The sequence below is a fragment of the Triticum urartu genome, chromosome 1A, assembly GCF_056163025.1.
Source record: "Triticum urartu cultivar PI428250 chromosome 1A, HENAU_Tu73, whole genome shotgun sequence".
Classification (NCBI taxonomy): domain Eukaryota; kingdom Viridiplantae; phylum Streptophyta; class Magnoliopsida; order Poales; family Poaceae; genus Triticum; species Triticum urartu.
In genome coordinates, this window is record NC_141873.1 from 256,546,040 (window position 1) to 256,618,128 (window position 72,089).

General features: G+C 49.2%; 1 protein-coding gene across 1 annotated transcript; it reads right to left on the reverse strand.

Annotated features, from left to right (window-relative positions):
• Window positions 1–12,086: 12,086 nt before the first annotated feature.
• Window positions 12,087–35,336, reverse strand: LOC147990758 (uncharacterized). The gene is made up of 4 exons (XM_087538379.1): window positions 34,953–35,336; window positions 25,271–25,713; window positions 12,381–12,609; window positions 12,087–12,128 (listed from the first exon to the last, which is right to left on the reverse strand). Exons 1-4 carry the CDS (start codon window positions 35,334–35,336, stop codon window positions 12,087–12,089), a joined length of 1,098 nt encoding a protein of 365 aa, XP_087394505.1.
• Window positions 35,337–72,089: the final 36,753 nt, after the last annotated feature.

A 72,089-nucleotide genomic window follows, 5' to 3' on the forward strand; every position in this document is an offset into this window, starting at 1 on the left:
CCCGATGCTTTGTTCCCCAATCATCAGCAACGTGGTGGTCACCAAGACCCTCATCGATGTCGGTGCAGGGCTCAACGTCCTGTCCGTGGAAACATTCAACAATCTCCAAGTGCCCTACAGCCAGCTTCAGCCAACCAAGCCTTTCTCCGGTGTCACTGACGGCTCCACGGTCCCGATTGGGCAGGTCCGCCTCCCTGTCACCTTCGGGGTACGCGACAACTACCGCACCGAGCTCATCGACTTCGACGTCGCTCACATTCACCTGCCATACAACGCCATCCTTGGGTACCCAGCGCTGGCCAAGTTCATGGCCGTAACTCACCACGGCTACAACGTCCTCAAGATGCCAGGAAGCGGCGGAGTCATCACGGTGCCATGTGAAGAGAAGGACGCGGTGTGTTCCCTGGAACGAGCCTTTCAGGCCGCGTCACTGGAAGACCCGGATCGTGGAAGCAGGAGGCCTCCCAAGACCGCCCCTCAGAAGAAGAAGACATCGTCCGGCCCAACCACTCAGGAGGCAGGCCCCTCTGGGCCCGCACCTGCCCAGGGGGAACCTCCTTCCATCGCATAGGAAAGCGCGCCCGGCGCCCTCCTCAGGCAGTGCTCGGGGGCTCTCCCCTGGAGGGCCACCGACCTAGCCAGGGTCACGAGGGAGGCGCTTGGGAACCACATGGAGGCGTGTTTCGAAGCACGTTTCCCTCAAGAAGGAGCAAGGCAAGGAAATCCAGACCCTCAGGAGTTCGTCAGCAAGGCCATTTAGGAGCTGCAGGAGTCAAGAGTCATGAAAGGCGGCCGCCGCCTACCCGCAGTGGCTCCCCATGCAGGCGAGGATGGTGGGCTGCGCGTCTGCATCGACATACCAAGGCTCAACCGAGTAGCCTCTCTGGAGCGCCTTTGGCCCTCGCGAGTGGGGCGCTGCGGAGGCCCACCCCACAGCAACGTTCGCATGCCTTACGGCTTGACGAACGCGGCTGACACGTACCAGCGCCTCATGAGGGGCGTCATGGAGGCACGAGAGGCAGGGCGTTCCGCAGCCCTGGCAGGGATGGAGATGGCCCGTGAGTTGCCGCCAGCGCCTACGGAGCCCCCCGAGGCCCCTGGGCCTGGGGGCTCATGAGGATCGGCTCCCGCAGCCCACCGAGCCTGCTACACCAATGCTCCTTCGTCCTCAACATCATCAGGTGACATCTTTCGAGTTTTATTTCCAGCTGGGAGCGCCCCCCCAGGGCTGCATTATTCCCAGGCCGCGTGGGTCCGTCCCTGCAGCGTGTATCCCTTTTTATTCCATGTTGTTAGCTTACCTTGTTGGGGGCGCCCCTCGGGCTGCATGATCCCCAAGCCGCTCAGGCCTGACCTAGTGATGTCCGCATTTCCAGCATCTATTTGAACGAATCCACTCCTTCGCGGCTAATGTGTTTTACCCAGTTGCCCGCTCAGCTGACGCCAACTAACGGAGCTTCTCCAAACGGCACAACGCTTGCGCATGGGTCCATCCCTGCAACGCCAACAAACCTGAATGGCTGAGCTCTGGCCGCGGCAGCCCCGCATAGCGTCACCTCGTCAAGCCTTCAGTGCCTCACTACCCCTCGGAAGCAACCAACGGCTGACTGTCAATTGTCATGGCAATCCTTGTTTTTCTATGATGGACCTGCAGGACCTCCTGAAGGTGCTGCGTCAGGCGAGGCCCTTGCGGTGTCACCTGCGCTCTCTCCAGTGCGAACTGCTTGCATGTTAAAGGGGGGCGCCTGAGCATCACGACTCAGGGCTCCTACTGGCTCTCCAGCCCTCACCCTCTGGCCTTGACCACGGCATCACGACCTGGCATACCAGCGACGGCTGAGACTCGCTCGAGGGCCAGGACCTGAGGACGTAGAGCAGAAAGGGGAGCAAAGGTGAGAGGGGAGAGACACGCGAGGACCTCGCCGAGAAACCTCGCGCCTGCCGATGCACGGACCCGGCAACACACTAGAGAGCGGCCCCTGATCCTCGAGATAAGTCATCACCCGGAAGCACAAGCTGCCGCGGCACCATCCCCGCACCTAATGCTACCCCGTGTTAGCGACGCCGCTCTCCATTCTCACCAAACAACGGCTGCTTGGGCGCCAAGGGGGACCTCCTGAGCATCGCGACTCAGGGGCTCTTACCGGACTCCGAGTCGCTCACCTCCTGGCCTTGACCACGACATCGCGACCTGGCATACCAGCGACGGATGAAGCCGCCTTGGGACTGGGACCCATCGGCGCAGAGCACCAAGCCCTCGTGAGGTTCGAAAGGGAGGACTGAGCTAAGACGGAATGAGCAACTCGCGCAATTCTACGACAAGGGTTATATTGACAAAACAGGATCACAGGCACCTTACAAGCCCCCACGGGACGCGTTTTCAATTCCTCGCAGGGAACAGATCCTAAAGGGACACAAACTACGCGCGACCCTGCAAAAGACGCCATCATCAACAGTGGGCCGTCAAGCACCGACGCCAACCCCATCCAGATCAGAGACGGCGGCGGCCTGATGAGCCCGCCCTGCTCCAGGAGTGGCGCCGGCTCGGGGGCTCGTAGCTGTCATCGCTCGTCTCCGGAGTCGCGAAGAGCTCGCCGGAGTCACTGGAGCCTCCGACGCCTCCACCGCCTGAGGAGCCGCCAAGGGAGCGGTTGGCGGTCCCAGTCCTCGTCGCGGCAGGGTTCGGGCCACCTTCCCCGGGGCAGCACTCCAGCCGGCGCCTGCTCGCATCGAAGACCTTGAAGAGCATCACCGAAGCACCGTCGTAATCCAAGTGGACCACGAAGACGCCCCTTACCCTGCAAACCCGGGCGATCTCTCTCCAGCCCCGAGTCATGAAGACCTCACCCGGGGCAATGACCGCGACCTCTGCCTCGGTCGCGAGGGTGCTGCAGCCGGCGTGCTGCAGCCAGAGCTCCAGGGGCTCCCCCTACGGGATGATGGAGGCGAAGAAGGGAGGAAGGCGGATCCAAGACTGAAGAGGAATGGCGACGTGGAGCATGAACTCTTGGGAGGAGCCCTCGGTGTGGACCCCAGGGGGGACGACCCACACCTTTGTGACCCGTCGGCGCTGACGGCGGCGCCGCCCATGGCGGTCAGCATCAGCTCCTTCGGGGCCCTCGACGTGGGCGTACAATGGCAGCGGGAACCCTTGTGGCACCCGCTCGCACCAAGGCCTCGACACCACCTGAAGGGCCCCTTCGTCCGGGCCACGGGGGATGAGCCGTTTCTTCAGCGGGAGTGGGTCTGGCTCCTCTCGGGGAGCTTTTCCCTTCTCTGCCATCGAGAACCGACGGATCGGAGCCATCGCAGCAAGACAGAGCAAGGATCGGGAAGAAGGAGAAGCAAGGAGGGATGGACTGGCAGGGCGCGCGTTGTCCCGTACTTATGACCGGCGAAGGCCAACCGCTGACCTCCATGATTACAGGTAATCATGACCCACTTTGCATGCAGGGGCTTGTCCAATCCGTGCAGTTGCCGAGGCGCCATGGGGAAGTGGAGGCGCCCACATCCAATCAACCGCCATGCGGCGCCCAAGGCCGCAGGCTGTTAGGGCCCGCGGCGCTTCACTCTTGCCCTTCCGCCTCCGTGCACGGCCATGTCCGGGCGCGCCTTGGGCCCGGGGGCTACTGTCGGCTTTCTAGGAACAGGGGTCCCCAGACTTGCCTGCCTCCGGCTTGTGGCGTGGCTCAAAGGGGGACTCAGCGCGGCCCATCTTCACCAACACAAACCCAAGACCCTCGCGAGGGGCCAAGCCTCGCGGGGCGGACGACGCGGAGCTTCCTCAGGCGCGGCCTTGTCAGGCTGGCTCACAAGGAGGCGGAGAGATCAAGGCGGGGTACCTCATGAGGTGCCCGTGACGCAAGCCATGACGACCGAGGGCGCCAGGCGGGTGCCAGCCCGTGCAGCGTCCTCCCTTCCTCTTTGGTGCAAAGGGGGCAAGCGCAGCCGCGGAGTACCGAGGCATCAGGCAAAGGTTGCCATTTCGGTGCAACGAGACCAACACCAGGAGGACTACGAGACGGAGGTCACCGTGGAGCCCAAGACGGCGTCATCACCAGAGCTTTGCGCAGGCGAAGACTACTTTTGTCAGGATAGTTGGTACTAGCTGTCCCCCTTCAAATTAGCCCTCCATTGTTGGCTCCCTTCCCGCTCGATATTTGGGAAGAGGACCAGGGCCTCTATAAATAGGACCAGCCACCCACAGGGCACGGAGAGACGAGACGAGGAAAGGGGCAGAGAGAGAGAGAGAGAGAAGATCAGAAAGAGAGAGAGAGAGAAAGGTGACTGAGCTCCTCCCAGCAGTTCATCACCCCATCCAAGAACAGACCCTCGCGAGGCTGTTCTTCCTTGTATTGTTCATCATCATCAGCCCAAGAGGCAATCCACCACACCACACACTGGAGTAGGGTATTACACCACAACGGTGGCCCGAACCAGTATAAACCCTGTGTCTCTTGTGTTGTTCTTTTCATAGTTCAGATCCTAGCAAGGCGGGGGGGTGCAGGTAGGTAGGAGGCGAAATCTCCGCGCGCACCCCAGTGTTCGAACCTCAAGGGTCTGCCGGAACCCGAAATCCGACACCGACCCCGGACATCCGACCACCCCAGAAATCCGGCCACTAGCCCGGACATCGGGCTCCTGGAGCGCAATTCGCACGCGGTTCTGGACATCAGGTCCCGGATATCCGGCCCCGACCCCGGATGTCCGACCCCTGGGATTTCAGCCTTCCCCGTTTCACCGTTTTGTGCATCACTAATTCATCCGGAGTCCGTTTTTTATGTTCTTTAGCTTGTTGAAAAGCTATTGACATCCCCCATCCCACAAAAATACTACCATTCCCATTTGACTCCATCAAATTTTTGGAACTTTGGCATCTTTGCCTAGGGCTTCCACCATAACTTCCGCATAACCACCACCGACTTCCACAACCTAACCAATTTTGTTCCCCATCGCATTAGTAGTTGCTTGAGGAGTGATTTGAGTCTCCTAAGGTGTCTAGGCTACTTAGGGACGGTTGCTTCTTCATCAACCACCACCACAACTACCGCATAGGCTTGACCACCATACACTTCCACCACCCCAACTTAACCCAATTTTGTTTGTGTTGTGAGTCGTGTCTCCTAAGGTGTTTCGGCTACTTAGGGACCGTGCTTCCAACTCTAACACCGTGTATAGTACACCACCTTACCCTCCATTTCTGCATTGTGTACTCCACATCCCATCATTGCGTTTCCACAACCACCATCGCATCCCGCTACCACCATTTGACATTTGACACTTGAGATTTTGAGTTCGCGGTTTTTGCGTTTCCTAAGGTGTTTCGGCTACTTAGGGATGAGTCTCCATCATCTTGGTATCTCCATCAAGATCACCGCCACTCATCATCACCACGGACGGTAACCTCCATATCATCTCGGTATCGTGGTATCCCTCCATTCTATATTCCGTTGCCATTGCATTGATAACCCCTAGCCCATTTTGCGTTACTTGCCTATCGAGACTAGCCATTTGAGTATTGCCGGCAACATTACTTGTGCACATTAGTGATCTACACCATACATTGCATACATACCATATCATATCGGTATCATATCATCCCTTGTGCCTCAAGTTTGTTCCCGCATATACACAATAGCTATCTTGGTTTGTGCATTTCGCAAAGTGGCTATTCAAAAAAAAAAGAATAAAGCTTTTAAGCAAAAGAGAAAGAGCAAAGAAGCTTGTAAGCAAGTGCCATAACATCATACCCCATCGCATAAGATTGTCATATCCGATCATCTTGGATCATACCACCGGAACATCATATACATAGCATACTTGGGATAGAAGTCGTTGCATTTTTGTCTCCTATAGGTTGTGCACAAGTGTCGTATCCGCCTATTGAGCAATCGTGCTAGCGTCTCTCTAGAGTTGTGCAACAAGAGCATTTTCCGTGGATTCCACATTTTGAGCTCATTCCTTGGTTGCACGACCCCATTTATCTATGCGTGTGTGTGTTTTCGTGTGCCACATATTGCTATTGGTCTACTTGTTTCACTTGCGAATTTGTGAATCTTTTTCAACATTATTGACTCTTGCTAACATTTCACATCAAATTTTTGTGTCACTATCCTCACCGAGCTCCACCATAAGCCTTATTTGTGTAGGTGTGAGAAACCGACAAGAATTGGTACCAATTGTGCTATTTCCTTGTCCACATTGGAGTGATCATTGATCCACTTTCAACTTCGGTCAAGGTACATTTGGTATTCGTTCTTCTCTTTCTACCACTCACATTTTTCTCTTGGAGTGATGGATAGGCAAGGCATTTCATCTCCGGTCTTCCACAACAACGACGGCGTGAACAACTACATCACCAAAGCGTCAATCTTCGATTTCCAACGACAAATGAAAGGCGCACAATCAGGATTGTGAGAGCACATCAAGAACCTCTCCATCGACATTCGCCACTCCGAAGCGAGGAAAAGGGACTACATCAACAACAAGCTTTCCGCACAAAAGAAGGAGCAAGATGCAAGGATGGAGGAGATTCAGACCTTGTTGATCAACCGTTCTTCCCCTTCATCATCCTCAAGGCGGCTACATTCGAATCACAAGTCTTTGGAGCACAAAAATGATGCAAGCGCAAGTCATCCACGTCCACATCTCCATGGCGACCACCATCACGTTAGTGATCCACCTCGTCATGAAGGGCAAGTCACCTTCAAGCAACATGTGCACGATGACGACGAATGACATCTACTACGAGCTCAAGTGCGACAACGCCAACATCATCATGACGATGCTCACCAAGCGCAAATGCACAAGTCCCAACAAGCCCTACTTCACGCCAAGTCCAAACTTCATGAGCACAAGAGAAGACCGCGAGACGAGCACCACCAAGATGGCGCTACGGCTACTACCACCACCACTTTGGCATCTTCGCCAAGTGCTATCAAGGCATCTTCGCCTTTGGACGTACAGCATTTTTGCCTACTTCCCGTGAGTTCGCCTACATCGACATCATCAAGTACAAGGTGACCACCTACGAGCGAGGGCGACACTTCCATCTTCGAAACCCCTCAAGGAAAATGGCCGAGCATGGGAAATTCCCTTCGGTCATAGGGACGAGCTACGAGGTGCCACATCATATTGGCCTCCTACAACAAGACGGCGTTAAGAAGGTCGAGAAAGGGCCATCCCCTTCGACCACGGCGACGAGCATGAACCTCTTAAACAACATGAAGACGGCGCCCATATTGGACTCATACTCCGAGTCAAGCTACGAGACCGCACATAAGACTTTATCTTTGGTCTTAGAGGAGAGTGATGATGTGCCATCTTCGGCCTTCATCCACGGCTACGACCACGACATGATTGAGCATGGAGACATTTGCACCTACATCTCTCTGACACCCACATATGAAGAGATGCCCCAATTCCCATGTGAGGAGAGCCACCACCACATGAGCGACATGAGTGACTCCACCATATGTGACATTGAGTGCATTTCCTATGAGAGGATGAGTGTGACCACCACTAGCCCCACACTTGAGAGCATGCCACACATCCTATGTGAGGTTGAGCGCCATTTGAGTGACTCCACCAACCATATGAGTGAGAGCATCCAAGAGGGAGTGAGTGAGCCACAACACTTAGTGAGTGAGGTAGTTGAGACGGCATGTGAGGCCACTTTGATTTCTAACGACCTAACCTCTACTCCGAGTGAGTTTTCTTCTTTGGTTCTAGGTCTCCTACATGACGACACGCCTATCCTCGATGAGTCCATACTTCCAATGGAGACATCGATGGCCATGGTGGAAGAAGATGCACCCCCACATGGTTCCATCAAGATGAAGATGACCAAGACTTGGTCTTCGACACCTCACCTACAACACATGAGCGATGCTCCAAAGGTAAAATAGGTGATGGTGCTTCTCTTGTCCCACTAGTGAACTATTTTATGAATGATTGCTTGCATGATGTTGACACACCTATACCCATGCTTCATGCTAGTGCGACTTCTTCATGTCATGACTTACCTATTTATGATTAATATGATGACGAGCATGTCAAGTTGCCTAGTTGTAATGCTATGCTCCATAGGATATCATGTGAAAATTCTTTTGGTCACATCATGTTTGACAATCCATTAAGCTTTTCATATGCTATGAGTGAGATATCCCATATTGCATCAGTTCAATCTCAACATAGTGACTATGCATGCCCCATTACCATAAATCCCATTTGCACTTATGGCATAGATGACGAGATGATGGTCATTGGCTTTTGTTTCTCTTGTGATGATATTGCTATGCTTCCTTTACATGATTTGCGCAATTCATCTACTATGCCATGCCATGATCACATTGTTCCAAATATGCATTGTTTGGGATGTTGTCAATCTTCTCCGTGTGATGTTTCCATTAATGCTGAGGAGACCCCCATAGTTTCCTCATACATATTAGGAGATTTTGATGCATTCCATACATTGCATGATTCTCATAATTGCTTGCACCATATGCATTCCATGAACTACATATTTCTTGTGATGCATTACACAATTTGAGTCTCCATTATGCTATACATAACAACAGACCTATCATGATGGACGACATGTTTCTATATCACGCATCTCATTTGTTTGAGCATTGGATATTTTGTGCTAACCAACACAAGCACGTGCGCATCACGATGGATGATGTGTACATCTACCACGCACACACAATTTTTCCTTTGTCTTTGTTTTGTGTAGGTAATCATGCACAACCGTCAACCTCTCAATCCCAAGAGTTGACGAAACGAGATCTTGAGAGCAAAGATGACTTGGGATCCCGTGAACTATCCTTACCATCATTACTTTCGTGCAACGACTACGTGCATCTCTCTCACTTGGCTCTCACACGGCTATGGGCTATATACCGCTCTCTTGCTCATTTTACCGTGTTCACTTTGCATGTTATGCTTTCTTATATGCCTTTGCCATGCAATTGTGACCCTTGCTTGCATCTACCCATGATTCACAATTATGCTACTCCTATGTGTATTTGCATGCTTGGTGGAGATCATTGTTACTATTGTCATGTTTATCATGTGCCTCATGCTATTGATGCTATTTTGCTCATATCTTGCTTTCATGCTTGTGCTTTGTCATGTGAATTATTCATGTCCACCATTTGCACACATGACATGTTTGACATGATTCCCTCTAGTATGTTGCATCTTCGCACTACTAGCTCACACTACTTGATTGCTATGATTGCTTGCTTTGTTGCGTCACCCATGTTCCTTTCTTACTCGCTTTCTTGGGTTGATGACATATATGCTCGTGCCTCTCACTTGATACATCTTGTTCATTGTCGCTTGCCTCCAATTATGCTTATTGATCTTGCAGACTTGGACACCTTACTTGTGATGCATGCTTGTTTGATTGAACCTATTGAATTTGGTTGTTCTCGCATTATATGCCTCCATACTATAAAATGCTCCCTTGTCCTTTCTTATGATGAGCATGATGCATACACTTGTTGGGTATTTTACCGCACGAATGATAGGTTTTCCGCTAACCTCATTTGTTTTTCAGAGTGTTTGCCATGTTCTTTCATGTTCAAGGATTCACAAGGCGATACCGTCATGACACAATTTGGTCATATGAAGGCATACACGATGTGCAACACCAACATTTGCGAGAATCTCCTAAAGGTGAACTCTTTCCCTTTGAGCCGTCCTCAAATATGCATATTGGATGGGTCACTCTTTCATTGTTGTTTCCTTGTTCTTGTCTACATGTTACATCTATTGGATGGAGGACCGACATTGGAGATGGAACCCATGTACCTTCAAGTTGAGGAGCGCTCGGACTTATTGGATGCACCTTCGAACCTCCACTCATTCCACGACATCGAGCATTGGTATACCAACACATCCATATTTGTTGATTGTGTTCACACATGTCATGCTCGATGGACATATCATACACATGACAAATTGGCATCTTATGCATGGGTTGACTCACATCATGATTGCCTTGTTGCATCTTGTATTCCCATGTCATCCATGATATATGAGCTTGTGCACTTTCTTAGCAAATTTGTTGTGATCTTCCTTGATGGCATATTCATACATCATGATCATATTGCCCGTCATCAATTGCATGATCACATACTCATCTTGAGCATCCATTTCCATATTCATGCTATTGATAAACCGTCTCTCTATGACATCATTTTGCACCGTGGTTGCATTGATCATATTCACAACAAATTTGTGTGAATAATGAATGCTTTTTCTCCCATGAATGCTTTGCATACCATTCCATCTCTTTTGGATAAGCTTCATGCACCTTACATGATGGACACTTTGTGTGCGCTAACCATTGTATTTTCGAGTGTCGTTTGTATTTGCTTTTCTTGCATATATACCACTCCGGCGATAACTTGGAGTACTTGGATGGCGCAATGTCTTCAACTCCGTCCAACTACAAGTCCGTCCACAACAACCGTTTCCATGGTGATGAGGGTCACGATCCGAGGTCGGATCTTTCCCAAGGGAGGGGAGATGATGCGGAGCATCCTACGATCATCCCCATGTACACTCGAGCATACACCATTGGACACAAGGTGAACTCGCTCCTTTCTAAATCTTCCCTTTCCGCATGTAAGACATGGATGCTACTTCAAGCGCGGACCTTGTGCATACTCAGGTACACCCGAGGAGACCAAGGAGAGCCCAAGGACCAAGGCCAAGTGTGCGCGGGAGCGAAGGAAGGAGAAGGAAGAAGAGCCAGCTGCTACAGGCCCCGGACATCCGGCCCCAGCCCGGACATCCGGACCAGCCCGGACATCCGGCCCCATGCCCCGGACATCCAGCTCCTCCCGAAGCCCCGGACACCCGGCCCCTTCGCCCGGAAATCCGGAGCACGCTAACCAGAGAGCAGAAGTATCGGGCAACCCCAGCCTGGACATCTGGCGAAAGGCCCGGAAATCCGGCTCTTCGTGAGCCGCCGGACATCCAGCCCCCAGCCCGGACATCTGGCACCTGCCTGTGCGCAGAGATCGGGCCAAGGGTCCATGTATTCCCCCTCTCACTTACCCCTTATTGGGCTAGCACTATATATACTTCCCCACCTCCTCCTAGTTAGGTTCAGCGTTGTGATAGCTCATTTGAGAGATAGAGCTTCGCTCATCCATATCGGATCTACTCCACGAGAGAGACCGCGGCCCCTCTACGGAGAAGATCCACCTTGGATTCAAGACCCCTCACGGGAAGATCCCCTTGTGGATTCAAGACCTCCTCACGGAGAAGAACCGGTTACCTCTTGTATCGTCCGTTGTTGACTTTGGATCTTGTATCTCTCTTTGTTTTTTGAGGATCTAGCACATGTGTGATTATACTTGTTGGTTTGAGTGTTCTCTTGTGTTCCCCTCGTTTCCCTCCTCGTGTTCTTCGCGTTCTTCACGGGATCCGCTCCTTTCATGAAAGATCGGGCCACTAGGGTTCTACCCTACATCACACTGGGCCTTGCTTCACAGGCGTCGGGCCTTGCTTCATGGGTAGAACTTCCGGAGGTGCTGGATGTTCCAGGCGTTCTAGATGGGGGTCCTGTCCTGCGACTCCAGGCGCGCGGTGCTAGGCCTGGAGACGTGGGCGACCCAAAACGGGTCCTCCCACATGGGCGAGAGCTTGTGCAGCCCTTCCCTAGAGAGCACCCGCCTCAGGACGAGATCACCCACCTTGAGCGTCCTGGAGCGGACGTTGCGGCAGTGGTACCGCAGAAGCGCCTGCTGGTACCTCGCAGCTCGGAGCGAGGCTTCACGGCGGCGTTCCTCCCCCAGCACGAGGTCCATCCCCCTCATGGTGTCCTGCTGCGTTTCATCAAACGCCAGGACCCGCGTGGAGCGATTCCTGACCTTGTGTGGGAGAACCGCTTCTGCTCCGTAGATGAGGAAGAACGGGGGCTCGCCTGTCGGCCTGGTGGCGGTGGTGCGGATGGACCACAACACGGACTGGAGCTCGTCGTGCCAGCCCCTGCCACAGGCCTCGAGCTTCTTCTTGAAGGTCCTAGTCTTGAGACCCCTCAGGACTTCCGCGTTGGCGCGTTCTGCCTAGCCGTTGCTCCTAGGGTGCGCCACGGAGGCGTAGCAGATCTGCATTCCAAGGTTAGCACGATTTGTTTTGAAGAGATTGCTAGTGAACTGTGAGCCATTGTCGGTGATGATACGATTAGGGACCCCAAATCGGCTTACGAGGCCCTTGATGAACTTGACTGCTGACCCAGTTGGGATGGTCCGGACGGCTTCCACTTCCGCCCACTTGGTGAATTTGTCGATGGCAACGTAGAGGTAGCGGTAACCTCTAGGCGCTCGAGGGAATGGGCCCAGGATATCCAGCCCCCAGACCACGAACGGCCAAGAGAGCGGGATAGTCTGGAGGCCCTGACCCGGCTGGTGGATATGCTTGGCATGGAATTGGCAGGCCTCGCAGGATTTCACCAGCTCGGCCATGTCGTTGACTTCCATGGGCCAGTAGAACCCGCTGCGGAAAGCCTTGCCAACTAGGGTGCGCGACGACGAGTGGTGCCCGTAGTCTCCGCCATGTAAGTCAGCCAGCAACTCTTTCCCCTGCTCCCTGGAAATGCATCGCAGAGAAACATCATTTGGCCACTTCCTGTATAGCTCACCATCCTGAATGCAGTACGCCGTAGCCTACCGGGCCACATGCTCCGCGTCTTCTTCCTTCTCCAGCAATGTGCCTTGCGTCAGGTACGCCTTGAACTCCTCGATCCAGCACCCCTCCCGAGGCTCGAGCGCTAATAGGAGGCGTGCTCTAGAGGTCGGGCCGTGGGCGGGGGCTCCCGAGGCTAGTGGCTGGGGGAGTTCCTCCTGAGGTGACGCTGGCTCCGCAGGTGGAGGTGCTGCCGAAGGCTCAAAGAGCCGCTCCTCGAAGACTCCAGACTCTTGGGGTAGCCGCTTGGATGCTCTTTTGGTGATGTCATCAGCCTCCTTGTTGGTGCCACGAGGCACATGCTGTAGCTCCAGGCCCAGGAACTTCTTCTCCATTTTGCGTACCTCCGTGAGGTACGCCTCCATGTGCTCATCCTTTGGCTCGTACACCTTGTTGGAGAAGTTGATGAGGATCTGCGAGTCTCCCTTGATGGTGAGGCGTTTCACTTCCAGGGCCACCGCAGCCTTGAGGCCAGCGATGAGACCCTCGTACTTTGCGATGTTGTTGGAGGCCTTCTCGCCCTGCTGGAAGCAGAGCTGCATGTCTTAGTAAAGTTTGTCCTGAGCGGGCGAGATGACCACGGCTCTAGTCCTCGCGTACTAGCGCGCGAACGCGCCATCGAAGTACATGACCCAGCCATCCGGCGCTTCACTGCCTGGCGAGAGGGATCGGTTTTCGCCTGCTTCAAGTTCCGAGGTGTCAGTCCATTTCGCCACAAAGTCGGCGAGTGCAGCCCCCTTGATGACCCTGGTTGTGCTAAACTCCAAGTCAAACGCTTGCAGCACGATGTTCCATTTGGCGACCCTTCCCGCAGCATTGGGGCTCCTGAGCACTCTCTCCAATGGGTAAGCTGAGACGACCTTGATGGAGTGACCCTGGAAGTAGTGGCGCAGCTTACGCGAGGCCACCAGGAGCGCGAGCAAGAGCTTCTGAGGCATGGGGTATCGTGTGTCAGTGTCAAAACCGGCGGATCTCGGGTAGGGTGCCCCAAACTATGCATCTGAGGTTGATGGTAACAGGAGATGGGGAACACAATGTTTACCCAGGTTCGGGCCCTCACGATGGAGGTAAAACCCTATGTCCTGCTAGATTAATATTGATGAGTATAGGGGTTACAAGAGTTGATCTACCACGAGATCGTAATGGCAAAAACCCTAGAAGTCTAGCCTATCTGATTATGATTGTCCTTGTCTCTACGGACTAAACCCTCCGGTTTATATAGACATCGAAGAGGACTAGGGTCATACAACTTCGGTTACATAGAAAGGAAATAGTACATCCGCCCGCCTAGCTTGCCTTCCACGCAAAGGAGAGTCCCATCCAGACACGGGAGAAAGTATTCTATCTTGTATCTTCATGGCCCAATACTCCGGCCCATGTCCAACAGGTCGGACGCCCGAGGACCCCTTAGTCCAGGACTCCCTTAGTAGCCCCTGAACCAGGCTTTAATGACGAGGTGTCCGGCACACAGATTGTCTTTGACATTGCAAGGCGGGTTCCCCCTCCGATTACTTCAAAGTCCCTGACTTAAAGAGCGGTATTCGGCTTTTCCATTTAATGTCGCACAGATTGTCTTCCACGCCTTCCTAACTTCAGCTTCCACGTGGTGAGTAAATACGAGAGGTCGGGGTATTTTTGCACATACCACCCTGACCATACAAGAGAGGTGCCTATTTAATGAGAATAGATCTTAGATCCATTCCACACCCTGCGAAAAAAATCCTCAGAGCTCGCTAAGAGGAACCACTCCAACATGGCTAGCGCTTCCAGCTCTTCCTCTCGTCCCCACGGCTCCGTATCTCACGGTCAGCTGACAAAGCTGCAAAAACAGGGCTTTCTTCCTCCCGCGGATCTAGTCCTTGTCCAAGCAGGATTAACATCCTTCAACGACAGGGTTCAGGCGGAGAATTTCCCCAATCCGTCCAGGGGAATGAGTATGCTTCGTTCCTTTCTTGCTAAGAGGCATCAGATTTCCAATCCATCCCTTCCTTAGAGGGCTGCTGGAGTATGATGGCCTCCAACTGCACAGTTTCACTCCCACCTCCATCCTGCACATCACGTGTAAGTAATTTAAAAGACACCTTCTTCAAAAGAGTTTCCTTACTATGCCTCACCCACCGCACTATTTCGTGCTCCAAAGGGGGGTGCTCAACATCACAACGTGCACCAGAAGTGTCTCCGAGGAGAGCGGCGGCCGCGCCGAGCACATCTTCGAAGAGGAAGGCAAATGATAATACGGCCGAACCATCGTCAAAGAGGTAAGGCTTTCTTTTGAAGAATACATCTTCTGACCGCCACATCAAACCGTGATGCCATTTGCCGCTCAGGAAAAGTGTCCGCCGGACTATGTCTGGGGATCCTCCCGATCGTGCCTCTACTAGTCAGGTTCCGGACCCTTCCCTAAGGACGGGGGCTGTCACGGGAGTGGCGCCAAACTGTCCTTCCGCAGAGGATTTGGACAATATGTCTGTCATGAACTCTGAAGTGGAGAGCGCCATGAATCATCATCTTTGGAGGGCCGCTCTCCGTGACCCCGGCTTTTCAAAGGAAGCATTTGATGCCTTCGGCTCAGCCGATGCGTACATCCGAGCTGCTCGGGATGGGCTCGTAAGAGCCATGGAACAGCATCTAAAAGATATACAGGTACGTTTATATTCTACCAATCTGATAATTATATACCAGTAGCCCCCGAGACTTGAAGCAGTTGATCCAACTGATTTAAGGATCATTGTATAACCAGGTACTTACGGAGAAGAACAGCCTGTTATCTCAGGAACTAGAAAAGTATCGGACCCAGCTAACTGCTGCCAATGCCGAACTAGAGAAATCCAAGAAGGTGTCATCTGGTAATGTTCCCCTCCATTGAGAAAACATAATTGTATACCAATAATGCTAACACAGTTGCTCACCTCTAAATAGGATCATCATATCAACTACAAGAGCAACTGAAAGCCGCTCAAGGGGGAGAACAAGAAGCCAAAAGACTACTAGCCGCGGGAGAGCGTGTGCTAACATGAGTCGTGGAGGAGAAAAACAAGCTCTAGGATTCCAATACCCGACTGGGCGAGGAACTGAAAGATGTACCCAGCTGGCTGACTCTGTGAAGGAAAATAAGAGGCTTGGAGGCGGCATATTTAGTATGTGGTCAAACTTACCTCCGTGTAGTTCGGAAATGAAAGGGACTAACAGATTTATGCCTGTAGGTATGCTGACTGGTCGTCCCGACCAAGAGGTATCCAGATTTTCAGGCGATCTACTAGAAGAGCTGTCACAAGTGCACGAGCAAGCTCGGCATGCGATGCAAAGTGTTTCCAAGGCTTTATGGCAATCCGCCTCTCCTCCAGGAGGTATGGCGGAGCTCGTGGAGCTTTTCAAAGGGGCACGGCGGCATGTTCGGTTATGGAAGATATCAGCCTGCCGGGAAGGTGCACGAGAGGCCTGGGCCATGGTAAAAACACGGTATACCAAGCTTGATCCGAATCATATGACCCGGGTCAGACCGCTGGGGTCAGATGGGAAAGAAATTCCCGTTAGTTTGGTATATGACCAAGTAGAAGTAGCTACCAAGTATTCCCAACAGGATTGTAAGCGAGACAGCCTGTTGGACGGTATAGAGGAGGAAGTTTTTGAGTCCAAGTGACTATGTACTTTCCTTAATATATTTGTTCCTAGCCGGATTGTAAAACGGATGTCATGGCTGACCTTTTCACTTCGACCTCTGGACCCGAAGGTGCGGTGTGTTTCCGAATACTCGAGCGGTAAAAATAGACCGGGGTATGCGTGGAAACCAGGCGTAGGGGTCATAATTGCTTAAACAGACAAGTTGTATCTGGCTAGCTATGTTATATTACATTGTGATTGTAAGAAACATCTTCCAGAGAGAATAGTTCCGTTAAGGGTTCCATTCCCTGGATCTGCATGCGTTAATATGCGTGTCCGAACTGTGATTGAAAACATCACAGTATGGGTGACTTCTAGGGGTTCATAGTGGAAGAAATGTAAAACATCTTTAGTCCGTCGACCGAATATTCCCTTAAGAATGCTAGCTTTTGGCTTCACCCAGTATGAGGTACACATCAGGATGACCCGGCAGTAACAATTGCAGAGGTGCTCCCTTTATGCCCTAGCTGAACTAACGGGAACGTAGGGCATAAGCACGGGATCCAGGCAACCCAGCTTGGCCAAAACTTAAGTCATATCGATGCATATAAGGGCGAAGAAAAGGTACATATGAGGAAAAACACATATGTAATGAGCTTGATGCTCGGGAAATAACGATAATAAGCTTCTGTGCAAGAAGCCCCCAGGTATAATGGACGTACACATTTGAGAATGCGTACGCTATAGGTGTACAGTTATAGCCACACGAAAGCTTTCAGGCAAAAAAGAGGGTGAAAAGAGAGGAAAAAATAATGTAAGCGATAGGGAGGAAGAAGCAAAGGAAGGGTTTGGCGCTAGGCATAGAATCTTCGGAGTCTGGCTGCATTCCAGGGGTTTGGTTCGAGGCGGTCATCTGATGCATCACGCAGGCGGTACGCTCCTCCAGTGAGAACTTTGTCAGTGATGAAGGGACCCTCCCACTTGGGCTTGAGTTTGTCCTTTTTCTTCTCCGGCAAGCATAGAACGAGTTCGCCGACATTGTAAGTCTTCGCCAGTACTTCTCTTCTTTGACATCTGTGAGGCTGCTGTTGATAAAATGCGGAACGGGCTTTTGCAACGTCGCACTCCTCCTCCAAGGCATCTAAGCTGTCCTGCCGATCAAGCTCGGCCTCTCTCTCTTCATACATGCGCACTCGAGGTGAGTCATGAATAATGTCGTAGGGTAATATAGCCTCTGCACCGTACACCATGAAGAAAGGTGTATATCCGGTAGTGCGATTGGGCATGGTCCGCAGCCCCAGAGTACGGAGTTGAGCTCCTCAACCCAGTGCTTGTCTGATTCTTTCAAAGACCGCACTAGCCTGGGTTTGATACCGCTCATAATAAGACCATTGGCTTGTTTGACTTGACCGTTTGTTTGCGGATGATAGAAGGAGGCGTAATCAAGCTTAATGCCTAGATTAGCACACCAGGCTTTTACCTCATCGGATGTAAAATTAGAGCCGTTGTCGGTGATGATGCTGTGTGGGACACCATAATGGTGCACAATGCCGGATATAAAGTCTATCACTAGTCCGGCTTTAGCCATTTTAACTGGTTTGGCCTCTATCCACTTAGTGAACTTATCTACCATGACTAGCAGATATTTTTTCTTATGGTTCTCCTTTAAGGGGTCCAACCATGTCAAGCCCCCAGACCGCGAAAGCCCAAGTGATGGGGATTGTTTGTAGAGCAATGGGTGGCATATGGCTTTGGTTGGCGAAAAGTTGGCATCCGACGCAATGTTGGACAAGGTCCTATGTATCTGCTCGGGCCGTCGGCCAGGAGAAGCATGTACGGAAGGCCTTGCTTACAAGGGCCCGAGCTACAGTGTGGTGACCACCGAGACGAGCATGAATCTCAGCCAAGAGCTGCCGCCCCTCCTCCTCGGAGATACATCTTTGGAGTACTCTGGTAGCGCTTTTCTTGTAGAGTTCTCCTTCGTGGACCTTATAGGCTTTCGAACGCTGAACAATGCAGCGAGCCTCATTCTGATCCTCAGGGAGCTCTCGTCTGTTGAGGTATGCCAAGAAGGGTTCGGTCCAGGGGCAATGACTGCCATGATAAGATGGGCCAATGGTGTTATTTTGGTGGATGAGCCTCCGATGATGTCAGTATGTTCGGAATCTGGGGTTATGGTCGGATCCGGACTGACGTTGCCGCTCTCCCCTTGCCACACCACGGATGGCTTGAAACGCCTTTCCAAGAAGATGTTAGGTGGGACGGGGTAGCGCTTGGCGCCAATGCGAGCAAGGACGTCCGGCGCTCGATTACTCTCTCGAGCCACATGGTGAAACTTGAGCCCCTCGAACCGAGCCGACATTTTGAGAACAACATTACGGTAAGCCACCATCTTCGGATCCTTGGCATCGAAATCTCCATTTATTTGAGATATCATGAGGTTCGAGTCCCCGCGCACTTCTAGGCGTTGTATGCCCATGGAGACAGCCATCCGAAGACCATGCAATAAAGCCTCGTATTCAGTTGCATTGTTGGAGTTTGTGTATAATATTTGGAGTACATACTGAACTGTATCTCCAGTGGGGGATGTTAGGCCAACTCCTGCCCCTAAGCCCGCAAGCATTTTGGATCCATCAAAATGCATGACCCAGTTGGAATATATGCCGTACTCTTTAGGGGGTTCGGCTTCTCTCCATTCGGCGACGAAGTCTGCCAGTACTTGGGATTTGATGGCCCGGCGTGGCTTATATGTTATATCAAATGGAAGGAGCTCAGTGGCCCACTTGGCAATCCGGCCCGTTGAGTCACGATTGTTTATTATGTCGTTCAGTGGAATTTCGGAAGCCACTGTGATCGAGCACTCTTGGAAATAAGGTCATAGCTTCCGGGATGCCATGAAGACCACGTATGCTATCTTTTGATAATGAGGGTACCGGGATTTGCATGGAGTTAGGACGGTGGATACGTAGTATACCGGCTTTTGGAGCGGGAATTTGTGTCTGTCCTCCTCTCGTTTGATGACGAGTACTGCGCTCACCACCTGGTGTGTTGCAGATATGTATAATAACATTGGTTCGCTGACGTTTGGCGCGGCTAGGATTGGGTTGCTTGCTAAAATGGACTTTATTTCTTCCAATCCGGCCGTTGTTGCATCTGTCCACTCGAAGTGATCGGTGCGTCGGAGAAGTCGATAAAGTGGCAATGCTTTTTCTCCTAGTCTGGAGATAAATCGGCTTAAAGCGGCCACACATCCAGCTAGTTTTTGGACCTGCTTAAGGTTTGTTGGTGTAGCCAGTTGTGATAAGGCTCGGATTTTGGCTGGATTTGCCTTGATTCCTCTACTGGAAACAATGAAGCCCAGTAGTTTTCCAGAGGGGACGCCGAAAACACATTTTCCGGATTGAGCTTAATGTCATATGTCCAGAGATTGTTGAATGTGAGGCGTTAGTCATCTATTAATGACTCGACGCGCTTAGTCTTCATGACGACGTCGTCCACATATGCTTCAACTGTCTTGCCTATTTGTTTCTCTAGGCACGTTTGAATCATGCGTTGGTAGGTGGCACCGGCGTTTTTGAGCCCAAAGGGCATAGTGTTGAAGCAGAAAGGCCCATATGGGGTAATAAATGCAGTTGCAGCTTGGTCGGATTCCTTCATTTTAATTTGACGGTATCCGGAGTATGCATCAAGGAAACACAACGAGTCTTGTCCTGAAGTGGCATCGATAATTAGATCGATGCGGGGGAGGGGGAATGGGTCCTTAGGCAAGCCTTGTTGAGGTCTTTGAAATCGACGCACAAGCGCCAGGATTTGTCCTTCTTTGACACCATTACTAGGTTTGCTAGCCAGTCCGGATGTTTTATTTCTCTGATGAATCCGGCCTCAATTAGCTTGGCTACCTCCTCCCCCATAGCTTGTCGTTTGGGTTTGTAAAAGCACCACAGTGTTTGCTTAACTAGCTTGTATCCTTTCAGTATATTGAGGTTGTGCTCAGCCAATCTGCGTGGGATTCCTGGCATATCAGAAGGGTGCCAGGCGAATATGTCCAAGTTTTCACGTAGGAACGCACGCAGTGCGGTGTCCACCATCGGGTCCAGCTATGCGCCGATGGAGGCTGTCTTCTTTGGGTCTGTCGGGTGGACTTGAAATTTGACTATTTCATCTGCTGGTTTGAAGGAGGTGGATTTGGAGCGCTTGTCAAGGATTACGTCGTCCCTATCCACCGTTGAGGGCAGCGCTATTAACTCTTCGGCCGCAAGGGCCTCAGAGAGTGCCTCAAGGGACAGGGAGGCTGTTTTGTTTTCAGCGTGGAGGGCTATGTCCGGATCACTAGCAAGAGTGATAATACCGTTGGGCCCGGGCATTTTGAGCTTCATATACCAGTAATGAGGTATGGCTTGAAAGTGTGTGAATGCATCTCGCCCCAACAGGGCGTGGTACCCACTGTTGAAAGGGGCCACTTGGAAGGTTATCTCTTCAGAGTGATAGTTCTCTGGTGTGCCGAATACCACGCCAAGTGTGATTTTTCCTGTGCATCATGCCTCCCGACTGGAAATAATTCCTCGGAAGGTTTCTCGATGCGGCTCCTGTCTATTTCCATTTTACTGCGTGTATCCTCATAGATGAGGTTTAATCCGTTGCCGCCGTCCATGAGCACCTTGGCGAGTCGAAAGCCATCCACAATTGGATTGAGGACCAAGGTGGCTGGTGCCCAGACTAACCGGGTTCTTGGTTCGTCACTGGCATTGAATGTTATGGCCGTGTCGTTCCAAGGATTTATTGTTGCGACTTGACAGACTTCAGCGAGGTTGCGGAGTGCCCTTTTGCGCCGATTGCTTGAGGCAAAAGTCTCGAAGACCGTCAATACAATACGGTCGTCATGTTCCGGGGGGGAGTTGTTCCGAGGTATTTTTGGTGAGGATATCGTCGCCACTCTTGGCCACTTGCCAGAGTATCCAACATGCTCTAAGGTTGTGGGTACGTATGGTATCCGGTGTTGTGTGTATTTTGCACGCCTATCGAGCCATCCCCCAGGACGGTTCCGCACCCTGTAATGGGTTTGGATTTCTTTACGGATGTGTTGGGCGCCCCATGAGGGTGCATCCTTTTTGTCCAGACAGAAGGTCGAGTGGGAGGTGGCGATTCCCAACGAGCTGCCTGAGTTTTCCAGGCGCTTTCCATTGCGCAGTACTTCTGTACCATGGTTGCCAAGTCGGCGAAGTGTAACACGCGATGGCGGTTGATAGCGTTGAGGATTCCTTTGTCCGTACAATTATTGTAGAATATTGAGATCGCATCTTCATCGCGACAATGCTTGATCTTGTTCTTGACAAGGAAGAATCTGGCCCAAAAGTGATGGACTGTTTCTTGAGACTGCTGCCGTAGGTATGTGAGATCACATATATCTGGGTGGGTGGGTGGATTTAAGTCCGAACCCTGACCCAATTTGGGATCCGGAGCTTGAGAAATTTCTGAGCTGAATAGTTCGGGCTCCGGGGGATCGACCGATTTTTTAGGTCTGCCGTCTGATTCTAAGTTCGGAGGACAAGGCGTGTTGTTCTGTGGACAGGTATCCGGCTCTTCAAGCTCAGAGATCCGAACATAGTTCGTCCTCAGTATAGAGGGAGAGTTGTTGTTTTGATCCTCCACTACCGCTATCTGGTGGGTGATCGATGGAGATTTGATTTCTCTCTGATCGGGTTTAAACCCAATCCGACCGTAGTCTGTAGCAACCCCCAAGGCGGCGATGCGATCCAGGAGTTTGTTCAAGGACAATAATTCCGTTGGATCCATCTGTCTGGAGTATGCGAAGTCAATTCGGAGGCGATTTTCGATGACCCGAGAAGTCATCGTCGGCTCACCGGCCGAGCAGGCGGTCATGATAAAGCCACCCAACCGGAGAGTTTGGCCTGAGGCCAGGGCTCCATCGGCGGTGATGTTGTTCTTGATCACGAGGCGAGCCATCAACCCTGATTTCGATGACACGGTGGAATTCTCAATGAAAGCACCAATGTCGGTGTCAAAACTGGCGGATCTCGGGTAGGGGGTCCCGAACTATGCGTCTGAGGTTGATGGTAATAGAAGACAGGGAACACAATGTTTACCCAGGTTCGGGCCCTCTCGATGGAGGTAAAACCCTACGTCCTGCTAGATTAATATTGATGAGCATAGGGGTTACAAGAGTTGATCTACCACGAGATCTTAATGGCTAAAACCCTAGAAGTCTAGCCTATCTGATTATGATTGTCCTTGTCTCTATGGACTAAACCCTCTGGTTTTTATAGACACCGGAGGGGACTAGGGTCATACTAGGTCCGTTACATCGAAATGAAATAGTACATCCGGCCGCCTAGCTTGCCTTCCACGCAAAGGAGAGTCCCATCCGGACACAAGAGAAAGTCTTCTATCTTGTATCTTCATGGCCCAATAGTCCGACCCATGTCCAACAGGCCGGACGCCCGAGGACCCCTTAGTCCAGGACTCCCTCATCGTGCTCTCGCATCTCGTAGCATTGTGCTGACGAAGTACACTGGGTGCTCGACAAGGGCGGCAGAGCTGATGGAGTTTTTGGCTCCCGAGGGCTGAGGTGTTTTCTGTGGGTCCCCAGCTTCAGGGGCTTGATGACTAGCCAGGGCAGCCGCTATCTCAGGAGCATCGCCTTGGTGTTGTGCTGCCTCATCCGGCTTGGCGGCTCCATTTGGAGGCCCTTGACCTGGGGCTTGCTACCTCTTGAGCACTGCATTGGTTTTCCCTTGAAGAGGAAAGGGTGATGCAGCAAAGTAGCGTAAGTATTTCCCTCAGTTTTTGAGAACCAAGGTATCAATCCAGTAGGATACTACACGCAAGTCCCTCGCACCTACACAAACAAATAAGAACCTCGCAACCAACGCGATAAAGGGGTTCTCAATCCCTTCACGGTCACTTACGAGAGTGAGATCTGATAGAGATAATAAGCTAAATATTTTTGGTATTTTTATGATATAGATTGAAAGTAAACATTGCAAAATAAAATACATTGGAAACTTATATGATGAAAGAAAGACCCGGGGCCATAGGTTTCACTAGTGGCTTCTCTCAAGATAGCATAAGTATTACGGTGGGTGAACAAATTACTGTCGAGCAATTGATAGAAAAGAACATAATTATGAGAATATCTAGGCATGATCATGTATATAGGCATCATGTCCGAAACAAGTAGACCGAAACGATTATGCATCTACTACTATTACTCCACACATCGACTGCTATCCACCATGCATCTAGAGTATTAAGTTCATAAGCACAGACCGACGCATTAGGCACGATGACATGATGTGGAGGGATAGACTCAAGCAATATGATATAAACCCCATCTTTTTATCCTCGATGGCAACAATATAATACGTTCCTTGTTGCCCCTGCTGTCACTGGGAAAGGACGCCGCAAGATTGAACCCAAAGCTAAGCACTTCTCCCATTGCATGAAAGATCAATCTAGTAGGGAAAACCAAACTGATAATTCGAAGAGACTTGCAATGATAACAAATCATACATAAAAGATTTCAAAGAAGAATCAAATATTGTTCATAGATAAACATGATCATAAACCCACAATTCATCGGATCTTGATAAACACACTGCAAAAAGAATTACATCGAATATATTTCCAAGAAGATCGAGGAGAACTTTGTATTGAGATCCAAAGAGAGAGAAGAAGCCATCTAGCTAATAACTATGGACCCGAAGGTTTGTGGTAAACTACTCACACATCATCGAAGAGGCTATGGTGTTGATGTAGAAGCCCTCCGTGATCGATTCCCCCTCTCGCGGAGCTTCGGAAAAGGCCCCAAGATGGGATCTCTTGGGTACAGAAGGTTGCGGCAGTGGAAATAGGGTTTCGTGGTGCTCCTGGATGTTTTCGGGGTATATGGATATATATAGGAGGAAGAAGTAGGTTGGTGGAGCTGCGAGGGGCCCACGAGGGTGGGGGCGTGCCCAGGGGGCACGCGCGCCTCCCTGCCTCGTGGCCTCCTCGCTCGTTTCTTGACGTCTACTCCAAGTCCCCTGGATCATGTTTGTTCCAAAAATAACTCCCCTGAAGGTTTCATTCCATTTGATATTCCTTTTCTGTGAAACAGTGAAATAGGCAAAAAACAGCAATTTGCATTGGGCCTTGGGTTAGTAGGTTAGTCACAAAAATAATATAAAAGTGTAGAATAAAGCCCATTAAACATCCAAAACAGATAATATAATAGGATGGAACAATCAAAGACTATAGATACGTTGGAGAAGTATCAGGGCTCCTCTCTAAGGGCCACCAGCGCCGCGCTGGCGGAGTGGGGTGTGGCAGACGGGTAGAGTACCAAAGGCTCGAGAGGACGAGGCGCCACCATCACCAGCGGGCTGGTCAAGTATCTCTTGAGGTCTTGAAATTCCAGGTCGTCCTCGGGGGTCCACTCGAACAGACCCTTCTTCTTCATCAGCTTGAAGAACGGCAAGGCGCGCTCCCCCAACTTGGAGATGAAGCGCCCCAACGAAGTCACGCAGCCTGCAAGCTTCTGCATCTCCTTGAGGTTTTGTGGTGGGATCATGTCTTCGATTGCCTTGACCTTCTCCGGATTGGCCTCGATCCCCCTATGGGACACGAGGAAGCCCAACAGCTTGTCGGAAGGGACACCAAACATGCATTTCTCCAGGTTGAGCCGCAAGTCCACCTGGCGTAGGCTCGCGAAGGTCTCCTCCAGGCCCTGAATCAAAGTTCTCGCCTCCCGAGACTTCACGACAATGTTGTCGACGTAGGCCTCAGCGTTTCTCCCGAGCTGCCGCCCCAAGGCGATGTGCATCAGTCGCTGGAAGGTCGCTCCTACGTTGCGCAGTCCGAATATACCCCGCATGGGGTCAAGAAAGCCATTTTCTCCACATCTTCCACCGCCATCTTGATCTGGTGGTAGCCCGAGAACGCATCCAGGAAACATAGCAGTTCACACTCGGCGATGGAGTCGACAATCTGGTCGATGCGCGGTAGCGGGAATGGATCTTGAGGGCAAGCTTTGTTGAGGTTGGTGAAGTCGACACACACGCACTCCTTCCCTCCTTTCTTCGGCACGACGATCGGGTTCGCCAGCCACTCTAGGTACCGGACCTCGTGAATGATACCTGCTGCCTCCAGCTTGCAGGTTTCCTGAACGATGAAAGACTGCTTCTCCGTGGACTGTCTCCTCGTCCTCTGCTTCACAGGGCGCACGTTGGGACACACCCTCAGATGATGCTCAATCACTCCTCTCGGGACCCCAACTAGCTGCTTGGGCTCAAAGGCGAACACTTCCTTGTTCGCCCGCAGGAAGTCCACCAGCTCCCTTTCTTGATCTGGGACGAGGTCGACGCCTATAGTGAAGGTGGCGCCTGAGGCCCCGTCCTCATCAACCGGTATCTGCTTCGTCTTGGCTTGACCTTAAGTGAATAGTTGCTGCTTCTTGGTCGGCGCAGCCCCCTTGGTCCTGGGCATGGCCTTGTTGGTCGGGCAAGCTGCCGCTGTGGCCCTGAAGGCGAGCTTGAGGGCCGCTGAGGGAGTCCTGGATTAGGGGGTCTCCGGACAACCGGACTATATCCTTTGGCTGGACTGTAGGACTATGAAGATACGAGATTGAAGACTTCGTCCCGTGTCCGGATGGGACTCTACTTGGCGTGGAAGGCAAGCTAGGAAATACGGATATGCATATCTCCTCCTTTATAACCGACCTTGTGTAACCCTAGCCTTCTCCGGTGTCTATATAAACCGGAGGGTTTTAGTCCGTAGGACAACATACAATCATACCGTAGGCTAGCTTCTAGGGTTTAGCCTCTCTGATCTCGGGGTAGATCTACTCTTGTACTACACATACTATCAAGAATAATCAAGCAGGACGTAGGGTTTTACCTCCATCAAGAGGGCCCGAACCTGGGTAATACATCGTGTCCCCTGCCTCCTGTTACCATCCGCCTTAGACGCACAGTTCGGGACCCCCTACCCGAGATCCGCCGGTTTTGACACCGACATTGGTGCTTTCATTGAGAGTTCCTCTGTGTCGTCATCATTAGGCTTGATGGCTCCTTCGATCGTCGATAGCGATGCAGTCTAGGGTGAGACTTTCCTCCCCGGACAGATCTTTGTATTCGGCGGCTTCGCACTGCGGGCCAACTCGCTTGGCCATCTGGAGCAGATCGAGAGTTACGCCCCTGGCCACCAGGTCAGGTTTGGAAGCTTAAATTACACGGCCGACATCCGCGGAGACTTGATCTTCGACGGATTTGAGCCCCTGCCGAGTACGCCGCACGGTCACGATGAACATGATTTAGCTCTACCATCGGACAGTGTGCAGGAGACCGCACCGGCAACCTCTCCGACCCTCAATTCGGAGCCAATTGCGCCATCCATGGACGGGTGGATAGAGCCCGTCACGGAGGTCGTATTCTCAGCGGCGATCGAGCCGAGCATCGACCTTACCCTTCACGGGAGACGTAACACCGAACTGCCGGATTCTTCCCCGGCCACGGACTCCGAACCGCCTGCGCCCGTGCCTATCGAATCCGACTGGGCGTCGATCATGGAGTTCACCTCCGCGGATATCTTTCAGCACTCGCCCTTCGGCGACATACTGAACTCATTAAGGTCTCTCTCCTTGTCAGGAGAGTCCTGGCCGAACTATGTTCGGCAGGATTGGGATGCGGATGAGGAAGAAATTCGCCGCCCACCCACCACCCACTTAGTAGCCATTGTCGACAATTTAACCGACATGCTCGACTTCGACTCCGAAGACATCGACGGTATGGACAACGATGCGGGAGACGAAGAGGAACCACTGCCCACAGGGCACTGGACAGCCACCTCATCATATGATATATACATGGTGGACACACCCAAAGAAGGCAATGGTGACGAGACAGCGGAGGATGACCCCTCCAAGAAGCAACCCAAGCACCGACGCCAGCGGCGCCGCTCTAAGTCTCGCCAAAGCAAAAGCGGTGACACTGGCACAGGAGATAATAGCACTCCGGGCAGTGCCGAAGACAACAACAATCCCGTCCAGCAAGATTTAGAGCAGGAGGATGGAGAAGCCAGCCCTCCCGAGAGAGCGGCAGATGGAGAGGCGGAGGACGATAATTACATGCCTCCCTCCGAAGACGAGGCAAGCCTCGACGACGACGAATTTGTCGTGCCAGAGGATCCCGCCGAGCAAGAGCGCTTCAAGCGCCAGCTTATAGCCACGGCAAATAGCCTTAAGAAAAAGCAGAAGCAGCTTCAAGCTGATCAAGATTTGCTAGATGACAGATGGACCGAAGTCCTTGCGGCCGAGGAATATGAACTCGAACGCCCCTCCAAGAGTTACCCAAAGCGCAGGTTGCTACCCCGACTAGAGGAGGAAGCATTAAAACCTACATCTTCAGCGTATGACGCGGCTGATCGGCCACCTCGTGGCCGCGACAGAGAGGCATTTCAGCCAAAAGCTCAGCCTGCACCCCGATGCCACTCAAATAAAAATGTCAAGGCATGGGGAAACATGCTAGACCTGCGAGACGTATTGGAGGACAAAGCAAAACATGCAAGATCAATCTACGGATCATAAGAGCGCGCTACTACATGGGACGATAACCGTCACGCTGGATACAATAAAAGTAAATCCGGCCGGGCCGAACACAGCGGACAAGACTCATTTGAGTTGTGTCGCGACATAGCCCAGTACAGAGGCGCCGCACACCCCCTATACTTCACAGATGAAGTAATGGATCACCAAATCCCAGAGGGTTTCAAACCCGTAAATATCGAATCATACGACAGCACAATAAACCCTGCGGTATGGATTGAGGACTTCCTCCTGCACATCCACATGGCCCGCGGTGATGATCTACACGCCATCAAATACCTCCCACTTAAACTCAAAGGACCAGCTCGGCATTGGCTCAATAGCCTGCCAGCAGAATCCATTGGCTGTTGGGAAGATCTGGAAGCCGCATTCCCCAACAACTTCCAGGGCACTTATGTGCGACCACCAGATGCCGATGACTTGAGCCACATAATTCAGCAGCCAGAGGAATCGGCCAGGCAATTCTGGACACGGTTCTTGACAAAGAAAAATCAAATCGTTGGCTGTCCGGATGTAGAGGCCCTGGCAGCTTTTAAGCACAACATCCGTGACGAGTGCCTTGCCCGGCACCTTGGCCAAGAAAAGCCGAAATCCATGACAGCCCTCACGACACTCATGACCCGCTTTTGCGCGGGACAAGACAGCTGGCTGGCTCGCAGCAATAACATATCAAAGAACCACGGTACTTCAGATACCAAGGATAGCAATGGCAGGTCATGTCGCAACGAACATAAGCACCGCGTCAATAGCGACAATACCGAGGATACGACAGTCAATGCCGGATTCAGAGGCTCTAAACCCGGTCAGCGGAAAAAGCCATTCAAAAGAAGCACTTCGGGCCCGTCCAGTTAGGACCGTATACTCGATTGCTCGTGCCAAATACATGGCACCCTCGACAAGCCAGGCAACCACACCAACAGGGAATATTGGGTGTTCAAGCAGGCCGACAAGTTAAATGCCGAAAACAAAGATAAGGGGTCACATAGCGATGACGAGGAGGAGCCCATGCCGCCGAACACCGGAGGACAGAAGGGGTTCCACCCACAAGTGCGGACGGTGAACATGATATATGCGTTGGAGCCAGTCGCCCCAAAGTTCAACCCATGGTCCTCCTGTCCGATCACCTTTGATCGTAGGGACCACCCCACTAGTATCCGTCATGGCGGATTCGCCGCGCTGGTCCTAGACCCAATCATCGATGGATTTCACCTCACTCGAGTCCTTATGGACGGCGGCAGTAGCCTGAACCTGCTTTATCAGGACACAGTGGGCAAAATGGGTATAGACCCCTCAAGGATCAAACCCACAAAAACGACCTTCAAAGGCGTCATACCAGGTGTAGAGGCCCATTGCACAGGCTTAGTCACACTGGAAGTGGTCTTCGGATCCCCGGATAACTTCCGAAGCGAGGAGTTAATCTTCGATATAGTCTTGTTCCGCAGCGGCTATCATGCACTTCTCGGGTGAACCGCATTTGCAAGATTCAATGCGGTACCGCACTATGCATATCTCAAGCTCAAGATGCCAGGACCTCAGGGGGTCATCACAGTCAGTGGAAACACAGAGCGCTCTCTCCGCACGGAGGAGCACACTGCGGCCCTCACAGCAGAAGCGCAAAGCAGCCTCTCAAGGCAATCCACCAGTTCGGCGATTAAAGACCCAGACACCTTCAAGCGCGCCCGGAGTAATCGGCAACAAGACCACCTGGCACGTTCCGAGCTCGCATAGCAATGCGGCCTCCACCCCAGTCCTAGCCCAACGGTGAAATCCGGGCCACGCGTACATAATTACGCATTAAAAAAACCATGGGCACAGGTGGGGAGGGGCACGACTACGGCACGCCCCAAGACGCGGCTCAACCGCACTAGGGGCTTCCCGCTTTGTTATTTTTCTCTCTTTCAGGACTTAACTCTCTGGAAACCCCGTCCGGCCATACGATTGCCGGACACACGATACAACAACCAAGGAGGCAAAAAGCTATGTCGCACCATGGAACTCCCAGGTGGTCTCTGATAACGAGTGAAATACATGCTTTAAATATCATTCCTTAGCTTGCCCTTGGAGGGGACATGTCAAATAGTCATGCTTTTTTGTTTATCGCACTAATTGTATCATTCTGCTTCGACGCACCTTTTTGAATAAACAATGCATAGCACTAGACTATTACCGCATTCGCTATTCTTTATATATATATATATATGTTCATTCATGACATAAAGCACCCATACACCCTGGTACGGCCAATACGCCAGGGGCTTAAGCATACCCATAATACGGCGTGAGAAGTCCGAACACTTTCGACATTGCGGCACCCTGAACTTATAGCATTATATGCATCAGCTCCGAATCATGTCTTGGGTCAATAGTTGGGTTTGCCCCGCACCCATGTTTTGGTACCTTACGTTCCGCTATATCGGCTAAGGTAGCACTGGGAGAACAACTGGGATTGTGCCCCGGTTCATCTGGGCTAAGAACCTCAGTAGAGAAAGCTAAAACTGACTATCATGATAAGGCGAGAGCTGGTCGCTGTTCGAGAGGTCTTGAGTCCCTAAAGACTTATGCCGCTTAGAGCGAGGAATCGGCTTTGTCCGGCTTAAGGCGTGTATAGCGCCCCGAATTCGGTGTTCCGAATACTAGGGGCTTCGCCAAAATTTAAAATTGTAGACTTCTATGGCTAAGTGAGAGTGATAAAGCATTATAGTCTGATTGCCTTGTTCGTTGCGCTGAGCACCTCCCTCGAAGGACCCAACAATGGGAACAAGAGTGCTCAGATTCATCCCGAACACCCCAGCACTCGTGGCATGGGGGCAGAAGCCGACGACTAGCCATCTCTCAGATTTATAAATAGCCGCACAGAAGGTAATATTTTAAATTCAAACAAGCGTTGCATAGCGCACATGGACAAGTTTTCATATTACAGGATCACACGAGCAAGTTTATTCAAAAATTACATCCTTCGCGCACTCGTCCGCCACAAGACGGGCACCCTTCAGGACATCCTCATAATACATCTCAGGGTGGCGATGCTCCTTGCCCTGCGGCGGCCCCTCCTTCACCAGCTTCTCGGCATCCATCTTGGCCCAGTGCACCTTCGCACGGGCAAAAGCCCGGTGTGCACCTTCGATGCAGACGGACCGCTTTATGACTTCCAGCCATGGGCAGGCATCCACAAGCCGCCTCACCAGGCCGAAGTAGCTGTTGGGAAGGGAGTCGCCAGGCCACATCCGGACTATAAGGCCCCTCATTGCCTGTTCGGCCGCCTTGTGCAGCTCGACCAGTTGCTTCAGCTGGTCGCTCACAGGCATCGGGTGTTCGGTCCTAGTATACTGAGACCAGAACGACTTCTCCATCGAGCTTCCCTCCTCGGCCTGGTAGTACTTTGCGGGATCCGACACGCTGCGGGGCAAATCTACGAATGCTCCTGGAGAGCTCCGGACTCGGGTAAGTAACAAGTAATTTACTTTCACATGCTTGCTTTGCATATTGAATGCCTTACCCGCCGCTATCTTCCTCATCGCCTCAATTTCCTGGAGGGCCTTTTGGGCTTCAGCCTTGGCACGCTTTATGCCCTCGAGGGCCGCGACAAGCTCGGACTCTCGCGTCTTCGAGTCAATCTCCAAAGTCTCGTGCTTCTTCACGAGAGCCTGGAGCTCTTGCTGCACCTCGCCCACCCGTGCCTCCTGTTTCTCCCGCTCGGTGCGCTCCTTGGCTGCTTTGTTTTTGGCCTGGGACAGCGCTTGCTTCAGGGTCGCCACTTCGGTCATGGTCCTACTTCGGTCGTGGTCCCTGGCACATTCATGATGATCCTGTCATTTTGCAACCACATCTTTCTCTTTTATATATAGACAAGGTGTTACTTACCTTTGTTCTCCTCGAGCTGCCTCTTGGCAAGGCCGAGCTCTCCCTCAGACCGCTCGAGGTTCTGCTTCAGTGCGACGACCTCCGCAGTCAGTGCGGTAGAGGTCAGCAGCGAAGCCTGCATACGCATACAGACATACTTATATTAGACTCCTGCAGATATTATTTGATCCTCTGTTCGGCTTTTCTTTGTGAACACCAAACAGAGCATCAGGGGCTACTGTCTATGCAGTAATATTTTCCTATATTTTAAGTACTTACCTCAAAGCCTATTAGAAGGCTGGCACAGGCTTCAGTCAGTTCGCTCTTGGCGAACTGAACCTTCTCGATCACCACACTCATGATACTGCGGTGCTCTTCGTCGATGGAAGCGCTGCGAAGCGCTCCCAGCAGGTCGTCCACTGCCTCTAGATGGATAGAGGTCACCGGCACGGATGGCTTGCCCCTCTTGGAAGGGGGCCGCCTGCCCGAGTCCGGAACCACTGGAGCTTCCGGCGCGGTGTTCGGCTGAGGGCCGAACTTGGAGCCCCTAGGAACCTTGCTCCCTTTGCTCCTGGAGTCCGGAAGGTTGCCTTGAGGCGCCTCCGGGACTGTCTCCCCCCCGGCTGGGTGCCCCTTGAGACAATACCTCGACATTGTCCATAGGGCGAGGAGAGGAGGCGGATGGAAGTGGATCGCTATCCATATCCGACGAGTCCAAGGAACCGTTCGACGAGGATACGTCGATACGGGCTCGGGGTGGACTGCATGATCATATTCGACAATTAGGAGAAGCAGTGCAATAAAAGTATGCTATGAGTTACTCGGGTATCTGAATACTTACGAATTTGCCAGGGGCTTGGCCCTGAGTAACCACTCGTCTTCGCCATCGGCGGCGGTGGTGGAATAGTCCGGAAGGAGTGTCCTTCCCTTCTTGGACCCTTCGGCCTCCCCGGTTGGGGCGGCCTTCCTTTTCTTGTCTCCCCCGGCTAGAGGGGAGAGTCTTCATCTTCCTCCTCCTCGTTTTCATGGGAGGAGTGTGTCTCGGAGTTATCGGACGATGAGTCTGATACCACCTGGCGCCGGGAACTCTTTCGGGTTCCCTTGGCCTTCTTCTTGGTCTTCTCCGGCACCTCATAAGGAGCCGGAGTCTGCATCTCCGTCAAGAGAGCATCCGTAGGGTCTTCGGGCAGAGGGGCCGGACAGTTGATCTGTTCCAATGTCTCCACCCAGTCCCGTCAAAGGCATGGGAGCTCAGACCCCGCACATGGTTAAGCTATGGGAAATAAATACCCTACCAGATGTACAGAACTTATCGGATTCGCAGGACGCTTCGTGCTTAGCCCGCGGTCCTCGGCAAGAGAAGGGGGGACCTCGGCGCCCTTGAACAGCACCTTCCAGACGTCCTTATGCGTCGTGTCGAATAGCTCGTGTAGAGTCTGGTGCTGGGCCGGGTTGAACTCCCATAAGTTGAAAGCCCGTTGTTGACACGGGAGGATCCGGCGGAAGAGCATGACCTGGACTATGTTGACAAGCTTAAGTTTTTTGCTTATCATGTTCCGAATACGTTTCTGGAGTCCGTCCAGCTCCACCGATGAGCCCCAGGACAGGCCCTTCTCCTTCCAGGAAGTGAGCCGCGTGGGGATTCCGGATCGAAACTTGGGGGCCGCCACCCAGTTGGTGCCGCGCGGCTCGGTGATGTAAAACCATCCCGATTGCCACCCCTTCATGGTCTCCACGAAGGAGCCCTCGAGCCATGTAATGTTGGGCATATTGCCCACCATGGCTCCGCCGCATTCCACTTGTTGGCTGCCTACTACCTTCGGCTTGATATTGAAGGTCTTCAGCCATAGGCCGAAGTGGGGCCGGATGTGGAGAAAGGCCTCGCACACGATGATGAACGCCGAGATGTTGAGGATGAAATTCAGGGCCGGATCATGAATGTCCAGCCCATAATAGAACATAAGGCCCCGGACGAATGGATGGAGGGGAAACCCCAGTCCGCGGACGAAGTGGGGGAGGAAAACCACCCTTTCGTGAGGTTCCGGGGTAGGGACGACCTGCCCCGCGGCTGGCAGCCGGTGCGCGATATCCGCGGCTAAGTATCTGGCCCCACGTAGTTTTTGATGTGTCCCTCCGTGACGGAGGAGACCATCCACTTGCCTCCCGCTCCGGACATGTTTGGAGAGAGTTGAGGAGAAGGATGTGGACTTGGGCGCTGGAGCTCGAGTGCGTGAGAATGGATGAGCAGGGAGGAAGAAGGCGTGGGTAGAAAAAGGTGAAACCTTATCCCTTTATAAGGGCGGACGAAACTATGCGCCCCCACTAGCCTGGTAAAACTCGCTTATCCCCCAAGCGCCGTAATTGATGGCGCGGTTGGGTTACCCACGTCCATATTGATGGGAATCCCGTAATAAGGGGACACGATCTCTGCTTCGACAAGACGTGCCAAGGAAACCGCCTTGTGAAACACGCTGAGATAGGTTATGAAAAACGATTCGAATAAAGACATGGTTGTGGTGTGATGTCACGCTATGGGGTACGTCAGTAGATTAGATTTGTGGAAATATTATTCTCTCTACGGTGGTATGTGGAACTTATTTTGCAGGGTCGGACACTATCCTTGTATTCAAACTCTTCCGTGGTGTATTCGGAGGAGGAACCCGCCTTGCAATGCCGAAGACAACACTGCGCGCCGGACTAATCGTCATTGAAGCCTGGTTCAGGGGCTACTGAGGGAGTCCTGGATTAGGGGGTCTCCGGACAGCCGGACTATATCCTTTGGTCGGACTGTAGGACTATGAAGATACGAGATTGAAGACTTCGTCCTGTGTCCGGATGGGACTCTACTTGGCGTGGAAGGCAAGCTAGGCAATACGGATATGCATATCTCCTCCTTTATAACCGACCTTGTGTAACCCTAGCCTTCTCCGGTGTCTATATAAACCGGAGGGTTTTAGTCCATAGGACAACATACAATCATACCGTAGGCTAGCTTCTAGGGTTTAGCCTCTCTGATCTCGTGGTAGATCTACTCTTGTACTACACATACTATCAAGAATAATCAAGTAGGACGTAGGGCTTTACCTCCATCAAGAGGGCCCGAACCTGGGTAATACATCGTGTCCCCTGCCTCCTGTTACCATCCGCCTTAGACGCACAGTTCGGGACCCCCTACCCGAGATCCGCCGGTTTTGACACCGATAGCTGCCAAGGCTTCCTTGGTGTCTCCGGCCACGGTGAGGATGCCCTTGCTCCCTGGCATCGTCATGAGGTTGTAGGCACGATGAGTAGCTGCCATGAATTGGGCGAGCACCGGGTACCCGAGGATGACGTTGTACGGTAAGTCGATGCGGGCGATGTCGAAGTCGATTATCTTGGTGTGGTAGTTGTCACGTGTGTCAAAGGTCACGGGGAGACGGATCTGCCCCAGGGGGTTGGAGGAGCCGCCGCTGACTCCGGAGAAGGGCTTGCTGGGGCGGAGCCGCTCAAGCGGTACGTGAAGGAGGCTAAAAGCCTCCACGGAGAGTACGTTAAGGCCGACGCTGCCGTCGATGAGGGTCTTGATAACGGCAATGCTGCAGATGGTGGGCATGCAAAGCATCAGGAGCGCGCCCGAACCGATGGTGGTGACTGGGCAATCCCCTGAGTCAAAGGTCAGGTCGGCCTTGGGTGCCGCCCAACCCGGGGGAGCCCCCTGTCGCGTGAAGGCGGGGCCTATCTAGCGAAAGAACGGCTTGGCATGACGGTCCGAGGGCGGCGCCTGCAAGCTACCGAGGAGAGCCGCGACGACGAGGCGGCTGGTCCCCCAAAGCGCGCGATGAAGAGGTCGTGCAGCTCCTTCGAGGAGGCTGACAGTGTCCTGGACTAGGGGGTACTCACCACGTCATCTCCCGATCTGTTAGATTGGGCCGAGGAACCCCATGGCCGTATACTCATGGGCCAGTTCGGACAGCTGCCGCATACAAGAAAGATTCCACAAGACTTGGCGATCAAGACAAGGACCTCTCCCCACCGGCGTATTCGACTAGGACTCTTGTTATCCTCGGCCTCCGGTGCATTATATAAATCGAGGCCAGGCTAGTCGATAGAGATATACAACAATCATACCATAGGATAGCTTCTAGGGTTTTAGCCTCTACGATCTCGTGGTAGATCAACTCTTGAAATACTCATATCATCAATATCAATCAAGTAGGACGTAGGGTATTACCTCCATCAAGAGGGCCCGAACCTGGGTACACATCATGTCCCCTGCCTCCTGTTACCATCGATCCTAGACGCATAGTTCGGGACCCCCTACCCGAGATCCGCCGGTTTTGACACCGACATTGGTGCTTTCATTGAGAGTTCCGCTGTGTGATCGGCAAAAGGATCGATGGCTCGTCTGCAGGTCATCTGCGATGTCGGCATCTTCGTCGCCGGCTCGACTGGTCACCTTGGCTCGACCGAGTACGGTGCTCCATCTCCGATCGCCATGTTCGGACGAGGGCCTTCATCAACATCAACTCCGATCTCTATCAAGATCATGGAGGAATCATCCATGGAGCTCGGGGGCTCAACGTCAACATTGCCGTCGAGCGACCATACTGTTTTTTCAAACAGTAAACTTGTATCTGCTGCCACTACCTCTTAGAGGATCGCTTTGACGATTCCTTTGGTGGAATTGTGTGGAATTGAGTCTACAACATCCATGCAAAATTTCGTCGAGTTCTGATGAAGAAATCTCCGACAATCTACGATATACTGAAGCCCTGTCAAATCTGGACGGGAATCTGGACGAGTTTAGGGCGTGGTCTCCAGAGCCTATCTCGGTGGTCCTTTGGAAGATCTAACCGTTCATCTACTACGGAATTCCCATATCTACCACCCCTCCAAATTTCAGCTCAATCCGACGGTTCAAACTCCGGGAACCCTCCGATGAGTGGATCAATTTTCGGATCCGTTTTCTGCGTGAATACTGATCTGACCCGAATTCATGTTTCTTTATGAACGTGACATTGGACAACCTTTTTAGAGGAATTCTGTTCTAGGGTATTGTGCGTTGTTTTTAAACACGTGCCCGTAAATTTTTAAGCCTCCCCTGAGGTCGCCTTCATCATCATGCTGGTGTGAAATCAGTCCGGCGGTATTGCTCCAAGGCTGCCGACCTGCGCTAGACACGTCGTCACTTTGTTGAGCCGAGCTCAACTTCTTCGGATCATCATCTCGGCAAGCCGAACAAGATTCCGGCATCGCGAAGGATAAATCATCACCAACATCGCTGCCCCACGGATTACACGGAGCGGGCATACCAGCATTGTCGTACGGTCACTTCATCAAGCCGGCATCGACCACGTCACGACCTGCATCGGCAGGGCCACACTATTGCTTCTTCAAGCTGGTGTCCATCACGCCGACCTACTTCGACTCATCGACTGACATCGAGGCTTCGACATCTTGGCTGGACCGGGGGCTTCGCCATCTCTTCATCAACCTACTCCGGAGACTTCGGCGTCACTAGCCGACCAGCTCCGTCACGTTAGCTGGACCGAGGGCTTTGCCTCGGCGAGCCAACCTTTGCCAGCATCACCATACCGTCGCTTTATCACCCATCAGGCAATGGGTGTGCAGATCGAGTCCCAATTTTGGGAATCACCTTTTTTCGGATTGCTACAACAAATAAACCAGGTGCTATTAATCCTAGTATTTTTTGCTTGTTTGGGTTTATTTTCCAAGGAATTATTACTCTGTTTTGTCCATCATCTGTACACAGGTCTAACAAATGATGGCCGCATTAACGACGGTCGCGTGGTGGTTTGGTCAGTTTCCGTACATAGTCCGGCGAACGCCGCATCCGGAACTCGGACTGACCTGTGAATTCAGGCTTTGCCACGCCTTTACCGCATCACGCCGACGCCCTGCATCGACATTGACTTCGGCTCCATGCCATATTTCTTTTATTACTCACTTTGCATAAATTATTTATTATGCAACGATTTTTTTAATTATTATTATTACTATTATCTCTAGTTTGCACTATTTTTTGTGCACAGGAAAATGATCCGGGGACTTCATCGTCACTCTGCCGGTCTGCAATGACAGTGCTATGTCACCACTTCGGCGTGTCGAGCTCTCTGCTCCACCTCGGGACCGGCTTGGGGATGGAACCTTGTCTCGCATCAAGCTCGAACCGCGTCATCAATGCCGAACACATTAACCAGCTAAGTCGCTTTCATGCTCAAAGTTTTAATTTTTAACTTGTGTTCGATTCGACCAAGCATTATACTTTTTTGGAAAAAAAGTATCTTGTAAAAAATTTCCTTGTCCAAACTTTGTTTGTGACACACATATTCAAATACCCCGTTTATTCGGGGGCTTCCTTTATGAAGCTTTTCCTCTTGCATATGATTATACTTGTATGGCTTCGTTCCTTGTTCGTGTATTACACCACAATATGCACCATATTGACTTAAGCGATTTGCAAGCTGGGTTGCCTGACTCCTGTGCTTACCCCTACGTTCCCGATCGTTCGGCTAGGGAGTAAAGGGAGCACCTCTGCGATTGTCATGACCGGGTCCTCCGAGCTCTGACCTCAGACTGGGTGAAGCCGAAAGCTAGCGCTCTTATTGTTTTCAATCATGGTCGGCACACAACGGAACTCATGAGTACAAAAAATCTATTGCACAAGTCTCATAGCAATAATGAGCACCGAAGAAAGGTATCGGTGGGGGTACTATTTTCTTTGAAGATGCTTCTTACACTTCGTCTGTAATATAGCATAAGTTCCCTAAGCGCGCTTTGTCTGTGACAGCCTTATGGCCCGGTTGCCTGGTTATCAGAAACACTGTCGATATTCTCGACAGGTGGAGTACCTAACACTTTTCGGTCCTTGACCGAATAAGGAGAAGCCAACAGTCGGTTAAGACGCGTTTAAAGTTTGGTTGAACAAAGATATGATACTAGTACTTCGGTACATACAATCATTATACATAAAATTCTTTTACCCAAGTCACTTGGGGGCTCTTAAATTTATATGAATCGTTTTATAATAAGTGTTCTTCTTCTTAGTCGTTGCAAAGTTTTTATTACTATTATTATTTATCACTCCTTTTTTCGACACGAGCGTGTGGTCACTAGCCGGGGAGCCTAATTTCTCTCTCGAAGCCGCTAGAGTTTAATTTGCTAAACTGACCTAATGAGAAGTACTCCGCCCTCGGGATAGGAGGTTGAAGCCGTAGGCTGGCCCGCTTGAAGTCTTGAGATAGTATGTGTCATGTTAAAGCACGACAGAACCACTTCTTTTTTCTAAGGCCAATTTTCGGATTGGCACTGAACACTTGATCTTGTTCGGACGTCAAGTTTTTACTAACATTTTTTGGTTTTCCAAGCTTATGGCACTTCTAAAGTATTTGTGTGTTTTCAGCACAAGTCTCGTAGTGCAACGTCGGACACCTTTAGAGATTCGGCAAAAACATTCTCGGATATTGCTATATATGCATCGGTTTCGAATTGTGTCTTCGGTCAATAGTTGGGTTGCCCGGCTACTGCACTTGCTTCCTACGTTCCGCTTTGTTCGGCTAGGTGTGCAAAGGGAGAACCACTGCGATTGTGCTTCCAGCTCACATGGTTAAGCACCTCAGTGGAGAAAGCCAAAAACTGACTATCACAATAAGTGTAAACTGGTCAGCGATCCAATGACTGTGTTAAATGATGGGCCATTCCTAACAATGGCCGAAGTGTTTACGGCTTGACCTCAACTGTCGCCGAACACTACCGGGGGCTATTGACTGGCCTCCCAAACTAAATCCTCGATATTTTGCTCTTACATTAGAGCTGAGGTTTCATGATCATGCTTAGCATGACAACCCAAAGAAAGGAACCGATAGCGGGACTATTTTCTTTGGAAGACATTTCTTATGTTAAACAGTAATATAACATATATCTATGCGTACCTTTGTTTATAAAACCGTATGGCCAGATTGCCTTGCTTGTCGTAAATCTTTGCCCTCATAAAGGCTTTATAAAGTAGGAAAACACTCATCAGCTACTGGCTAAGGAGGTGGAAGCCGATGGTCGGTCAACAAAGTTTTGTACAATGCGGATCCGAGCATTAATGATGTAACGTCCTTGGATACATAGAGTCATTACACATAATTTGTGATTTTACTATGGATATCGATCCTTAATTCGGCCACCCGTGCCCGCATTAAGGCTCGGGGGCTATTGGGCTTCCCGCTCATTATTTACAAATATTAAAGGGGCACATCGATCCCCTGATCTGGTGTTGCCACCCGACCAGTGTCTCAGGGGCTACTGCATTGCTTATTCAATGCAGAGAATTCAAAGTGCTCAGTGTTCGGCTTGACCGAACTATGCGCATACGCGTCTTCGGACAATAATAGGTACCATATGGACCTATCTGGCATCAAGCTAGTATATTGCGGCGACTTCTCACGACCCTCTCTCAGGGGCCCATTCGCCAACCACTATTACCTCTAATATATTACACTGCGTTTTTTATTCCTATGTATGCTGCCGAGCCAGGAGTTGATCCTCAGGCCGATTTCGCGGGTCGACCTGAGTCTCATGGGCTACTGGGAACAGCGGTTTTATGCTTGCCTTCAGGTGCATCTCAGGTTTTAGACTGATACACACCTTGAGGGCTACTGGATATACATCGGCAGAGAATAAACTGCACCGGTTAAAAATATTCACAAAAAATCAGCCCGCGGTCGGGGTGGTGCACCACCTTGGAAGCAGTCCGGCATAAAGCTCGGGCGCTAGTGGCTAGCTCCATAGAGGGCATTTCCGGCATTAAGCTCGGCTAAACTCCTTCAACTTTTTTGGACCAAGATGATCTATGACATCTTGGATATAGTCCGGCGTTGGAGCTTGGACACAGTCCGGCGTTGGAGCTCGGATACATTTCAGCGTTGGAGCTCAGAAGCAGTCCGACATTAGTGCTCGGTTGCAAAAGATACCTCGAATGCTGTCCGGCGTTAGAGCTCGGACGCAAGAGGACACTGCCTCCCGGGAACAACTTCAAACCTGAGGTGTGGCATAAAAATAACAAGGCATTGATAAAGGCCGGAAAATTAAAGGGGCTCCTCGGATACCCGACGTGTAAACTCGTCGAATGCATTTCGGCGATCCTCAAGATCAAAGATGAGAAGATTTGTTAAACCAGTTTTCAAGACCGACGACCGAAGATGAAGAATAGTACGGAAGAATCGAGGAGCGTCCCTAACTTGAAGACCGGTTCAGGGGGCTACTGACGGTGTCCTGGACTAGGGGGTACTCACCACGTCATCTCCCGATCTGTTAGATTGGGCCGAGGACCCCCATGGCCGTATACTCATGGGCCAGTTCGGACAGCTGCCGCATACAAGAAAGATTCCACAAGACTTGGCGATCAATACAAGGACCTCTCCCCACCGGCGTATTCGACTAGGACTCTTGTTATCCTCGGCCTCCGGTGCATTATATAAACCGAGGCCAGGCGAGTCGATAGAGATATACAACAATCATACCATAGGCTAGCTTCTAGGGTTTTAGCCTCTATGATCTCGTGGTAGATCAACTCTTGTAATACTCATATCATCAATATCAATCAAGCAGGACGTAGGGTATTACCTCCATCAAGAGGGCCCGAACCTGGGTAAACATCGTGTCCCATGCCTCCTGTTACCATTGATCCTAGATGCACAGTTCGGGACCCCTGTCGGTGTCAAAACCGGCGGATCTTGGGTAGGGGGTCCCGAAGTGTGCGTCTAGGCCGGATGGTAACAGGAGGCAAGGGACACAAAGTTTTACCCAGGTTCGGGCCCTCTTGATGGAGGTAAAACCCTACGTCCTGCTTGATTAATATTGATGATATGGGTAGTACAAGAGTAGATCTACCGCGAGATCGGAGAGGCTAAACTCTAGAAGCTAGCCTATGGTCTGATTGTTGTTCTATATGTTGTCCTACCGACTAAAACCCTCTGTTTTATATAGACACCGGAGAGGGTTAGGGTTACACAAAGTCGGTTACAATGGTAGGAGATCTACATATCCGTATCGCCAAGCTTGCCTTCCACACCAAGGAAAGTCCCTTCTGGACACGGGACGAAGTCTTCAATCTTGTATCTTCATAGTCCAGGAGTCCGGCTGAAGGTATAGTCCGGCCATCCGGACACCCCCTAATCCAGGACTCCCTCAGTAGCCCCTGAACCAGGCTTCAATGACGACGAGTCCGGCGCGCAGATTGTCTTCGGCATTGCAAGACGGGTTCCTCCTCCAAGTACTTCATAGAAGATTTTGAACACAAAGATAGTGTCCGGCTCTGCAAAATAAGTTTCCACATATTGCCATAGAGAGAATAATATTTACACAAATCTAATCTGCTGACGTATTCCATAGTGTGACGCACCACGGCCAAGCCTTTATTTGAATCGTTTTATTGTCCCACCTCAGCGTGTCATGCGAGATGGTTTCCTTGGCACGGCTTGTTAAAGCAGAGATCATGTCCCCTTATTCCGGGATTCTCATCAATACGTGCGTGGGTAACCCAACCGCTTCTAGGACTCCTAGACTATAGGCAAGTCCAAACGGCCACGGAGAGGACGCTTGATATTCACCCTCTTTATAAAGGGACAAGGCTTTTATTTTTTTCCTCCCGTGCTCAATCGAATCCTTCCCCCACCTCAAGCTCAAACACCCAAAGTTCAGGTCAGGTGCTCCGTACCTTCAATCATGTCCGGATCTAGCCTTCAAGGCCGATGGGTGCCTTCCTCCGTCACGGAAGAAGACATCAAAAAGTTGAGGGAGGCCAGATATCTGACCACCGAGGTTTTGCATCGGCTGCCTGCCCGAGGGCAGGCCGTCCCCTCCCCCAAACCCAATGAGAACGTCGTGTTCGTCTCCCACTTCCTCCGAGGTCTAGGCCTTGCTCTAGATCCTTTCGTCAGGGGTTTGATGTTTTATTATGGGCTAGATTTCCATGATCTAGCTCCGGACTCCTTTCTTCATATTACGACATTTATTGCCGTGTGTGAGGCCTTCCTCCGGGTTACCCCTCACTTTGGCCTATGGCTCAAGACCTTTGAAGTAAAGCTGAAGATGATCGAGGGGCAACATGCAGCGTGTGGAGGTGCCTCAATATGCAAGATGACAGGAGCTCCATGGCCCAAAGGTTCCATTCCAGAGGTGTCTGGATTGTGGCAACATGAGTGGTTCTACATCACGGCTCCTAAAAGTGCCAAGTGGGCGGCCGCCCCTATTTTCCGCTCGGGCCCTCCAGCACAACTGATGTCATGGATCAGCAGAGGTCTGAGCTGGGGTCCAGCCAAGGATGTGCCTATACTGCAAAGCTGCATTCGAGATCTCTTCAATGGAGATTTTAGTTTAGTTGCGGTAATACAAGTTATGCTGGTTCGTCAAGTCCAGCCTTGCAAACACCGGCCCCTTCGCTTGTGGGAGTTCAATCCCGAGGGACCGCGTGTCATTCAAAATTTCCTCAGCCTGACGCACGAGTAGATGTACAAGTCATTCTTCGGACCTCAGGTAGAGTGTCCGGAAATCACCGAGGACGTGGGCCTGAGCAGTAACCGCGCCGCCGAACAGGTAAGGAATCTTCCGGCCGAACATACTATCTGTCATTTGTTACGAAGTTATTTCTGAGAGTTCGCTTTTTGACCAGGACTGGTTAACAAAGGCGAAGTTGATTCGGTGTTCGGCCCCCCTCCCTGAGGGTTTGGACAATCCGGTATTGGAAAAGATGCTCCAGGTCGCACCTTGCCCGGAGCCCTTGAAGGAAGATACTGGGGAGGATAATACGGGCGGACGCGGGCCCCCAACGCTGCCCATTCTAACCGAGGGAGCGAGCGTCCCCATGAAGGAAGATGACCGGAGGAGGAAAAGGACTGCGCTCGGGGATTCGGAAGCCGAAGCTTCCAAATGGGAGAAGAAGTCTCCCACAGAGGGTCCTACCTCGGGGGTGCTTTTGCCGCACAAAGTCCGCGGGGGGATCAATTCTCGAGCGAGTTGTAAGTGACCCGAAATACTTTAATAGTACAGGCATGCCATCTTTTTCTTCTAAGAAAATAACCACTGCATATATCTTGCAGTTCGAGCCTTAGCCCCTCTCAAATGAGCTCGTCTTCAGGGGATCTTCTTCCAAAGATGATGGAGAGCGAAACGCCTCCTCCGGACTCCTCCGCTCCGGAAGCGGGCGACCCCGAAGTGTCGTCGCGGAGGGCCTCTCCGAGTCTGGTGAGGCCAGAAGATAATCCCATTGACCCCCGAAGCTCCCAGTGTCCGGCTCCCGAAGAGAGCGGACAAAAGAGTCCGGCACCGTCTGGTGTGCGATCGGATGTTCTGAGGGAGTTGGTGGGGCGAGCGGCCATCTTAGATGAACACCGTGTGCTGATGAATACGGTGATGGAGAGAATCTCGTCCGCCGAAAGCGGATTGGATGAAGCTTTTATGAGTCTACTGACAGGCTTTGAGGTACGTAAAATAATGTATGATAGTCCTGCACATGCTAGGTGTGCCCTATGTAGATAGTAGCCCCTGAGACTCTGGTTGTCATCGGAAACAACAACGAACAGAGGATCATATTCCCAGGTAATAACCATACTGCCTCTATGTGCAGGTGATGGAAGCTCCGGTGGCTAGCCGGACTAGCGAGTTTTCCCATTTGAAACGGCAGTTGGATGCGGCAGACGCTGACATCGAGCTTGTTAACAAAAGGCTTGACGAGGCACAGGGTAAGTGTCATTATCTGGTAAACGCCACATAGTAAGAGCAGCATGATGCCAGCATCTTTAATATGTTGTGAATGCAGATGGAGCTTCCACTATTGAAGCCTTGCGGGCAGAACTTGCCCGAGCCAAGGGACAAGCGAGGTTTAGTAATGTGGCTGCTTTGAAGGCGGCCGAAGAGTTGAAGGCCGAGAAGGCCGCGCATGGCGAGAGCCGAGATAAGATGGCCATAGAATTAAAAGCCGCCACCGACCGTTGCCGGGTTCTTGAAAAGGAAAACCTAGCGAAGGCATCGGACCTTGAGAAGGCTGCTGCGACGAGAAAAGACATCCGCTCTGCTATGAGGGCGAAGAAGGAGGAGCTGCGGGAAGCCGGGGATATTGTAGCTGGGAAATCCTTTATGTTGCGGAGGAAGTTCGGAGATCCACGGTATGCCTCTCTGGATCGGCTGTGGAGTTCGGAGGATGTGTATATGGATTTGGCGGCGAGCGCTGCCGATGCGGCCAAGTACTTCCAGGGTCAGACAGACCGTGAAGTGGACTAGCTGTTTTGGACACAATTCCATTCTCCCGAGCGTCCGCTTTCATTGACTGACCAATTAGCCGAATGGGCCGAACTGAATAGGTTGTCCGGACTCGCCATGAGGTTTGTTGTGGATCAGCTATGGCCAGAAAGGCCAAAACCGAACAGCTATTTCAGCTTGGTGCAGCAGTTCCTTGACGTGGTGCCGCGCATTAATGCGATGAAGAGGTCAGCGTGCATAGAGGGCTCATGGATGGCCTTTGCCCGTGTTAAAGCATACTGGGCGGAGATGGATGCTACCACTGTTGCAGCGCGGGATTTGGCCATAGGCCGAATGGCTGATGAGGACTATTTTGAAGAAGTTCTTGAGGGTGCTCGTTTGATAGAGACCCAGTGCTCAAAAAATATTATGTTTGAGTGACATGTAATCTCATTGTAAGCGAAATGCTTTTATAAATTTTTATAAGGCTATTTCTATACTTTTGCCTGAAAGTAATATGATGCCTCCTGGGCGGCCGTTTATGTATACATGTGTATAACCTGAAAGATTGCAGCCGTCGGCTTCAACCCCCACGCATATAATGCGGAGGTGCTCGCAAAAAACACGCGTTCACACTTAACCCAACGTCTTGGTCCTATTAAGGAGGTGATAGCGGAGCGAGCGAGGCAGCTGGACTATAATGCTTTAGCACTTTCACTTAGCCATAGGAGTTTGATAGTGGGGCTACTAGATAGCCCCTGGTGGCTCCGCACTCTCCGGATCCCGGGGTGCGTACATGCCTGGCCGAAAAACGTCCCTTCGTTAAGGCGGAGGAATTCTAACATTCCAACGGGTCATCGAGTGGTTGAACAGTCTCACGCTATATCATGACAGTCAGTTTTCGGTTTTCTCTACTGAGGTGCTCGTCCGGATGAACCAGGGCACAATCGCAGTAGTTCTCCTAGTGCTACCTTAGCCGGTAAAGCGGAACGTAAGGTACCAAAACACAGGAGCCGGGAAAACCCAACATTTGACCAAAGACAATGATTCGGAGCTGATGCATATAGGGCCAAACTCGCGATGCCGAACACTCCCTAAGGTATTCGGTCTTTGTGGTATAAACCGGGCCTAAATAATGGCCTTTGTAAGAAGCCCCTTGTGTCCAAGTACGTGCATTGTTCTGGCGTGGCCACATGCCAAGACGTCAACATCCTTCTCAATGGTGGATATGTATCAATAAGAGACAGTAAAAAAGGTTTACGCAGGGTCTTAATCTAAAAAGAATCCTTGGAGCGGGTCCCTGCTGCACGTCTGCGCCTGTGTCTCCATTGTGTCGTATCCTGGACGGGTGTAGCACGATGATCATCTGTAAAAGAGAGGAATTTAGGTGAAAAAGTTGTCGTGCAAAAAAGATAGTTTTTAAAGAAATCGTGTATAATTCAAGATGAGAAAAAATTGCCACTTGTCTGCGCGCGTTGAGCCCCTTGTATTGACAAATAGGGGTGTGACCATTTGTTCAGTATAAATAGCGGCGCCGGACTTGATTAGTTGTGTCTGAGGTCTTGATGACCTATTGGATGCTTTCGCTGGTCCGGGCGCCTTTAGTGTGCGGCTGCCAAGGCAGCCGCACTCTCTTCGGCGTGCAGAGATCACTTGATATTTCTGTTCACTGAAATGATGCCACGTGGACCGGGCATCTTGAGTGTGAGGGAGGCGTAGTGTGGTATTGCATTAAAGCGAGCGAAAGCTTCGCGTCCGAGCAGTGCTTGATAGCCACTTTGGAACGGAGCGATGTGGAAGGTTAAATGCTCGCGACGGAAGTTATCGGGGGAGCCGAATATAACTTGTAGTAGGAGGGAGCCCATACAACGAGCCCCTGGGCCTGGCGTTACTCCTTTAAAGGTAGTATTGCTATGGCGAATGTTTGTTGGGTCTAACCCCATCCCGCGGATTGTATCCTGATATATTAGGTTTAGATTGCTGCCACCGCCATCAAGACTCGTGGAAAGTGATATCCGCCAATTACTGGGTCTAATACCAGGGCAACCCATCCTGCGTGTCAGATACTTGTTGAGTAATCGCGATGGTCGAAAGTGATAGGTTGAGACGACCAGTGGCAGGACTTCGCGGTGACAGGCACTTGGGTATATTTTCCTGGGAGTGTCGCGTTGTTTTTTCCCTTGATCACGTGTAACACGTTTACTGTTTTGACTTCTGGTGGAAATTTCTTTTGTTCCCCAGTGTCTTGCTTGGGAGGCTCGTCCTCGTCTTCACTTGGTGTATCCTCCCCCTTGTGTACGGCGTTGAGCTTGCCGGACTGCTTGAAGACCCAACATTCTCTATGGGTATGATTCGCAGGTTTACTAGGGGTACTATGGATCTGACATACTTGGTCCAGAATTTTGTTGAGGCTGGACAGTTCATCCCTGGTGCCTTGAGAGGGCGGCTTTTGCTGACCTGGCCGAGAGCTTTTGAATCCAGCGTTTACTGTCGTGCCCTTCGTGCTGTCTTCTTTATTCCGGCGTTTGTTATTGCTGTTGCGCCGTGATTTCCCGTTTCCATCTCTAACTTCAGATGTACTGGGGTTGCTGGTGCTGCATCTGGCTAGCCAGCTGTCCTCACCCGCGCAAAAGCAGGTCATGAGGCTTGTTAATGCGGCCATCGTTCTCGTCTTATTTTGGCCGAGGTGTCTGGTGAGCCATTCGTCACGGACGCTATGCTTAAAAGCTGCCAAGGCTTCGGCGTCCGGACAGTCGACAATCTGGTTCTTTTTAGTAAGAAACCAGTTCCAAAGCTTTTGGGCTGACTCTCTGGGCTGTTGAGTTATATGACTCAAATCGTCCGCATCCAGAGGTCGGACATAAGTCCCTTGAAAATTTGCCCGAAAGGCGTCTTCGAGCTCTTCCCAACTTCCAATGGAGCTTTCGGGGAGGCCTTTAAGCCAGTGACGAGCTGGCCTTTTGAGCTTGAGGGGTAAGTACTTGATGGCGTGGAGATCATCTCCTCGAGCCATATGGATATGAAGGATGTAGTCCTCAATCCAGACCCCAGGGTCTGTTGTTCCGTCGTATGTCTCTATGTTTACGGGTTTGAATCCCTCTGGAAATTCATGGTCCAGCACCTCATCGGTGAAACATGAGGGGTGTGCGGCACCCCTGTAGCTGGGTGTACCGCGTTGTTCGGATGTTTGTTGTGTTGCATTGCATGCTGGGGCGCGCTTGCGTGGTCCATAGATGGATCTTGCTGCGCGTCCTTTGGGTGCGAGCCCTCGCAGGGGTCGCGTGTTGTATTGTGAGTGGCGTTGTATGCCGCTCTGTGTTGGTAGAGGGGTCGTTTATCCGGCCAGGTGGCTGCTTTGATATTTGGTTCTGGGGGGTCTGAGGCCTCCTCATCGAATTCAGGTAGCAGCTTCCGCTTTGGGTAGCTCTTGGAGGGGCGATTGTCGTCGTACCTCGCTGCTGTGTTGAGTATTTTACTCCATCTGATTTGGAGTGTGTCTTGCGCAGCCTTGAGCCTTTGCTTCTACTTTTTAAGACTCCTCGCGGTGGCAACAAGCCTTTTATGGGCATTCTGCTGCTCCGGGTGCCTGTCCGGCGTTATGTCATCCGGACCATTATCCATGATAGAATTTGTTTGTTCGGTTTGATTATCCGGATTGCCGCTGTCCGGCAGCGGTTCGCCCTGCTCTAGCGCTGGGTCTGTGTGATCGTTATTTCTGTCGAGGCGGGATTTTGGTCGGCGCTTGCGTCGCCGCTTTGACTGCTTCTCGAGGGAACAAGCCTTCGGTGCGTCCTTCCACTCCTCGTCGTCATCTTTTGGTGCGTCCACCATGTATACGTCATATGACGAGGTGGCTTTCCAAGGCCCAATAGGTGCTGGTTCTTCATCGTCTCCTTCATCGGCGTCCATACCGTCGATGTCTTCAGAGTCGAAGTCGATCATGTCGGTTAAATCATCGATAGTGGCTACAAAGTGGGTGGTGGGTGGGCTTTGAATTTCTTCATCGTCCGTATCCCAACCTTGCTGACCATAGTCCGGCCAGGGCTCTCCTGATAAAGAGAGAGACTTTAGTGTCTTCAGAATATCGCCGAAAGGCGAGTGCTGAAAGATGTCCGCGACAGTAAACTCCATGATCGGCGCCCAATCGGATTCGATCGGCAGGGGAGCGGAGGGTTCGGAGTCCGACTCCTTGGAGTCACGAGTCTCGCGGAGTGCGGGGTTGGTGTTCGGCTCGATCGCCGTTGGGATCGCAGCCCCCGAGGCGGCGTCCAACCACCCATCCTCGATCGGCGCAGTTGGCTTTGAATTAAGGGTCGAAGCCGATGCGGGTGCGGCCTACAGGGCACTGTTCGGCGGCAGAGCTAGATCATGCTCGTCGTGACAGTGAGGCGCGCTCGGCAGTGGCTCGAATCCGTCGAAGATCAGGTCCCCGCAGATGTCAGCCGTCTAGTTTAAACTTCCAAATCTGACCTGACGGCCAGGGGCATAGCTTTCGATCTGCTCCAGATGGCCAAGTGAATTGGCCCGCAGTGCGAAGCCGCCGAAGACGAAGATCTGTCCGGGGAGGAAGGTCTCTCCCTGGACTGCATCGCTATTGATGATCGTAGGAGCCATCAAGCCTAACGGCGATGACACAGAGGAACTCTCAATGAAAGCACCAATGTCGGTGTCAAAACCGGCGGATCTCGGGTAGGGGGTCCCGAACTGTGCGTCTAGGCCGGATGGTAACAGGAGGCAAGGGACACGAAGTTTTACCCAGGTTCGGGCCCTCTTGATGGAGGTAAAACCCTATGTCATGCTTGATTAATATTGATGATATGGGTAGTACAAGAGTAGATATACCATGAGATCGGAGAGGCTAAACTCTAGAAGCTAGCCTATGGTCTGATTGTTGTTCTATATGTTGTCCTACGGACTAAAACCCTCTGGTTTATATAGACACCAGAGAGGGTTAGGGTTACACAAAGTTGGTTACAATGGAAGGAGATCTACATATCCGTATCGCCAAGCTTGCCTTCCACGCCAAGGAAAGTCCCTTCCGGACACGGGACGAAGTCTTCAATCTTGTATCTTCATAGTCCAGGAGTCCGGCTGAAGGTATAGTCCGGCCATCCGGACACCCCCTAATCTAGGACTCCCTCAACCCCCTAACCGAGATCCGCCGGTTTTGACACCGACAGAGGCCACAGAAGATTCCAGCAGAGGGAGGAGCCAGGCGCGCGGCACACCGGTGAGGGCCATTGGGAGCCAGTTGGCCATGACCTTATCATCACCCCGGCCTCTAGAACGGCCTCCTCGTACGCCAGCAGGAATTCCGCCGGATCCGCCGCACCATCGTAACAGGGCGACATCTCCGGCTTGAACTTGTGCGGCCACTACACCCACTACAAGGCGGGGGTGAAGGCCCGGAGCCCCAAGGCGCCGCGAAGGGCGCCCGTCGATCCAGTCGGAGAAGCAGCGGCGTCCATGAGAGCCGGTCGGGGAGGCAAGGCCGTCGGGGGGCAGAGCTTCGGTGCACCCCTACCTGGCGCGCCAAATGTCGGATTTCAGGTTCCAGCTAAACCCTTGAGGTTCGAACACTGGGGTACGCACGAAGATATCTCCCCCCTCTCTAGCTCGCACACATCATGATCTCACGTCCTAGCTCGACGAACCCAAAGGACAAGAGGACACAAGATTTATACTGGTTCGGGCCATCGATGTGGTGTAATACCCTACTCCAGTGTGGTGTGGTGGATTGCCTCTTGGGCTAAGGATAAACAGTTACAAGGGAAGAACAGCCTCCTGAGGAGAGGTGTTCTTGTGCTTGGTGAACTTGTGTGGTTGAGAATGAGCTGAATCCTCTCTCTCCCTCCTCCTACCGTGGTGGCTAGTCCTATTTATAGAGGCCCCGGTCCTCTTCCCAAATATTGAGCAGGAAGGGATCCCACAACGGCCAAATTCGAAGGGAGACAACTAGTACAAGTTATCCTGACAAAAGTAGTCTTCGCCTGCCAAAGGCTCTTGTGGTGACGCCGTCTTGGGCTCCACGGTGACCTCCATCCTGCTGTCCTGTTGGTCTTGGTCTTGTTGCACCGATATGGAAACCTTTGCCTGATGCCTCAGAACTGCTCGTCTGCGCTTGCCACTTTAGCACCAAAGAGGAAATGAGGACACTGCGCGCTGGCGCCTGCCTGGCTCCAGTCGGCATGGCTTGCGTCACAAAAACCTCGCGAGGTGTCCCTTGCCTTGATCTCGCCGCCCCTCGCGAGCCAGCCTAGTGGGGCAGCCCCCGAGGAGGTCTTGTGTCGTCTGCCTCGTGAGGCTTGGCCCCTCGCGAGGGTCTTGATTGTTTGCTGGTGAAGATGGACCATAAAGGGCCGTTGGTGGAGCCATGTTGTGGGCCGCAGGCATGCAAGCCTGGGGACCCCCGTTCCTAGGACGTTAACAGGAACTTCTTCCTGAACCACTCTCAAGAGGGAATTCACTTGGGTCGTCCTTGGCGCATGCCTAGATACATACTTGATCCTTTTTCCCTCAGGGGTGGTGAGGAGAATTGACTTACTAGCACAATCGATATTTCCTCCATACATCGATAGCCAATCCATGCCTAGTATCACATCCAATCCTTGTGACTCCAAAATTATTAGGTCTGAGGGGAAAACATGCCTACCTATGGTCAATGGCATCTGAAAACATCCTCTGCTTGCCATATACTCCGCTCCTGGTGAGCTTACTAACATAGGTGTCTTAAGGGCTTTGGTGGGCAACTTATACTTATCCACAAATCCCATCTATATGTATGAATGCGATGCACCAGTGTCAAAAAGAACGGTAGTAGTAAATGACTTAATCAAAAACTTACCGATAACTGCATCCGGCTGCTCTTCAACTTCCTCCACGTTAACGTGGTTCACCTGTCCTCTGGTGAATGGGTTGGGCTTCTTCCCAGAACTTCCATTGCCATTTCCATTCTTTGCTTCAGGGCACTCGGTGTCATAGTGTCCAGTCTTCCCGCACTTCAAACAAGTAATGTGACTTAGATCCTTCTTGGCGGGTGTAGTGGGGTTGAAACGGTTCTGACCGTTGTTTCCTCCATTCCCATTACCATTCTTGGGGCCACTATGGTTATGTGAACTCCCTCCATTGTGAGTGTGGCCTCCATGGTTATGATGGGTATGTCATCCCGAGTTTGGCGTAAAATGAGGCTTCTGCTGAGCTCTAGAGTTGTACTTCCCCTGTCCATACTTCCTTTTGCAGCTCTCTATCTGTTGCTTCTTGCCTTCAATCATAAGAGCCCTGTCTACCAACTCATGGTAGTTGGCAAATGTCGCCACCATCAACTGCATACTCGGCTCATTATTCAGTCCTTCCATAAACTTCTCCTCCTTTGCGGCATCTATGGCCACATCATCTGGGGCATAGCGGGCTAATTTGCTGAACTCATCCACGTACTGCCCCATAGTACGATTTCCCTGGCGTAAGTTGCGAAACTCATGCTTCTTCATACTCGTAGCTCCAGTTGAGACGTGTGATGTGCGGAAAGCTTGCTAAAACTGATCCCAAGTGACCTTGGCCACGGGGAAAGTGACTGTGTAATTCTCCCACCATGAGGCTGTGGGTCCATCCAATTGATGTGCGGCAAAGTGCACCTTCTCAGCATCTGTGCAACCTACGGTGGTCAGCTCCCTTCCAATCCTATGGAGCCAATCATCAGCAACAATCGGGTCGGTGCTACTAGAGAACACCGGCGGATTCAACCTTAGGAACCGGGCTAAGTTTTCAACTGGAGGTGGTGGCGGTGGGTTGTTGTTGTTGTTGTTGTTGTTGCCTTGGTTCTGGACTAGTAACTGCATCAAGGCATTCTGCTGTTGGATCAACTGAATGAGCTCTGGTGGGAAGACAAATCCGGGGTCACTTCTCAGAGGCATCTGATAGGTTTACAGGGGTGAGAAAAGAATAGAGTGAGGTCTAAAGAGATATCACTACCCATATGCATATGAGACAAACACATTAATTTCACACCACTCAATTCAAATGAGGTCATACAATCGATCTAAACTATCGTTACAAAATACTCGGACTATTACTATATAATGGGGGATACTAATAGTAATATGGTGGTCGACTAGAAATTTTGATCGGTGGAAGACTCCATGATATCCGCTCCAGCTTCATCTGCATAATCATCATCACTATCGGGGTCGGAATCGGTGTCATCGATTATGATGTCGTCTTCAGGATGGTTGTCCTTCTTGGGTTTGGGATCTCCCATGAATATTCCTAGCTTCTTCTCCAAGTCTTCATTCTTCTCCAGTAGTACTGCAATTTCTTCTTCATATCCATCACGTGTAGACTCGAGTTCCCCTTCTAGCTCCATGTTCTTGGTCATCACTTTCTTCATGTCTATCATGCTGGCGCACATCTGGTTCTCCTAACGACGAATGTGCTAGTTTAACTCCTGGATGCAGCCTGCAATGGACTTATCCCTCCTGGTGCAAATCATCTCCCATTTCTCCTCTCGGCGTCCACATATCTGGTAGATGGTCTCCTTAAGATCTTTGTGGTATACCTTGCCAATGCGTCCCATGGCGATGTTGGCGGCCATGCTCTCTCCTAGACTCCAGGTTGGTGCATCAAATGAAAACTCTATGGGCTTAGTAACTGGTGTGAATGTCCTTCCTGGAACATGTACTCGAATCGTCCAGTGCTCTTCTTCAGGTAGAGTGGCAGTGTAGGTCCCGGTGAAACTTGGTATTCCGATGCTCAAGTACCTAGTGGCCTCCTTCAGGTGTCATCTGAAAGGGGTGTCGTCATCCGGTTGAGAAAACTTGTTCCTTGGATCCGACATCTATAGAGTAGAAAATGGAGAAGAGTCAAAAATGAGTAGAGAAGAGTGTCCTATGGCTTATCCTAGTGGTCACGTCCTACAGTCAGCGTGTGCTCTGATACCATCTTGTAGCGACCCGACCTCAGATGGTCAAGTCTCTGCGTTGAAGTGTCATCCCTGGATCGGTATTACTGACACACACAGTACTCGAGGATTTATAACAGAGTTCAATCACACACTTATTACATCGAATGTCTCAAAAGAGAACTTATTACAATAATATGGATGAAAGCCATCTAAATAAGATAACAGCGGAAGCTTCGAAGGTAGAAGAGTCCATCCAACTCCATGGAAAAACTGAGTGCATGACAACAACCTAGCGCACCTTACTCTTCGTCCGAAAACTCTCTGATGTTATCTTATTTAGATGGCTTTCAACCATATTATTGTAATAAGTTCTCTTTTGAGACATTCGATGTAATAAGTGTGTGATTGAACTCTGTTATAAATCCTTGAGTACTGTGTGTGTCAGCAATACCAATCCAGGGATGACACTTAAACACAGAGACTTGACTGTCTGAGGTCGGGTCACTACAAGTTTTCATCATGCTCATATGATTCACGTTCGTTATTTTGATAATTTGATATGTGGGTGGACCGGTGCTTGGGTGCTGCGCTTCGTCGGACAACCCTCCCAATTATGATTAACCCCTCTCGCAAGAATCCGCAACTAAGAAAGAAGAATTGAGGTAAACCTAACCATAGCATGAAACATATGGATCCAAATCAACCCCTTATGAAGCAACACATAAACTAGGGTTTAAACTTCTGTCACTCTAGCAACCCATCATCTACTTATTACTTCCCAATACCTTCCCCTAGGCCCAAATAATGGTGAAGTGTCATGTAGTCGACATTCACATAACACCACTAGAGGAAAGACAACATACATCTCATCAAAATATCGAACGAATACCAAATTCACATGATTACTTAGAGTCTGTTTGGGACTGCTCTACTCCTTAAAAGTTAGCTCTGCTTCAGAAAACACAAGCCAAACGGGGTAGCTCCACGATATGCCACTCCACAAAAAAAGTAGAATCTGGGGAACAACTCCCAATTTTTTATGAAGCTCTTGAGGGGGTGCTCCAAAAAACTCTAGAAGCTGGAGTTGAGTGGAAATTACCCACCACTGCCACCAGTAAGTGGATACCCCTTTGTTTCTCCCCCTTCAACCAATCAAATAGATCATTTGCACCAAATTTTCCATTCTTGAAGCTAGAGCTAGATGGAAGACAAACATTCTCTTGGGTAGTGCTACAACTTCTGGATGAAACTACTCCAAAGTGAATTTAGTGAAGCGAAACTGATTTTGGTGAAGCAGAGCAGTCCCAAATAGGCCCTTATAACAAGACTTCTCCCATGTCATCAGGAACAAACATAACTACTCACAAAACATATTTATGACCAAGATCGGAGGAGTATTAATTATCATTAAGGATCTGAAAATATAATCTTCCACCAGATAAACCAACTAGCATCAACTACAAGGAGTAATCAACACTACTAGCAACCCACAGGTACCAATCTGAGGTTTTGGGACCAAGATCGAAAACAGGAGATGAACTAGGGTTTGAGTGGAGATAGTGCTGGTGAAGATGTTGATGGAGATTGACCCCCTCTCGATGAGAGGATCGTTGGTGATGACGATGGCTTCGATTTCCCCCTCCGGGAGGGATGTTTCCTCGGCAGAACAGCTCCACCGGAGCCCTAGATTGGTTCTGCCCAGGTTCCATCTCGAGACAGCGGCGCTTCGTCCCAAAAGCTTCCTTCTCATTTTTCCAGGTCAAAACACACCATGTAGCAGAAGATGGGCACCGGAGGCCTGCCAGGGGGCCCACAAGGTTGCGGGGCACGCCCTCCACCCTTGTGGCTGGCTGGTGGCCCCCTTCTGGTATGTTCTTCACCCAATATTTTTTATATATTCCAAAATATGCTCCGTGAATTTTCAGGACTTTTGGAGTTGTGCAGAATATGTCTCTAATATTTGCTCCTTTTCAAGTCCAGAATTCCAACTGCCGGCTGATACGTCTCTAACGTATCTATAATTTTTGATTGTTCTATGTTGTTTTATTATCAATCTTGGATGTTTTATAATCATTTATAGTCATTTTATATAATTTTTTGGTACTAACCTATTGACATAGTGCCAAGTGCCAGTTGCTGTTTTTCCCATGTTTTTACATCGCAGAAAATCAATATCAAATGGAGTCCAAATGCCACGAAACTTTACGGAGATTTTTTATGGACCAAATGGAAGATATTGGGTCCTGGTTGCACCTGGGGGAAGTCCCGAGGAGGGGACAACCCACTAGGGTGCGCCAGGAGGCCCAGGCGTGCCCTAGTGAGTTGTGCCCACCTCGGGTGCCCCAGACCGCCTCTTTGCTCTATAAATACCCCAATATTCCAGAAACCCTTGGGGAGTAGATGAAATATAAATCCAGCCACCGCAGAGTCCAAAACCACCAGATCCAATCTAGCCACCATCACGGAGGGGTTCACCATTTCCATTGGTGCCTCTCGATGATGCGTGAGTAGTTCTTTGTAGACCTCCGGGTCCGTAGTTAGTAGCTAGATGGATTCATCTCTCTCTGTCTCTCTCTTCATTCTCAATACAATGGTCTCTTAGAGATCCATATGGTGTAACTCTCTTGTGGTGTGTTTGTTGGGATCGATGAACTTTGAGTTTATGATCAGATCTATATTTTTATATCCATGAAATTATTTGAGTTTCTTTGATCTCTTTTATGCATGAACTCTTATAGCCTTGTATTTCTTCTCTGATATTTGGGTTTTATTTGGCCAACTTGATCTATTTATCATGCAATGGGAAGAGGTGCCCGGTAGTGGGTTCGATCTTACGGTGCTTGATCCCAGTGACAGAAAGGGAACCGACACGTATGTATCGTTACAACTAAGGATAAAAAAGACAAGATCTATATCTACCGCCATATAGATAAACGGATCTTGTCTACATCATGTCATCATTCTTATTGCATTACTCTGTTTTTCCATGAACTTAATACACTAGATGCATGCTGGATAGTGGTCGATGTGTGGAGTAATAGTAGTAGATGCAGGCAGGAGTCGGTCTACTAATCTTGGACGTGATGCCTATGTAATGATCATTGCCTGGATATCGTCATAATTATTTGAGGTTCTATCAATTGCCCAACAGTAATTTGTTTACCCACCATTTGCTATTTTTCTCGAGAGAAGCCACTAGTGAAACCTACCCCCGGGTCTTCTTTCTCATATATTTGCCTTTCCGATCTACCTTTTTATTTGCTTTTATTTTCTGGTCTACTAAAGCCAAAACCCAAAAATACCTTGCTGCAATTTCTTTTATTTGGCGTTCGATCTATCAATATTTACAACCTTATCTCCCGTCACACATCGTTTCTGGCGCCGTTACCCGAAAGGGATTGACAACCCCTTTAACACGTTAGGTTGCGAGTGGTTGTTATTTGTGTGCATGGGCAGTTTACGTTGTGTTGCTTGGTTCTCCTACTGGTTCGATAACCTTGGTTTCATATCTGAGGGAAATACCTACCGCCGCTGTGCTGCATCATCCCTTCCTCTTTGGGGAAAAATCCGACTTAGCTTCAAGCGACATCAAAAGGAATTTCCGGCGCCGTTGCTAGGGAGGATCTTCTACATATACCAGGTTCCTAATCACAAATCTCATCTCCTTGCAATTTACATTATTTGCCATTTGCCTCTCGTTTTCCTCTCCCCCACTTCGCCAAAATTTGCCGTTTTATTCGCCTCTCTTTTTCGTTCGCCGTTTTCTTGCCGGATATGTTTTTGAGTGCAATCTTGTTGTGTGGTCACCATGACTCAAGAGAACACAAAGTTATGTGATTTCTCAAATACCAACAACAATGATTTTATTGGCACTCCGCTTGCTCCTCCCGCCACTAGTGCGGAGACTTGTGATATTAATACTGCTTTGCTGAATCTTGTTATGGAAGACCAATTTTCCGGTACTCCTAATGAGGATGCCTCATCCCATCTTAATACCTTCGTGGAATTATGCGATATGCAAAAGAAAAAAAATGTGGACAATGATGTGGTCAAGATGAAATTATTTTCGTTTTCTTTGCGTGATTCTGCAAAAAATTGGTTCTCTTCTTTGCCTCGCAATAGTATCGATTCTTGGAATAAGTGCAAAGATACCTTTATCACTAAATATTTTCCTCCCGCAAAAATTATTTCCCTTAGAACCCAGATCATGAATTTCAATCAACTTGAACATGAGCATGTTGCACAATCATGGGAAAGGATGAAAATGATGCTAAGGAATCGCCCAAATCATGGGTTAAATCTTTAGATGATCATACAAATTTTTTATGCAGGGTTGAATTTTGTTTCTCGTAATCTTTTAGATTCCGCCACGGGTGGTACCTTTATGGAAACTAATTTGGGTGAATCCATCAAATTGCTTGATAATATGATGGCAAATTATTCGCAATGGCATACCGAAAGGGCTCCTACTAGTAAAAAAGTTAATTCGGTTGAAGAAATTTCTTCTTTGAGCGAAAAAGTTGATGCTCTTGTGAAATTGGTTGCTAGTAGAAGTTCTCCAGTGATCTTAATGATATGCCTTTGTCTACTTTTATTGAGAAAAATAGTGATGCCACTGATGTGAATTTTATTTCTCGCAATAATTTCAACAACAATGCTTATAGAGGTAATTTTAATCCTAGGCCTTTTCCTAGTAATTACTCTAACAATTATGGTAATTCCTATGGAAATCAATCTTATAATAATGATAGGAACACCTCTGATCTTGAGAATAATATTAAAGAATTTATCAACACGCAAAAAGTTTACAATACTTCCATAGAAGAAAAGTTGAATAAGATTGATGATTTGTCTAGAAGTGTTGATAGAATTGCTCATGATGTGGAAAATCTCAAGATGAATTTTTGTGTGCCTAAAGTAGATGAATCAGTTAAAGCTCTCTATGTTTCTATGGATGAAAGAAAGAAAAGAACTGCTATGCTTAGAGCTAAAAGAGAATTTTTAGAAAAAGCTTTTTCTAGTAATTATTCTTGCAAAAATGATGAAGATCTTAAAATGATTGGTGTTTCTTATATTGATTCTTTGTTTAGTAAAGTTAAGAATGATTAAAAAGGGACTGGAGAAGAGTCAGCTTTAGGTAGAAGGCGTCCCAATATTTCGGAGGGTGAAAATCTTGTTGAGAAAAATGATGAAAGTGGGTTTGGAGAGAGAAAAACTTTAGCTAGTGATGTACCCACTCTTTTGGATTACAAAGACTTTAATTATGATAGTTTCTCTTTGATTTATTGTATTTATTTGTTGCAATCCATGATAAATTCACCCCACGCTTATGAACAAAATAAAGCTTTTACTAAACATATTGTTGATGCTATGATGAAAGCTCTTCAAGAAAAATTGGAATTGGAAGTATAAATTCCTAGGAAATTGCATGATGAGTGGGAACCTACTATAAAAGTCAAGATTAAAACTTATGAGTGTTTTTCTTTGTGTGACTTGGGTGCTAGTGTTTCTACAATTCCGAAATCTTTATGTGATGTGCTTGGTCTTACCGATATTGAATCATGTTCTTCGAATTTGCACTTTGCGGATTCTACTATTAAAAAGCGTATGGGAAGAATTAATGATGTTCTTATTCTTTCAAAGAGAAATTATGTGCCCATAGATTTTATTGTTCTTGATATTGATTGTAATCCGTCTTGTCCAATTATTCTTGGTAGACCGTTTTTACGCACTATCGGTGTCGTGGTTGATATGAAAGAAGGCAATATTAAGTTCCAATTTCCTTTGAGGAAGGGTATGTAACACTTTAATAGAACAATAATTAGTCTACCTTATGAATCAATCATGAGGGCATCTTATGGATCTCATACCAAAGATGACAAAACTTAGATCCTTGCTTTATGCCTAGCTAAGGGCGTAAAACCATAGCACTGGTTGGGAGGCAACCCAATGAATAAAATTTATTTTTGCTTTTTTGCTTCCTGTTTTTGAGTGTTAGCACACTTATTCCACTGTTATATTGTCTTTTTTGTGTTTAATTAGTGTTTGTGCCAAGTAAAGCCTTTATGATCTTCTTGGGTGATAGTTGTTTGGTCTTGCTGAAAAACCAGAAACTTTTACGCTCAACAAATTAATTTTCATTTTTTACCAGAGAGTGATAAAATACCCATTCCACTTGCACTAGATCAATATACAAATTTCTCTAGCCGTCCTAATTTTTCGGAGTTTTTTGAGTAACAGAAGTATTCGAAATAGTCAGATTGCTACAGACTGTTCTGTTTTGATAGATTCTGTTTTCTTTGTGTTGTGTGCTTATTTTGATGACTCTGTGGTTTTCTTTGATGAGTTTTTGCCATAGAATAGTTGTAATACATTAGATATAATACAAAAAAATATGAATTGGTTTGATACAGCACTTATAGTAGTAGTTTATTATTCTTATACTAACGGATCTCACAAAGGCTTTGTTGAGTTTTGTGTGATTGAAGTTTTCAAGTTTTGGGTTATCTTATGATGGATGAAGGAAGGATGTAAGAGCCTAAGCTAGGGGATGCCCCAGCATCCTGAGCTATTATCCAAGAATGAGCAACCAACTAAGCTTGGGGATGCCCCCGAGTGGCATCCCGCTTTCTTCCAACAACTATCAGTATTTTACTCGAGACTATATTTTTATTCGTCACATGATATGTGTTTTGCTTGGAGCGTCTTGTATGATATGTGTCTTTGCTTGTTTCATTTTGTAGTTTAAGTCATCAATCCTTACTGGACACAACTATTTGAGAGAGCCAAAATTATGTCATGACTTGTTAGAATTGCTCTCTATGCTTCACTTAAATCTTTTATGAGCTAGGACTTGCTCTAGTGCTTCACTTATATCTTTTTGAGCACGGTGTGCTTTGTTATTTTTGAAGAAAAGATCTCTTGCATCACTTAGATTTATTTGAGAGTTAGTAAAATTTTGAAGAAATTCTCTCTTCTTCACTCAAATTATTTTGAGAGAAAGAAAATTTGTTATGCTCATGATCTTCACTTATATTTGTTTAAGTTTATGAAAAGCAACACATGAAATTTAGTCCCAAAGTGATAGGTATCCAAGAAGGATAAAGAAAAAATGTCGTGAAGATCATTGGACAAAATAAACTTGATTCTTAGTAATAGTTTTGAGATATGATGATGTGGTATGTGAGTCATCTTGATGAGTAATTGTGCTTTAGTAAGAATAATTGTGTTAAGGTTTGTGATTCCCAGTGCATGCACGAAAGTCAATAATCATGCAATGAAATTATATCCTACTTGTGGTGCATTATTCGGTGTTAATTATGCTTAATGCTTGCTTATGAGATTATTCGTTTCTTGGTTGGTCGCTTCCCAATCTTTTGCTAGCCTTCATTTTGCACTAAGTATGACCTCTACTTGTGCATCCAAAATCCTTTAAACCAGATTTGCCACATGAGTACACTATATCTACCTATATGCGGTATTCTTTTGCCATTCTAAGCAAATTTGCATGTGCCATCTCTAATTTTCAAAATAAACTTCTCTTTTGTGTGTTTGTTTCGCTCGTGGAGCGGTGAGGGGTGGCTAATATTTTCCATGCTAGATGTGTTATTCTCAAGATGAGTGTTTACTCACTTGTCATTGCACGAGAGTAAGGCAAAGGTATTAGGGATGCTGAGTCCTGAAATGCAAAAATAAATGAATTTACTTTATGTTGTCAAAACAATAAATTCCTTGGAAAGTGTTGGTATGGAGGGCACCTGTGGATACGGTTAGCCATGGAAAGTGAAAGTTATGGTGGAAAAGGGAATAAACTTTATTTTCTATTTGGGAACCGCCTATGATATATCTATGCATGGAAAGTATTGGGAACTCTAAGTCGTTTTCGTTGGTGGGATGGATACACCTCTCAAAATGTTTTTATCTCAATTTTTTTCGCTTTGAGCTCTGGCACCTCTACAAATCCCTACTTCCCTCTGCGAAGGGCCTATCTTTTACTTTATGCAATTTTTATTTTGAGTCTCCATCTTCTCTTATAAAAGCACCAACTAGGAGGCAATATGATCGTACTTAAGTATTGGGTGTAGTTAATATTCGAGTGTGTTTCATGAATGGATCAATGTCTGAGCATGACGGGCTAGGGATAACTTATTTTAGCATTGATATTTTGAAAGACATGGTTGCTTGTTGATATGCTTGAGTGTCTAAATTATTATGTCAAAACTAGACTATTGCTTTGAATCACATAAAAGTCCAAATGTCCATGCTATAAAGAAAAGAATATGATATGACATGATGAACAACACTCCACATCAAAAATTCTGTTTTTATCACTTACCTACTCGAGGACAAGTAGGAGTTAAGCTTGGGGATGCTGATACGTCTACAACATATCTATAATTTTTTATTGTTCCATGCTGTTTTATTATTAATCTTGGATGTTTTATAATCATTTTATAGTCATTTTATATCATTTTTTGGTACTAACCTATTGACATAGTGCCAAGTGCCAGTTGTTGTTTTTTCCATGTTTTTTACATCACAGAAAATCAATATCAAACCCAGTCCAAATGCCACGACCTTTACGAAGATTTTTTATGGACCAGATGCAAGATATTGGGCCCTGGTTGCACATGGGGGAGTCCTGAGGAGGGGACAACCCACCAGGGCGCGCCAGGAGGCCCAGGCGCGCCCTGGTGGGTTGTGCCCACCTCGGGTGCCCCCTGGACTGCCTCTTTGCTCTATAAATACCCCAATATTCCAGAAACCCTGGGGGAGTCGATGAAATATTCATCCAGCCACCGCAGAGTCCAGGACCACTAGATCCAATCTAGACACCATCACGGAGGGGTTCACCACTTCCATTGGTGCCTCTTCGATGATGCGTGAGTAGTTCTTTGTAGACCTTCGGGTCCGTAGTTAGTAGCTAGGTGGCTTCATCTCTCTCTCTTGATTCTCAATACAATGGTCTCATGGAGATCCATATGATGTAACTCTTTTGCGGTGTGTTTGTTGGGATCGATGAACTTTGAGTTTATGATCAGATCTATCTTTTTATATCCATGAAAGTATTTGAGTTTCTTTGATCTCTTTTATGCATGATCTCTTATAGCCTCGTATTTCTTCTTTGATATTTGGGTTTTGTTTGGCCAACTTGATCTATCTATCTTGCAATGGGAAGAGGTGCCCGGTAGTGGGTTCGATCTTACGGTGCTTGATCCCAGTGACAGAAAGAGAACCGACACGTATGTATCGTTGCTACTAAGGATAAAAATACGAGATCTATATCTACCGCCATATAGATAAATGGATTTTGTCTACATCATGTCATCGTTCTTATTGCATTACTCCGTTATTCCATGAACTTAATACACTAGATGCATGCTGGATAGCGGTCGATGTGTGGAGTAATAGTAGTAGATGCAGGCAGGAGTCGGTCTACTAATCTTGGACGTGATGCCTATGTAATGATCCTTGCCTGGATATCATCATAATTATTTGAGGTTCTATCAATTGCCCAACAGTAATTTTTTTACCCACCGTTTGCTATTTTTCTCAAGAGAAGCCACTAGTGAAACCTACGTCCCCTGGTCTTCTTTCTCATATATTTGCTTTTGCGGTCTACCTTTTTATTTGCTTTTATTTTCATATCTACTAAACCAAAAACCCAAAAATACCTTGCTGCAATTTATTTTATTTGGCGTTTGATCTATCAATATTTACAACTTTATCTCCCGTCACACGCCGTTTCAGGCGCCGTTACCCGAAAGGGATTGACAACCCCTTTAACACGTCGGGTTATGAGTGGTTGTTATTTGTGTGCAGGGGATATTTACGTTGTGTTGCTAGGTTCTCCTACTGGTTTGATAACCTTGGTTTCATATCATAGGGAAATACCTACCGCCACTGTGATGCATCATCCCTTCCTCTTTGGGGAAAAAACCGACGTTGCTTCAAGCAACATCACTGGCATTCTCCCTCTTCATGTATACCATATAAAATAAGAGAGAATAGGCATAAGTATTGTGATATAATGTGTAATAAGAGCCCATAATGCAATAATATCAATATGAAAGCATGAAGCAAAATGGACATATCATGCGTGAATGCAATTTTCTGCCGCCACGAGTTGATCTTGGCTTGGAAGAATGTCGTCTTTGCATCAACAGCCCAGAGCCAGGTGGCCTGCAAGGCCTAGCGCTTTCTTGCCCATTCGATCATGGCCAGCCCGGGGACGCACAACATGAGGAGTTTCCGGAGCTGGAATTCACAACTCGAAAGGCGTCTGCTCTCTTGGGCGATATCTAAACGTGGGATGATCTCTGTTGCTATGTGTAGTTGTAGTTTTGCGTCACTGAAGAACCCCTTTGCCCAAATTTTCAGATCCTTGGCTACCCTATGGAGCTTGGTGTTGATGTGTTTTAATGCGCACGTGGAGACTACTGGGCATTCACAGTCATGTTGCACCGTCACGTGGAAGCGAGGGAATCGTGGCCAAAAGGACTCGAAGTGGAATCGGGTCGGACAGCGAGGTGCGGCCATTGCTGATAGCAGCAATGGGCAGTGGTCGGAGCAAGACATGGAGGCAGTGTGGAGGAGGAAGGTCAAGAACAAGGAGTCCCAAGAAACGTTGCGGAAAAACTTGTCGATGCCAACTAGGGTTGGGGCTACCCGCTTGTTCTCCATGTGAATCTCCGACTTTTGCATTTGATTTCCTTGAGTCCCGCCGCATCGATCGCGGCCCGGAATTTGCACATGATCCTTCGGTTGATGTTGCTATTGTTTTTTTCTCTAGCCTCGTAGACTAGGTTAAAATCTCCATTGATGAGCCATGGGTCTCCTGTGTGCGGCGCCGCACTTGCGATTTCAACCAGGAACTCGTCCTTTCTCCCATCATCCATCGAGCCATAAACCGTGGTTGACCATAAAGTTGTTGTTGTGGCTACTAAGGTGACCTTGGCCGTAATGGAGAATTGGCCTACGACAGGCGAGTGCACGCCTATGTGATTCTTGTCCCAAAAGATGGCGGGATCTTCCCTGGTGCCCATGGTCGGGAGCACAACGCAGTCTGTTAATTTGTCCCCTCCAACTTCCCTAGCGAGCGAGAAGCTCCACTCCTCGATCTTTGTTTCTTGGAGGCAGAGGAGCACCAGCTTGTGCAATTCTGCTGTCTCACTAATTACTGCTCGCCGGGCCAGCGAGTTGAGCCCTCATACATTCCAGCTCATGATGGGGCAGTTCTTATCAATCATGGGGACACTGATGGCAACTCCAACAACTAAACAGTCTATTAATCAAATATGTGTACACCTCCAACAGTCCGGGGGCTCGCCGGCAGCCACCAGTAGGCCCCAAATCCAGTCGGCGAGCATCTACACCCCTCCTAATACAGCTGATAGTACAAATAGATGGACCTAACTCGAACCAGCCAAACACAGTACTGGCCGTCGCCAGAGACTACTGCTACTAGAGAGCTCTAACATGGGGAAGGGGCGCCTCAGAGGCCTGTCTGTACGGTCAGTGCATGCTAGCCCTGATCTTGAGCGCTGCAACGTCGAGGTTGGTAAGCTTGGCGATGGCCTTGATGTCGGAGTCAGCTAGGGGCTCGTCCAAATGATGGATTAGTGCCTCCGCCACCTTGGTCGGAATTGCCTCCCTTGTCCCAAGGATGCCGAGGCCGTGGACGATGCGTAGGGCCGCGAGCTGGCTGGCGGGGACCTTGGATAGTTTACTGGCCTGGCGGGCACTCTGGCGTGACGGCATCGTGGCCGGTCTGGAGTGTAGCGGTGTCTTGGCGCGAGCCGGGGTCCTTCCCATCACCGAGGACGCGATGTTGGCGAACAGCTGCCCGAGTGCTCAGCTCCAGCCATCTTCACTAATATATGATGTGTACAACACAACTTTATTCTTGTAGACTCATGTTGGTCCTCCAAGCACGGAGTTTGGTAGGACAGTAGCAATTTTCTCTCAAGTGGATGACCTAAGGTTTATAAATCCGTGGGAGGTGTAGGATCAAGATGGTCTCTCTCAAACAACCCTGCAATCAAATACAAGAAATCTCGTGTGTCCCCAACACACCCAATACAATGGCAAATTGTATAGGTGCACTAGTTCGGCGAAGAGATGGTGATAAAAGTGTAATATTGATGGTAGAAATATATTTTTATAGTCTGAATTAATAAAAACAGTAAGGTAGAAAATAGTAAACGGGCACAAAAACGGTATTGCAATGCTTGAAAATGAGGCCTAGGGTTCGTACTTTAGCTAGTGCAATCTCTCAACAATGCTAATATAATTGGATCATATAACCGTCCCTCAACGTGCAATGAAGAATCACTCCAAAGTTCCTATCTAGCGGTGAACATAAGACAGAATTGTATGTAGGGTACGAAACCACCTCAAAGCTATTCTTTTCGATCAATCTATCCTAGAGTTCGTACTAAAATAACACAAAGCTATTCTTTCCAATCGATCTAACCAAGAGTTTGTACTAAACTAACACCAAAGCAAATTCAGATTCATAATATTCAATCCAACATAAAGAACTTCAAAAAGTGCCCCAAGATTTCTACCAGAGAAACAAAGACAAGAACGTGCATCAACCCCTATGCATAGATTACCCCAATGTCACCTCGGTAATCCGCGAGTTGAGTGCCAAAACATATATCAAGTGAATCAATACGATACCCCATTGTCACCGCGAGTATTCAATTGCAAGACATATATCAAGTCTTCTCAAATCCATAAAAGTATTCAATCCAATAACAACAAAACCTCAAAGGGAAAAACTCAATTCATCACAACAAGATAGAGAGGGGAAAACACCATATGATCCTACTATATTAACAAAGCCCGAGATACATCAAGATCGTGACATCTCAAGAACAGGAGAGAGAGAGAGAGATTAAACACATAGCTACTAGTACAAACCCTCAGCCTTGAGGGTGGACTACTCCCTCCTCATTGTGGTGGCCGCCGGGATGATGAAGATGGCCACCCGAGATGATTCCGCCCTCCTGCAAAGTGCCAGAACGGGGTCTAGATTGGTTTTCGATGGCTACACAGGCCTACGGCAGCAGAACTTCTGATCTAGGTTAACCCCTGATGGTTTCTCTATTTATAGGATTTTTTGGCGTTGGTTTCACGCTAAGATGGGCCTCGAGGTGAGCACAACCCACCGGGGCAAGCCAGGCCCACCAGGCGTGCCCTAGTGGGTTGTGCCCTCCTCGTGGCTCTTCTGGCCCTCCCACGAAGCTTTGGGGGTCTCTTTTGTTCCAAAAAAATCCTCAAAAAGTTTTAGCTTATTTGGAGAACTTTCATTTCTGCACAAAAAACAACACCATGGTAATTCTGCTGAAAACAACGTCAGTTCATGTTTAGTTCCATGCAAATCATACCAAAACCATACAAAATTGTTGTAAACATGGCATGAATATTTCATAAATTATAGATACGTTGGAGACGTATCAGCATCCCCAAGCTTAATTCCTACTCGTCCCCGAGTAGGTAAATGATAAAAGACATAATTTATGAAGTGTGAATGCTAGCAAAGTGCATAAGTTTGATCAATGATAATTTCAATCACTTGTCCTAGCATCATAACAACAACTCTTCTCATAAAACTTATCATGATAAAGTAGTAGTTGAAAATGGAATTTTTGTTGTGGGATGCTACCTATCATATTCATCATAAACTCTTTTCTTTTGTAGCATGGACATTTGGACTTTTATATGGTTCAAAGCAATAGTCTAGTTTTGACATGAGGACTTTAATACTCAAGCATACCAACAGGCAACCATGTCTTTCCAAATATCAATGCTAAAATAAGTTATCCCTAGCCCATCATGCTCAATCATTGATCCATTCATGAAACACACTCGCATATTAGCTACATCCAATGCTCAAGTTCGATCATAGTGCCTCCTAGTTGGTGCTTTATAAGAGAAGATGGAGACTCCAATAAAAAATAAAATTTTCATAAAGTAAAAGAAAGGCCCTTCGTAGAGGAAAGTAGGGATTTGTAGAGGTGCCAGAGCTCAAAGCGAAAATTGAGAGATAAAAAACATTTTGAGAGGCATAGTTTTCCCACCAAAGAAAATGACTTAGAGCTCCGAACACTTTCCATACTAGATATATCATAGGCGGTTCCCAAACTAAAAATAAAGTTTATTCCTTTTCCACCATACTTTCACTTTTGTAACGCCCATGATGCGGCTATATCTCCCACGTGTTGAAGCACGACTTAGAGGCATAACCGCATTGTAAGCAATGTCGCAAGTGAGGTAATCTTCACTCAACCCGTGTAATGAATAAGGGAAAAAGATACATAGTTGGCTTACACTCGCCACGTCACACAATAGCATAAATATCATTACATTCATCCAGATACAATCAAGGTCTGACTACGGAACCAAAATAAAGAACAACCCCAAATGCGACAAAGTCCCCGATCGCCCTAACTGGGCACCACTACTGATCGTCAGGAAAGGAAACGTAGTATCGGCCTAAGTCCTCATTGAACTCCCACTTGAGCTCAGTCGAATCTCCTGGAATGGCATCATCAGCCCCAACATCTGGTTTTGAAGGAATCTGTGAGTCACGGGGACTCGACAATCTCACACCCTCGCGATCAAGACTATTTAAGCTTATGGGAAGGGTAAAAGAATGAGGTGGAGCTGCAGCAAGCGACTAGCATATATGGTGGCTAACATACGCAAAAGAGAGCGAGAAGAGAAGGCAAGGCACGATCGAGAAACTATGATCAAGAAGTGATCCTAGAACAACCTACGTTCAAGCATAACACGAGACCGTGTTCTCTTCCCAGACTCCGCCGAAAAGAGACCATCACGGCCACACACTCGGTTGATTCATTTTAATTAAGTTAAGTTTAAGGTTATCTACAACCGGACATTAACAAATTCCCATCTTCCCATAACCGCAGGCACGACTTTCAAAAGTTCAAATCCCTGCAGGGGTGTCCCAACTTAGCCCATCACAAGCTCTCACAGTCAATGAAGGATATTCCTTCTCCCAAGACGATCCGATTAGACTCGGAATCCCGGTTACAAGACATCTCGATAATGGTAAAACAAGTCCAGCAAGACCACCCGCTGTGCCGACAAATCCCGATAGGAGCTGCACATATCTCGTTCTCAGGGCACACCGGATGAACACTACATACAACTAAAACCAACCCTCAAGTTTCCCTGAGGTGGCGCTGCAAGTGGCTCTGTTTTGGACCAACACTCAGAGGAGCACTGGCCCTGGGGTTTAAATAAAGATCACCCTCGGGCTCCGGAAACCCAAGGGAAAAGAGGCTAGGTGGCAAATGGTAAAACAAAGGTTGGGCATTGCTGGAGGAGTTTTATTCAAGGCGAACTGTCAAGGGGTTCCCATTATAACCCAACCGTGTAAGGAACGCCAAATCAAGGAACATAACACCGGTATGACGGAAACTAGGGCGGCAAGAGTGGAACAAAACACCAGGCATAAGGCCGAGACTTCCACCCTTTACCAAGTATATAGTGCATTAAAATAGACAAGATATAATAATGATATCCCAACAATAAACATGTTCCAACAAGGAACAAACTCCAATCTTCACCTGCAGCTAGCAACTAGCAACGCTATAAGAGGGGCTGAGCAAAGCGGTAACATAGCCAAACAACGGTTTGCTAGCACAAGGTGGGTTAGAGGTTTGACATGGCAATATGGGAGGCATGATAAGAAAGTGGTAGGTATCTTAGCATAGGCATAGCAATAGAGCGAGCGTCTAGCAAGCAAAGATAGAAGTGATTTCGAGGGTATGGTCATCTTGCCTGCAAAGTTCTCTGAGTTGACGTTAGCTTGATCCTCGTAAATGTACTCAACAGGATCCTCGATCACGTACTCATCTCCCGGCTCTACCCAAAGCAAGAACACAAGCAAAGGGAGACACAATCAACCACGTGCAATGCACAAACAACATGATGCAAAACATGTCATGAGATGCGGGATGCGGTATGCGATGCATATCCATGCTTCGGAAAGGGATGATTGAACCTGGCCTCAACTTGGAAAACCAAGAGTGCCACTGGAAAGAGGAGTTGATTTCGGTCGAAATTGATATAAAGATCACCGGAATCGGATGCACGGTTTGGAAATGACAAGCAAAACAAATATGGCAACGGTCTGCGATTAACAGCACGAGGCCATCTAAATGCATCAAGAACAACATACTACAGCACTCTAACATAGCAAAAAAAATACATGGCAGGTATCCACTCAAGATGCTTGACAAAATATAAACACTGAGCTATGGCTAAATCACTCATTAACAGGTTCAAACGAGCATGGCAACAGTGCAAAAGATATCATGTTCACAGACTTAGTGAAAATAACATGTCCGGATTTAACATCAGGAAGCAATGTTTAGAGCAAGATAACAACATGCTATAGGAACATATCATGGAAAAGCAAGGCCTGACATGAAGCTACTCAAAGCATACAACAAAAGTCCCTTACTGACCATAAGCCAAAAGGGACCAGAAAATACAATGGCAACCATGTGAACATAACAATTATCGTTAATAGATTCAGACTTAGTAGAAAACTGGAACATGGCAAAACAGATATTGACTAGGCATGTTTACGAGCTCGATGCACTCACCACAAGGCATCACATGAGAAACTAAGCATACACCCATCAAGTAGACATGGCATAGAAGCTAAACATGGCAAGAGCAACAACATAGCATGCATGGAACAACTATAACAAGCTCGGCAAAAATTCTTAACATGTAAACATTCTGCCAGGAACATTTTATAGCAAAAGTAGAGCTCGATTGAGTCAAGCTAGAGTGCTCCATAAATGCAAACAGAGACATGGATGGATAGAGCACCACAATATCTACAAAACATCCTTACTGATCATGCTCAAAAGAGGCATGGATCTCTCTGTAGCAACATGAAAACATGGCATAAAAATATTGACAGGGCAAAGACTTGGAATATTTCTAAGTGCCTGAAATCAACAACATTACTAGGGCTACTTTGCATGCTTGTGCTAGTCACCACAGAGATCACAAAAATACATGGCATACACCCCTGTAAAGATGGCATGGCATACTTCAAATCACATGTAGGGCTCAAGTTCATAGGAGGCACACATTAATCATGGCAAAAATGACAAATGTCCAATTACTGATAAGAATCTGAAACTAACAGAAACTAGCACTCTTCCAATGGCATTTAGGGCATCAAGATGAGCTCAAATGAACATGATGCAATGAGATGAAATGAAGTACTCGTAGAGACGAACAATTCGATATGCTACAAGCCCAAAATGGAGCTACGGATGCAGAGTTATGATGCGATGAAAGTATGCAAAAATTACTGGAAGAGAGGGGAAAAGTCAACCCCGGCTAGGGTTTACTGTAGCGCGGATCCAGATCTGGCGACTCGGGCACGGATCCTGAGGTTCGTCGGCGATACTGTTCGCCGGAGAGGGGCCGGCCGGAGTGGACGTTGCCGGAGCGGGATCCGGCCGGAGCGGCGAAGGGCGGCGCCGGTTGGTGGCGGCGGGCGCGCGGCGAGCGGCGGCGGTGGGCGAGGACGGCGGCGGTGCACCGGCGAGGATGTGCCGGCGATGAGGCGGCGGACGGGGGAGCGAAGCGAGCGGGCGGCGCGGTGAGGGCAGCGACCCTCGGGCGAGGCGGCGGGGAAGGCGGGCCGCTGGGGCTCTCCCTGGGCCGGGCGGGCGCCGCGGGTGCCACGTGGCGGCCCCCGGTTGGGTGTGGACGGCGGCGGCTGCGGTGTCCAGCACGGTTTGGACACGTCCAGCGCATGGAGAGACGAGGGGGCTAGGGTTAGGGTGGTTTGGATCCGGAATTTCGGGGGAGAGGCTATATTTATAGGTAGGAGGAGCTAGGAAGCTCCAAATTGAGCATGGTTTTCAGCCACGCGATCATGATCGAACGACCTAGGTGATGGAGGAGGTTTTGGTGGGTTTTGGGCCACTTTGGAGGGGTGTTGGGCTGCAACACACACGAGGCCTTTTCGGTCCCTCGGTTAACCGTTGGAGTATCAAACGAAGTCCAAATGGCACGAAACTTGACAGGCGGTCTACCAGTAGTAAACCAGGGCCGCATTGCAAGTCTTGGTCCAATCCGAGAACATTTAATACCCGCACATGAAAAGACGTAGAAAGGGACACCGGAGGACATAGGAGCACCGGAATGCAAAACAGA

Coding starts and splice junctions, on each gene's coding strand:
- LOC147990758 (XM_087538379.1), bottom strand. CDS start 35,336: ATGCCCACCATCTGCAGCATTGCCGTTATCAAGACCCTCATCGACGGC. Junction 12,610..25,270: donor ATTGTCGACTCCATCGCCGA/GTGTGAACTGCT, acceptor ATGCATTTCCAG/GGAGCAGGGGAAAGAGTTGC. Junction 12,129..12,380: donor CGCTCTCTTGGCCGTTCGTG/GTCTGGGGGCTG, acceptor CTTGGAATGCAG/ATCTGCTACGCCTCCGTGGC.